This window comes from Scardinius erythrophthalmus (assembly GCF_964197995.2).
Source record: "Scardinius erythrophthalmus genome assembly, chromosome: 13".
Lineage (NCBI taxonomy): Eukaryota > Metazoa > Chordata > Actinopteri > Cypriniformes > Leuciscidae > Scardinius > Scardinius erythrophthalmus.
Window position 1 is genome coordinate 32,784,119 of NC_138233.1, and position 72,089 is coordinate 32,856,207.

A 72,089-nucleotide genomic window follows, 5' to 3' on the forward strand; every position below is an offset into this window, starting at 1 on the left:
AAAACCTCTGAATAGCTGATTTATCATCAAAAGGATTCTATAACTTTATATAGTTTGAAAATTTTTTAGGACCCTTTGACCACAAATAAGTTCAATAGGTCAGATATGGACATCTATATGGATTTTGAAGCATCAAAGGGAGTCTATTAGTATATATAGAAAGCCCAAGATCGAGGACTCTTTGGCCAGAAATATGTTCAGGAGGTCAAAAGGGGACATCTGAATAGCTGATTTATCATAAAAAGAATTCTATAACTTTATATAGTTTGAAAAATTTTGAGGACCCTTTGACCACAAATAAGTTCAAAAGGTCAGATATGGACATCTATATGGCTTATGTATGATGCATTAGAAGGAGTCTATGAGTATGTATAGAAAGCCCAAGATCGAGGACTCTTTGGCCAGAAATATGTTCAGGAGGTCAAAACCTCTGAATAGCTGATTTATCATCAAAAGGATTCTATAACTTTATATAGTTTGAAAATTTTTTAGGACCCTTTGACCACAAATAAGTTCAATAGGTCAGATATGGACATCTATATGGATTTTGAAGCATCAAAGGGAGTCTATTAGTATATATAGAAAGCCCAAGATCGAGGACTCTTTGGCCAGAAATATGTTCAGGAGGTCAAAAGGGGACCTCTGAATAGCTGATTTATCATCAAAAGAATTCTATAACTTTATATATTTTGAAAAATTTTGAGGACACTTTGATCACAAATAAGTTCAAAAGGTCAGATATGGACATCTATATGGCTTATGAAGCATCAGAGGGAGTCTATGAGTATATATAGAAAGCCCAAGATCGAGGACTCTTTGGCCAGAAATATGTTCAGGAGGTCAAAAGGAGACCTCTGTATAGCTGATTTATCATCAGAAGAAGACTATAACTTTACATAGTTTGAAAATTTTTGAGGACACTTTGAGCAGAAATAATTTCAAATGGTAAGCCATAAGCCATATCTGTATGGATATCTATATTGGCTTTAAAAGCAGTGAAGGAAAATCATTGCACTAGCTGTTGCTTTACAATGGACACAATTATGGGAGTTAGTTCTGGTGTGCAATGCAATGCGAAAAGTGCTTTATCTATATGTTTATTCTTAAGTGCATTCTGTCGTTGGGCAACTTTGGAATGCACTGAAGAATAAACATATAGATAAAGCACTTTTCGCATTGCATTGCACACCAGAACGAACTCCTTCCCATGTTCATTAAAGATATAACATTTATGCATTGCACAAAGGATCTAACGTTGTCCACTGAACAATAACATATAGGCTATGCACTTCTTGGATTGCATTGCATTGCACAGTAGATCTAATTCATTCCCATGTTCATTAAAGGGATAACATGCTGCATTGCATTGTACTGCACAAACGATCTAACGCTGTGCATTGAAGAATAACATATAGGCCATGCACTTTTTGCATTGCATTGCAATGCACACCAGAACTAACTCCTTCAAATATTTATTAAAGCGATAACATTTTGCATTGCATTGCACAAACGATCTAACTTTGTGCATTGAAGAATAACATATAGACTAAATGCAAGCATTGCATTGCATTGCACACCCGAACTAACTCCTTCCCATGTTCATAAAAGAGATAACATATGTTATGCAACATTTCATTGTTTTGGAGAAACGATCTAACGTTGTGCACTGAAGAATATTTATGCACTTTTTGCATTGTATTGCATTGCACACCAGAACTAACTCCTTCAAATGTTTATTAAAGAGATAACATTTTGCATTGCACAAACGAACGTTGTGCATTGAAGAATAATATAGGTTATAGAAATTCTTGCATTTCATTGCACACCAGAACTAAATCAATCCCATTTTCTTTAAAGAAATAAGGTGCAATGATGTTGTATTGCATTGCACAAACGATAACCTATGTTATGCATCATTATATTGCTTTGCACAAACGACCTAACACTGTGCACTAAAGAATAACATTTATGCATTTTTGCATTGCTTTGCACAACAGAACTAACTCCTTCAAATGTTTATTAAAGAGATAACATTTTGCACGATCTAACATTGTGCATTGAAGAATAACATATAGGCTAAATGCATGCATTTTATTGCATTGCACACCCGAACTAACTCCGTCCCATGTTCATTAAAGAGATAACATATGTTATGCAACATTTCATTGTTTGTGCATTGAAGAGTAACATAGGCTATTCACTTTTTGCTTTGCATTGTATTGCAAACCAGAACTAGCTCCTTCCCATGTTCATTAAAGGGATAACATGTTGCATTGCATTGCACAAACGATCTAACGTTGTGCATTGAAGAGTAACATAGGCCATGCTTTTTTTGCATTGCTTTGCATTGCATTGCACACAAGAACTAACTCCTTCAAATGTTTATTAAAGAGATAACATGTTGCATTGCATTGCACAAACGATCTAACGTTGTGCATTGAAGAATGACATAGTTGACATAGCTAAATGCATGGATTGTGTTGCATGTACAGCCGAACTAACTCCTTCCCATGTTCATTAAAAAGATAACATGTTATGCAACATTGCATTGCTTTGCACAAACGATTTAACGCTGTGCACTGAATAACATTTATGCACTTTTTGCATTGCATTGCATTGCACACCAGAACTAACACCTTCAAATGCTTATTAAAGAGATAACATTTTGAATTGCATTGTGCATTGCATAACGTTGTGCATTGAAGAATAACATATAGGCTATATGCATGCATTGTATTGCATTGCACACCCGAACTCCTGCCCATGTTCATTAAAGAGATAACATATGTTATGCACAAACGATCTAACGTTTTGCATTGAAGAGTAACACTGGCTATTCACTTTTTGCATTGCATTGCATTGCACACCATAACTAACTTTTCTAACATTTGAAGGAGTTAGTTCTGGTGTGCAATGCAATGCAATGCAATGCAAAAAAGTGCATAAATGTTATTCTTCAGTGCACAACATTAGATCGTTTCTGCAATGCAATGCAATTCAATGCAATGCAACATGTTATCTCTTTACTGAACATGGGAAGGAGTTAATTTCAGTGTGCAATGCAATGCAAAAAGTACATAAATGTTATTCTTCAATGCACAACGTTAGATCGTTTCTGCAATGCAATGCAATGCAATGCAATGCCACATGTGTTATCTCTTTAATGAACATGGGAAGGAGTTAGTTCTGGTGTGCAATGCAATACAATGCATGCATTTAGCCTATATGTTATTCTTCAATGCACAACATTGATCGTTGAGACAAACGATCGTTTTGTGCAATGCAATGCAAAATGTTATCTCTTTATGAACATGGGAAGAGGTTAGTTCTGCTGTGCAATGCAATGCAAAAAGAACATAAATGTTATTCTTCAGTGCACATCGTTTGTGCAAAGCAATGCAATGTTGCATAATATATGTTATCTCTTTAATGAACATGAAGGAGTTAGTTCGGGTGTGCAATGCAATACAATGCATGCATTTTTAGCCTGTATGTTATTCTTCAATGCACAACGTTAGATCGTTTGTGCAATGCAATGCAACATATTATGTCTTTATTGAACATGGGAAGGAGTTTGATCTGGTGTGCAATGCAATGCAATGCAAAAAGTGCATGGCCTATATTACTCTTCATTGAACAACGTTAGATCGTTTGTGCAATGCAATGCAACAACAGATGTTATCTCTTTAATGAACATGGGAAGGAGTTAGTTCTGGTGTGCAATGCAATACAATGCATGCATTTAGCCTATATGTTATTCTTCAATGCACAACATTGATCGTTGAGACAAACGATCGTTTTGTGCAATGCAATGCAAAATGTTATCTCTTTATGAACATGGGAAGAGGTTAGTTCTGCTGTGCAATGCAATGCAAAAAGTGCATAAATGTTATTCTTCAGTGCACATCGTTAGATCATTTGTGCAAAGCAATGCAATGTTGCATAACATATGTTATCTCTTTAATGAACATGTGAAGGAGTTAGTTCGGGTGTGCAATGCAATACAATGCATGCATTTAGCCTGTATGTTATTCTTCAATGCACAACGTTAGATCGTTTGTGCAATGCAATGCAACATATTATCTCTTTATTGAACATGGGAAGGAGTTTGATCTGGTGTGCAATGCAATGCAATGCAAAAAGTGCATGGCCTATGTTACTCTTCATTGCACAACGTTAGATCGTTTGTGCAATGCAATGCAACAACAGATGTTATCTCTTTAATGAACATGGGAAGGAGTTAGTTTTGGTGTGCAATGCAGGGATAGAAGTGCACATGTTTTTCTTCAATGATGCACAACGATAGATCGTTTGTGCAATGCAACAACATATGTTATCCCTTTAATGAACATGGGAATGAATTAGTTGTAGTGTGCAATGCAATGCAATCCAAGAAGTGCATAGCCTATAGGCCATGCTTTTTTTGCATTGCATTGCATTGCACACCAGAACTAACTCCTTCAAATGTTTATTAAAGAGATAAAATTTTGCATTGCATTGCAACAAACGATCTTACGTTGTGCATTGAAGAATAATATGGCTATGCAATTCTTGCATTGCATTGCACAAACGATCTAACGTTGTGCATTGAATAGTAAAAATAGCCATGCACTTTTTGCATTGCATTGCATTGCATTGCATTGCATCTGGTATCTAACTCCTTCCCATGTTCAGTAAAGAGATAACAATGCAACATTGTTTAGTTTTGAACAAACGACCTAACGCTGTGCACTAAAGAATAACATTTATGCACTTTTTGCATTGCATTGCACACCAGAACTAACTCCTTCAAATGTTTATTAAAGAGATAACATTTTGCATTTCATTGCACAAACGATCTAACTTTGTGCATTGAAGAATAACATATAGACTAAATGCATGCATTGTATTGCATTGCACACCCGTGCAACTCCTTCTCATGTTCATAAAAGAGATAACATATGTTATGCAACATTTCATTGTTTTGCAGAAACGATCTAACGTTGTGCACTGAAGAATATTTATGCACATTTTGCATTGCATTGCATTGCACACTGAAACTAACTCCTTCCCATGTTCAGTAAAGAGATAACATGTTGCATTGCATTGAATTGCATTGCATTGCACAAACGATCTAACGTTGTGCATTGAATAACATTTAGGGTATGCACTTTTTGCATTGCATTGCACACCAGAACTAACTCCAAATGTTTATTAAAGAGATAACATTTTGCATTGCATTGCACAAACGATCATAGACTCATCGACTCCCTCTGATGCTTCATAAGCCATCGACTCCCTCTGATGCTTCATAAGATGTCCATATCTGACGTTTCGTACTTATTTGTGGTCAAAGTGTCCTCAAAATTTTTCAAACTATATAAAGTTATAGACTCCTTTTGATGATAAATCAGCTATTCAGAGGTCCCCTTTTGACCTCCTGAACATATTTCTGGCCAAAGAGTCCTAAAAGATTAATACAGTATACATTCAGACTGATATATTCGGATATGGTATCATCCTGACAAAAGTCCATATTTGACATACGGATTTTTTTCTGGCCAAGGAGTACTCGAAACTTGACCTTTCCATATATACTCGTTGACTCGTTCTGATGTTACGTCAACCATACAGAAGTCCATTTTGACCCAAGGAATATATTTCTGGCCAAAGAGTCCTCGATCTTGAGCTTTCTATACATACTCATAGACTCCTTGTGATGCTTCATAAGCCATATAGATGTCCATATCTGACCTTTTGAACTTATTTGTGGTCAAAGTGTCCTCAAAATTTTTCAAACTATACAAAGTTATAGACTCCTTTGAAATATGTTCAGGAGGTCAAAAGGGGACCTCTGAATAGCTGATTTATCATCAAAAGGATTCTATAAGTTTATATAGTTTGAAAAATTTTGAGGACCCTTTGACCAGAAATAAGTTCAAAATGTCAGATATCCTTCACATGTTCATTAAGAGATAACATATGTTATGCAACATTGCATTGCTTTGCACAAACGATCTAACGATGTGCACTGAAGAATAACATTTATGCACTTTTTGCATTGCATTGCACAGCAGAATTAACCTCTTCCCATGTCCATAAAGAGATAACATTTTGCATTGCATTGCACAAAACGATCGTTTGTCTCAACGATCAATGTTGTGCATTGAAGAATAACATATAGGCTAAATGCATGCATTGTATTGCATTGCACACCAGAACTAACTCCTTCCCATGTTCAGTAAAGAGATAACATGTTGCATTGCATTGAATTGCATTGCAGAAACGATCTAACGTTGTGCACTGAAGAATAACATTTAGGGTATGCACTTTTGGCATTGCATTGCATTGCACACCAGATCTTACTCCTTCAAATGTTTATTAAAGAGACAACATAGGCCATGCACTATTTGAATTGCATTGCACATTAGAACTAACTCCTTCAAATGTTAATTGAAGAGATAACTTTTGCATTGCACTGCGCAAACTATCTAACATTGTGCATTGAAGAGAAACACTTTCTGCATTGCATTGAATTGCACACCAGAGCTAACTCTTCCCCATGTTCACTAAAGAGATAACATGTTGCATTGCATTGCATTGCTTTGCAGAAACGATCTAATGTTGTGCACTGAATAATAACATTTATGTACTTTTTGCATTGCATTGCATTGCACACCAGAACTAACTCCTTCAAATGTTAGAAAAGTTAGTTATGGTGTGCAGTGCAATGCAATGCAAAAAGTGAATAGCCAATGCTACTCTTCAATGCAAAACGTTAGATCGTTTGTGCATAACATAAGTTATCTCTTTAATGAACATGGGAAGGAGTTAGTTCGGGTGTGCAATGCAATACAATGCATGCATATAGCCTTATATGTTATTCTTCAATGCACAACGTTATGCAATGCACAATGCAATGCAAAATGTTATCTCTTTAATAAGCATTTGAAGGTGTTAGTTCTGGTGTGCAATGCAATGCAATGCAAAAAGTGCATAAATGTTATTCAGTGCACAGCGTTAAATCGTTTGTGCAAAGCAATGCAATGTTGCATAACATATGTTATCTTTTTAATGAACATGGGAAGGAGTTAGTTCGGCTGTACATGCAACACAATCCATGCATTTAGATATGTCAACTATGTCATTCTTCAATGCACAACGTTAGATCGTTTGTGCAATGCAATGCAAAATGTTATCTCTTTAATAAACATTTGAAGGAGTTAGTTCTGGTATGCAATGCAATGCAGAAAGTGTATGGCCTATGTTACTCTTCAATGCACAACGTTAGATCGTTTCTGCAAGGCAATGCAAAAAGGTCATAGCCTATATGTTTTTCTTCAATGCACAACGTTAGATCGTTTGTGCAATGCAATGCAAAATGTTCTCTCTTTATAAACATTTGAAGGAGCTAGATCTGGTGTGCAATGCAATGCATAAAGTGCATAAATGTTATTCTTCAGTGCACAACGTTAGATCGTTTGTGCAATGCAATGCAATGCAACTTCTTATCCCTTTAATGAACATGGGAAGGAGTTAGTGCTGGTGTTGCAATTGCATAGCCTATATTATTCTTCAATGCACAGCGTTAGATTGTTTGTGCAAAGCAATGCAATATTGCATAACATATGTTATCTCTTTAATGACATGGGAAGGAGTTAGTTCTGGTGTGCAATGCAATGCAATGCAAAAAGTGCATAGCCTATATGTTATTCTTCAATGCACAACGTTAGATCGTTTGTGCAATGCAATGCAAAATGTTATCTCTTTAATGAACATTTGAAGGAGTTAGTTCTGGTGTGCAATGCAATGCATAAAGTGCATAAATGTTATTCTTCAGTGCATAACGTTAAATCGTTTCTGCAATGCAATGCAATGCAACAGGTTATCTCTTTAATGAACATGGGAAGGAGTTAGTTCGGGTGTGCAATGAAATGCAAAATGTGCATTGCCTATGTTACTCTTCAATGCACAACGTTAGATCGTTGGTGCAATGCAATGCAACATGTTTCTCTTTACTGAACATGGGAAGGAGTTAAATATGGTGTGCAATGCAATGCAAAAAGTGCATACCCTAACTGTTATTCTTGCACGATGTTATATATGTTATAAATGCACAACGTTAGATCGTTTCTGCAATGCAGTGCAATGCAATGCAACATGTTATCTCTTTAATGAACATGGGAAGGAGTTAGATCAAGTGTGCAATGCAATGCAATGCAAAAGGTGCATAGCCTATGTTACTCTTCAATGCACAACGTTAGATCGTTTGTGCAATGCAATGCAAAATGTTCTCTCTTTAATAAACATTTGAAGGAGCTAGATCTGGTGTGCAATGCAATGCAATGCAAAAAGTGCATAAATGTTATTCTTCAGTGCACAACGTTAGATCGTTTGTGCAATGCAATGCAACTTCTTATCCCTTTAATGAACATGGGAAGGAGTTAGTTCTGGTGTTGCAATTGCATAGTTTATATTATTCTTCAATGCACAGCGTTAGATCGTTTGTGCAAAGCAATGCAATGTTGCATAACATATGTTATCTCTTTAATGAACATTGGAAGTAGTTAGATCTGGTGTGCAATGCAATGCAATGCAAAAAGGGCATTGCCTATGTTACTCTTCAATGCACAACGTTAGATCGTTTGTGCAGTGCAATGCAAAATGCTATCACACCAGAACTAATCCTGCACAAAGCATTGCATTGCACAAACGATCTAACGTTGTGCAGTGGAGAATAACAAATAGGCTATGCACTTGCATTGCATTGCATTGCACACCCAAACTAACTCATTCCCATGTCCATTAAAGAGATAATGTGTGTGTTGTTGCATTGCAGTGCACAAACGATCTAACGTTGTGCATCATTGAAGAATAACAAAGGGTATGCACTTCTTGCATTGCATTGCATTGCACACCAAAACTAACTAAATCCAAAGTTCATTAAAGAGATGACAGATGTGTTGTTGCATTGCATTGCATTGCACTAACGTTGTGCAGTGAAGAAAAATCAACACTCACATTTCACATTGCATTGCATTGCAAACCAGAACTAAGTCATTCCCATGACTTAAAGAGATGACATATGAGTTGTTGCATTGCATTGCATTGCACAAACGATCTAACGTTTTGCACTGAAGAATAACATAGGCTAAGCACTTCTTGTATTGCACTGCAATAAGGAATAACTCTGCAATGATCAATCCGCATTTTTAAGCCAGCTAACAGTAGGCTCATATTCAGAATGTCATTCTCGTATAACGCCAACGACCTCACAAATGGGCTTCCTTTGTGAAATATAGCAGATTTTTAAATAACAAGTTTAAAAAAGGTGGTGTGTTATAGTCAGACAGACAGACAGACAGACAGACAGACAGACAGACAGACAGACAGACAGACAGACAGACAGATAGACAGACAGACAGACAGATAGATCTAAATTAAGGAACATAACAAGCATTACAAACTACAATAGCCTAAACAAAACTGGAAGCTTTGTAAGATTCGACTCGTCTTCACAAAAACTACATATGCAGGGTTTTTAAACATCTCGTGTCGAGAAAATTTATTCTGGGCAGTGTGGCAAGCCTGCAGAAAGCAAGATAACTTGTAGTCTATAGCCTACTTGAAAGGAAAACAAATTTGCCGAGTAAAAACGGAGTTTGTGTTGTTGAATCATATATTTTTCTAGTACATCTTAAATATAGAGCTCATGCCAAATAAAAGTTCCAGATGGACAAACATTAAATGCAAAAACCAGTGGAATAACAATATCTTAAAAGAAACGACAGAGTGGCAAACTTTGAAGTAGGGTTAAAGTCATTAGTTGTAAAGCTTGAAGTGTAAATCTTGTTCTCATGGTCTATTTATGAATGAAATTCATGCATTTATTCATTCATGCATTTAAACTGATGCAAACAGGGAAAGAGAGTAGAAAACACTAATTATCCTGTCGCCCCCTCTAGTGGACAGCATTTTAAGTATTACGGCCTTCATTGCTCAGAGAACGCAAATCAATGGCTTTTTTGGGAAAGTAAGTCTGACCAGTTAGAAAAGATTTAAGCGAGTCAGACCAGTCTGAAGGTCTGAGCTGAGTTTGGTGAAGCATTAAAGTTCTAGGCGGAGTCGATTTCTCATAATAATAATAAATAATAATAATGTTTAAATATATGCTGGCTTTCTCAAGCCAACATAATAAAGAAAACTCAGAGAAACATCGACCAATTCAGTATGTAGTACAATTGTATTAGTTTTATAATAAAACTAATAACATTTTAAAGGTATGCCGTGCTCTTCAACCGACATGATTTTAATTAATCCCAAACCTGGTAATTTTGTCAGTATTAATGTACGTTCACTGATTCTAGCTTCTCTCTTTTCTGTCTCTTTATTTTCATGTGAACTGAGTAGGCTACACATTCATTAATATAAACTTTCTTTTTAATAAAGTAAAGTTAAATTTCCATATAAATAAAGTATTTTATTTTAATAAATAAAGTTTATTTCCATCACACTGTAAAGTGTTTTAAGATATTACATACAGATTACATATACCAAAGATTTTACATATAAACTGGGTCAGCATACTGTTAATTAAAGTTAGTACCATGGGAAATAGGGATGCTGAGCTTGGACCCCTGGCGTGGAGCCCATGAAGAAATATGGTTGGGGATAAAAGTTCACACAAACAAAACCAAAAAACTGTGGTGTTTTGCACATATTACGTGTGTTTGTTTTTATTTATGCTGTATTATAAAATGCCCATATTATAACAAAAAAAAAAAAATATATATATATATATATATATATATATATTGGGAATTGCCCTTTAAAACGAAGGCTCAGTTTGTGGTTCACACTTATTTGATTAAAAACAACAAAAACAATAAAACAAAGACAAAGTCACTTATATTAAACACTTTTTTATTTATGTTTTTTTTTTTTTGTTAACAGAAGTTATCTTGCGCATTTAATTGCCTGCGCTATTGTCCTGTCAATCATCTGTCTCATTCTCACAGGTCGCGGATATGATTACAGTTTCAATGTATAAAAATGTATTTCACCATCATCGGTACCCACCCTCAGCCGATTGGCATTACAGTATGTGCAATCATCATTCCGTGTCAAAACGGAGCGTCTAAAAGAAAAGTTCTGACTGCTGACTGAACATTGGTCAGTGAGCCTCTCCCGCTCGGCGCTGTCAAGCGCAGCTTCACCACACAGATTTAACTCCGCACAGCTAAATAAAACAGGCTGGTGGCAGACTAATAATTAATATTTCTGATGTAAAGATTTCTGTGAAACGTGTAAAGTTGCACAGAAGAAAGCCCAATAGGACCTGCCCTGTACATTTTAAGAATCTGTAGCCATAGTAGAGGACTATTATTTTGTTGAACAGACCTGAGCGACAACTTATGACGTCACATGCTCAGATTTGCTTGACCACTCGGCGGAAGGGGGCGTGTCAGGCCGCCCACATGTGGAAAACGAATTTTGAAGTCATTTATTTGTTTTTTGCCTGTGAACTAAAAAGCGAAAAATCAAGCCGAAATCTCGTTTTGTCGTTTTTTTGAAAAAACGAATAAAGGGGCCGTTTTCTTGTTTCTTGGTCCGTGTACGTTTTGATAGTTTGTTTTTTCGTTTGAAACACAAAACAAAATAACGAGAAACCAGCTGTTTTTCGTTTGTCGTTTCAAACCAAAAACAAAGAAACGGTAAAAAAAAAGGGTCCGTGTACTTTTTGATCATTTCATTTCCTGTTTGGAATGGAATAACGATAAATTAAAACAAACTCGTTTATTCGTTTTTTAATTTAATTTAAAAAAAATGAAAAATTCGATTTTGACTCGATGTTTCATTTTTCGTTTGTGGTTTACAAATAGGTTTATGGGTTCGATATTTCATTTGCACACGTGGGCGGCGCCGACACGCCCATTTCATCTGATTGGTCAAAACGCTACACCTTCAGTAAGCTACGAGCTTTTCTTTCTGTCAGGCAGAGTCAGTACGACAAATCATCACGCACTATAATAAAATAATGTCTGAAACCACCACTCACTTGTAACTACGCACAATATTTGAAGCAGAATATGTTGCTGCTCACGTAATTCGTGCTGCTGCTACTTGCAAGCGACCCCATTAATGTGAGCCACAGTATAGCCTATGACAGATTATTTTAGCATGATATTTCCCATTGATAAATACAGTGCAAATAGTTCCGTCTCTTTGGATAAAAGGGAAGTGGAAATAAAATTAATAATAGGCTGAACGGTACCATGATATGTCCGTAACATGTTCGTAGATGACCTACCCATAACTGTTACATTAGAGGGGATAACACAGTTTGTACAGTATAAAAATTATGTCTAAGGTTCCCATAAAACATGAAAACCCAACAACCTAATGGGAATATATCCTTGTTGTGTAAAACATCTGTTCATAATCTGTGATTACACAATTCCAATACGAATAGCACCGGGAGGCGTCTGGAATAACTGCAATGATCAATCCGCATTTTTAAGACAGCTAATTTTACAGTAGGCTCATATTCAAAATGTTCTTGTCGTATACCGCACGACCGCACAAATGCGCTTCCTTATAGCAGACCACCGTTTTAAATAACAGTTTAAAAAAGATGGTCTGTTATAGTCTGTTATAGTCAGACAGACAGACAGACAGACAGACAGATAGACAGATAGAAAGATAGATAGATCTTGAAGTGTAAAGCGTGTTCTCACAGATATGGCTTATTTATGAATGAAATTCATGCATTTATTTGTCATTTAAACTGATGCAAACAGGGAAAGAGAGTAGAAAACACTTATTATCCTGTCGCACCCTCTAGTGGACAGCATTAAGCATTACGGCCTAATTGCTCAGAAAAGATATAGAAAAGATATAAGCGAGTCAGACCAGTCTGAAGGTCTGAGCTGAGTTTGGTGATGAATTTAAGTTCTAGGCGGAGTCAATTTCTCATAATATTAATAGGCTACATAATAATAATGTTTAAATATATGCTGGCTTTTTCAAGCCAACATAAAGAAAACTCAGAGAGACTCGACCAATTCAGTAGCCTATGTAATAAAAAAATTATTAGTTTTATAATAAAACTAGTAACATTTTAAAGGTATCCTGTGCTCTTCAACCAACATGACTTTAATTAACTTTAATTAATCCCAAACCTGTAATTTTGTCAGTACTAATGTACGTTCACTTCTAGCTTCTCTCTTTTCTGTCTCTTTCTTTTCATGTGAACTGAGGCTACACATGCATACATTCATAAATATAATCTTTATTTCTATTCAATTTTAAAAATTATTTATACGTCACACACGCCTACTGGCCTTTTGATGTAAATAAAAGACTAGGTAAATGTTACGAACATATTATCATTGTACCGTTCAGCCAATCATTAATTTTTATTTCCACTTCCCTTTTATCCAAAGAGACGGAACTATTTGCTCTGTATTTATCAATGGGAAATATATCATGCTAAAATAATCTGTCATATACTGTGGCTCACATTAATTGGGTCGCTTGCAGCACGAATTACGTGAGCAACAACATATTCTGCTTCAAATATTGTGCATAGTTAACAGTGAGTGTTTTTTTCAGACATTATTTTATTATAGTGTATGATTTGTCCGTGCCGCACTCGTACTGACTCTTATTCTGCCTGACAGAAAGAAAAGCTCGTAGCTTACTGATGGCGGAACTTCTTGACCAATCAGATGAAAGGGCGTTACAGCGCCGCCCACGTGTGTGCAAATGAAATATTGAACCCATAAACCGATTTGTAAACCACAAACGAAAAATGAAAAATCGAGCCAAAATCTCATTTTTCGTTTTTTAAACTAAACTAAAAAACGAATAAACGAGCTGGTTTTCATTTCTCGTTATTCCATTCCAAACAGAAAATGAAATGATCAAAAAGTACACGGACCAAAGAGCCGTTCTCCCGTTTTTGGTTCTGAATCCAAAAACGAAAAATGACAAAACCAAAATCAAATAACGGTCCGATTTTGTTTTTTTTTAATTCCTTTTTCCGTTTTTCCGTTTGAAGATCTACATTGAAATATGACAGGTTGGCCACGTGACCCGGAAGTAATGGTAAATATGGCCTATCAAAATAAAAGCCAAGCTTTTAGAACGGTCATTATATGCAACGCTAACGTTATACCAGAGTAACGTTAGAAGAAGAAAAATCAATTAATAAATAGCCTTATATAAACCTGGACCGGAATAAATATTCCAACAGTAGTTTATTACAGCTATTTAATATCGTGCCTATCCAGACATCACCAGTCACGTTTAATGAGCGCATTGTTTGGCTCAATACAGTTGGTAATATAGGTTAACCTAAGAACTTATTGTGTGTGCAGAGTTGTTACTGTTAGCGCTATATTATATTATTAAATTTATATTTAATGTGGTTTCCACCGTAGTGGATAACTGTTCCCCCTTTCTACCAGCAGGTGGCAGTAGATGTATGGTGTCTTCGCTTTGGTAACTGTTTTAAATCAAGATTACTGATACAGATGTATTTATTGTTGTTCATTTTATTTTGTTTTTGATTTTATTTGCCTAGTTATCATCATCATCATTCACCCAGCCCAGAGTTAAACCTGCTTCTGTTTTAACCTGATTCTAACACTGCTATCAGCTTCTTAGCAGCTCAGACAACAAACTCACATCAGACATGTCCTAATCCTAATCGAGGCCATCTGGCCAAAATAATGATTTACCAGTGTGGTATATACTGTGTGAATCTTTCTTCTCTATACACATTCCAGTTTGTATAACATACAAAACTCCAATTGTGTCATGCAAGTGAAGAGAATCCATACAAGTCTTAAAACTTTATAGCACATACATGCTTTCAAATGCATTGTATGTACAATCAATGGCTGCAGAACATTTGTTAAGCCCTAAGGTAAGAACATTTTACAAGGTCCTCAAAAGAAAACCCCAAAACATAATTACATTACTAAAAACAGGCTGACAACGCTGATTACATCAGCAATAACGGCAACAAAACGTTTCCAGTAACTTTTGAACAGTCCTGCTTATTGACTTGGACGAATCTTTGCCCATTCCTCTGTACAAAACAGCTTCAACTCTTGGATGTTGGTGGGTTTCCTCACATGAGCTGCTTGCTTCCTCATCCTTCCACAACATTTCAATCATTTTAAGGTCATAACTTTTGACTCTGCCTTTCCAAAACATTCACTTTATTCTTCTTTAAGGTAGGTGGGTATATTTTGTCACAATATAATATATATAATAGTATAAAGTATAAATTGAGTTTGTAACTCCCTTCTGGTACATAGCAGACATTATTAGGCTAAAATAGAAGCAATTATAAAAATGGTAAACAGAAATAAACTATAATCAGTGGAGTCGTGCTGAGGATGAACTATAGTTTAAGAGTCTGATAGCTTGGGGGGGAAAGTTGCTCTGCAGTCTGGTGGTGCGGCAGCAGAAACTTCTATATCTCTTCCCAGAAGGCAGCAGGATGAACAGGCTGTGGCTGGGTGGGTACTGTCCTTTAGTATCCTTTTGGCTCTGCGTAGGCACCTCACCTCACCGACATCACTGATGCTCCGGGCCGGGGATAGGTACCAGTGATCTTCTGAGCAGTTTTAATCTCCCGCTGCAGAGCCCTCCGGTCCTGGGCCGTGCACATCCCATGGCAGTTTGTGATGTTTCCAGTCAGGTGATCACCACCATTTGCTGATGTAACGTGTCACACTGATGATGTATAATCCTCAAGTCTCTCCTTGGTGGTGACCTCATCTGTCCATACTTTGAATGTCCTTACTTATGATCAGACTTGCAAGCACTGTCTTTATATTTCAATGTTAACATTAAAATGTTTTAGAATGGCATAAAATTAAGAAATGAGAATGTGTCTTACACCTGTGTGTCTTAATCAGCGTAAGCATTCAACTTTTGTTTGCTTTCAGTCCCTCTGACTGCAGCTCAATATATCATTTGGACAGTGCAATGACAGATATCACAACAGATGATGGAGAAGTGAACTGTGCATCACTACGCTGACATGAACTTTATCTGAAAAATTTATGTAAAAGTAGAATTCCATAAATTATATTCCATAAATATTATCAAAACTTTAGGTGTTCTCATAGTGTGGTCTTGTATCAAATAATGATGGCAGTTGTTAAGTATAGGCTATTCTGCTTATCATTGCCAATAGGCTATGCCTAGTAATTGCTGACAACTATAGCCTTTATAATCAATCTGGAATGTAAACAAAACATTTCAAGGTACACATTTCAAAGAAGACTATTATATGAATGAATATGAGGTGCTAGAAAAACAAAATTCATCAGGCGGTATCCAATGATAGACGCACCATGGGCCCAAACTTTTCTGTAGCTTTTCCATAGACAGCTTTTCAAAGCTGCCTCAGTATAATAGCCTACCGCTGTCACGCAATCTTTATGCGCAATCTGTGCTTCGGAGAAGTGCGGTCGCGCCCATGGTCGCACCATCTACGCTTAAAAATACATTGCTCGTCTATGTCAGCTTAAGCGCGAATACATGTTTAAATTACATAAATGTAAAGATTGATTCTCATGACAACTAAATATTTTTTGCTATGGTATAAATATTAAAGAATGCTCTTGTACAAAACAACACTATTTAATTATTATTTGCCGCATATATTTTGTTTTGACAATATAGTCGACGTCCTACATTATCAGATACGGTCAGGAATTAACGTCAATTTAAAAATAAAATTTATGTTATTATTGCTCATTAAAACCATCCTTGATTTAACCTAAGCCGATTCATTTCCAGAAGTGGTCCAGATCATACAGCCGGAGCCGGTTTTTATGGTGAGGCCCAGTGCTTTACAGCCGTAACAAATGCATGTGCCAGAGCGAGCTGCGGGCCACAATCGGCCCGATTGTACATGCATGCTGGAACACGAAGTTGCGTAGGCTCAAGTTATGCGCTTGGTGTCGGCAGACTTAAAAAAAACCCATAATAAAATCAAATTGTTTTTAGCAAAATCCACCAGATTCTTGTTCTAAATCTCACAGACTACCACTGTGGTGATTTTCATGTTGATCTACTGTTTTATTATGTAATAATTGCCTGCCAAAATCATGACCAATACTGTTTGTATACATTATCAAATATGCCTATAATAAAACAGTAGATCAACATGAAGTAAGACTCTTGCAGACTTGGAGGAGTTCCGTTTGCACGCACGCACGACTTGTTTAAATACATTTATGTTGTTAATAAATGACAATAAATTGTTGTTGTACCTGCAATATCTCCAAGTTTTGTTTTTCACTGTAGAAATTTTAAATGTCATGAAACATGACATTTGCCCCCCCTCCCCCCACCCAGAAATTTAAAAACGCCCACCTTTGTTCCGCAGAGACCCCATACTCTAGATGGCGCGACAGAGCTTCTCCGTAGCATAAATGGCGCGACCTTGACCGAATTATAATAGGCCTACTGATTTTGCGCCAACGAGTGGCTGTATAAAAAGCGCCAAAGCAGCAGCCTGCACTTTGCTTGTAACCTATTCCTGGAAATATGGACTCCAGTCTGTTGCCCTACTTTGAACTAATTGGCAAAATGTTGCTTAGTGACTGTACTGATGAGGACATTAGTAACCATCTGACATTTGAGTGCGGCTTGCAAAGAGGAGCATCGGTAGTGAATATTCGTCGTTTTTGCAAAGACAATGTTTTAAGAAGACCCCGAGTGACGGACAACGAACTGCATGCTGCTGTCTTCAAATCCATAAAACAGGTAGGCTTAACTGCCTCTCCTACTATGAAGTTTCAAGTGTGCATGTATTATTCAAGTTTTGTTTGCTTATGATGAAAGCAGTAGGCTATACACACTTCAGTTTTAAAAAGGGGGGGGGGGGTATGGGTGAAAAGGATGGATAAGTACACACGGGCAGCAGGGATTGTCTGCTAATAGATCACTGACAGAGCTGCACAATGTTAATATATATATATATATATATATATATATATAGCCTATACTATTAATAAATTAGAAAAACTTAGCCATTCAATATTTCATATTCAACTATTTTAATTAGCACAATTAAAGTTTCATTTGTATTAAATTTAACAAGCACAACATTCAGCATTAATCAAATATTCTTAAAGATTTGTTATAATAATTAATAATGTTATTTCAACATAATATCTCTTTATTTCGACATAATAGGCTATGTATTGTCTAAATGCGTGCCCATGTCATGATTATATTGTCTGCTACAGCCTATTATTTGCAAAGAGTTACAGCTTTCTCCCTTTCCCCCTGCTTTATGACAAATAAAGAAACGTATTTCTGCCTAGTGAATGATTTACTTTGACCTCCAGAGTTAAAGGAATAGTTCACTTTAAAATGAAAATCCTGTCACCCTCATGTTGTTTCAAACCTGTATGAATTTCTTTCTTCTGCTGAACAGAAAGGAAGATATTTAGAAGAATGTCAGTAACCAGACAGTTTCTGGTCTCATTGACTTCCATAGTAGGGAAAAAATATACTATGGAAGTCACTGGTACCAGAAATTGTCTGGTTACTGACATTCTTCTAAATATCTTCCTTTCTGTTCAGCAGAAGAAAGAAATTCATACCGGTTTGAAACAACATGAGGGTGACAGGATTATCATTTTAAAGTGAACTATTCCTTTAACCCTCCCCTCCTTAAGTCTTGTGTGTGAAGGTTACAGTATAAACTATGATTTGTGTATACTACATTATAAATATATCATACTTTTTTACATGTAGCCTTACTTGAAATTACAAAAAAAATACTATGAAGGTAAGCTACTTGACTTGTATGTTTAAAAATGTTGTTTGTATGACGTCTTTGAGTAGGCAAACATGCATGTTGTGAACGGGGAATATGCTTCAACAAAATAAAATAAAAGTAGACTCATTGACTAGTGGTTTCACACTTGATGACCCCAGTGTATGTGTGTGTATTACATGTCTCTCCTAGATTTTTTTTTATTGAATCAACCATCTTTTCTCTTTTCTTTACCTTAAGACTGGTCCTACACCTATGGCAGAAAAATGATGACAGGCTATCTTGCAGCCGCAGGAGTCCATGCATCCGAAGGTCGTGTGGGAGATGTCTTGCGCAACATTCACATGCCTTATCACAGGGCACGATGTCAGGTAGGTTTGATCTAATGTCAATAAAGGCCGGATTTACTAAAGGCTTATTAAGTGTATTGATTATCGAATTTTTAAGGTTGGGATTTCTTGGCATTGAGGTAAATGTGACAGTTTAATTGGTTAGGGTATTTGAATAGTTCTATCAGTAATGATAATTGTACTAACATTACAAGTACTCACTTCAGCTGTAGCAGTAGTAGTCCTTGGTACTATGAATAGTAGCAGTAAGTGTAGTGTATTGTGGTTGTTTGAAGGATTAATTAAGGACTGTATTTTACTGGAGTAGGTGGATTTGTATCTGCACTGGTGTGTCGGTAAGAACACATACGACTCAGAGTTTGAAGCAGAGTCTGTAGTTTACTCTTGATTCAGGTTGAATAGTAACAGAGAGTGGTAACAGTAAGTGGTCTGAAAATAATAAAGAATAACAATCGTATTAGATATACAGCTAAATCAATAACATTCACCAAGGCAATAGAACTGGCTACATTATTAAAGTTATTGCAGTTCCTAGATAATCCACAAGGTGGCGTTCAAGGGACGCACATGGAGTTGGTTGTTATGTGAGACGCCATTATAGTTTCATTACAGGCAGTAACATATACACCCGATATAGTAAACAGCACATAACACAATATTTACACAAATATAGGCAAATAACCTTATAAATCACCATCCAGAGATATATCTCACACTATGAAAGTACTCATGCATTACTTATATTAAACATAAAGGATGAACTTTGGTGCTTAGGCGAGCTGCGCGCGAGCTGCCGCGATAGTGAGCAAAACGAGCTTGTGATAACTCAATAAAGTACACAAATTTGCTTTAAACGCATATATAACATCACAAGATAAAAGGAGATAAACAACTTACATTCTTGTCATTAACTCGCTCACATAAGACCACTACTGAAGGAGAGATGAGATATTAATCTTCTGCATCGGAGCATTCATATTTCGTTCGTCTCTTACTGACTAGGCACTGACTGACGTCATTCATTAAATTACTCTCTGATTGGATGAAACCTTCTTAACATTGCCGCCCCCAAATATGCCAAGCATATTTGAACTCTATAAATTAATCAGTCTGAGGGGCTAAGACAAGTTCCCTTTGATCTGTGAATGCAGGAAGGGGGATGAAGCGAGAAACATGCCGGATGTAGGTCTTATCCTTAATTTGAATCTCAGCGGATCTGATGTGGCCATCAGAACCTGGGAACGTCTTCGCAACTTTGCCTACCAACCACAATGCTCGTGGTAGTTGTGGATCGATGAGCATTACCACTGTTCCAGTAGAATGTCACCGGCATCTGTGTGCCACTTGTTACGGGTCTGTAGCGTAGGCAGGTAGTGCTGGATGAAACTTGACCAGAACTGATCGGCCAGAACCTGACTCTGCTTCCACCTTCTTCGACCCATGAGCTCTGTAGCAGGATAAATTACGAGTGGTAGTGAGCTATCTGGCTGCCCCATCAGCAAATAATTTGGTGTAACAGGGTCAAGGTCAGCTACATTGCTGGAAGTGTAACCCAGGGGCTTGCTATTAAGCATTCCCTCCACCTCAATGAGGACTGTTTGGAGAACTTCCTCAGTTACGATTTGGGAGCTGACTGTGATGCGAAGAGCATTCTTGACCGACCTAATTTCTCTTTCCCACACACCTCCAAAGTGTGGGGCTCCAGGTGGGTTAAAGTGGAAAGAAATCTTTTGTTTAGCCAAATGTAGCTGGATCTGTGGAGTAAGCGATGCAAAGGCTTCTTGCAACTCTCTCTGTCCTCCGTGAAAGTTAGTGCCATTGTCTGAATAACTCGCAAGGTGTGCCACGGCGAGCTATAAACCTCCTCAAGGCCATCAGAAAGGAATCAGTATCAATGGCTGTAAGGAGGTCCAGATGAACGCTTCGTGTCGTGAGACACTTAAAGATGATTCCCCACCTTTTCTCACATCGTCTGCCAATCTTAATTTGGAATGTCGGAAACCGACATTAATTCGGAAACCGAAACAGTCCATGCCTGTACTGTAGAATGGGGGTTTGAGCAGTCTGAGTCGAGCTGGAGGTAGATCTGCCATTCGGGGAATAACTGGTTTGTTCTTCCATTTTTGACAATCTTTGCACAAATGTTGTTGTTTGCGTATAGCTTCTCGTCCTCTCAGTATCCAAAAGCTTCTCCTTATCTCTCCGAAGACTCTTTCAGGTCCTGGATGGCAGAGTTTGCTATCAAAGTCTTGGATCAATAACTTGGTAACCCAGTGATGTGGGTCAAGGACTACAGGGTGTATAACTGACATCTCTAGTCCTTCAACTCGACGTAAACGGCCACCAACTCTTATAAGCTGACAAGAGTCGTCAAATTCTGGGGCAAGAGCAAGTAGTCGACTAGTGGAAGGTACAGATTTACCAGCTTTTAACAATTTGTATTCATCTGGAAAACTATCAATTTGAGATTTCTGCAGGATATACCATTCTGCAGTTTGGTAGTCCACTGCTGATGGTGGTCCTGTATCTTTTAGCCCCTGAACTGTGGCCTCTACTAACTCATTCCAGGTGTTGTGTGTGGTAGGGTCAGGAATGTCAGGAACAACCACTTCTGTCATAAGGCCACAGAAGATTCCTTTACGCTGCTCTGTTTTGATTTCCGGTGGTTGTATGGGAGGAGTGACAGGCCATACTGACTCAGACTCAAACAGGAATGATGGTCCCTGACTCCATCTGTTGGGCACTGATAACTGAGAAAGAGTTTTACCTCTGGTGAGGTCATCCGCTGGATTACTGCTGGAATCCACATATCGCCAGGAACATTCTGCAGTCAGCTCTTGAATTTCGGCTATCCTGGTTCCAACGAACACCTTGAATCTGTATGATTCGGAGTTGAGCCAGGCTAGAACAGTGGTGGAATCTGTCCAAAGTGTCACTGTATTGATCTTTAGGGTGAGCTCAGTTTGCAAGAGTTTGGATAATTGGGCACCATTCAGGGCAGCACACAGCTCTAGTCGGGGGATGGTCAGACGTCGTTTCGGGGCAACCTTGGATCTTGCTAGTATAAAGGCTAACTGGACATGACCACTGTCGTCCTCAGTACGTAGGTAAGCGACAGATCCATAAGCTTGCTCAGAAGCGTCACAAAAGATGTGAATCTGTCTGGTGTTGTGGGAGTGATTAATGTCTGAGGATGTGACACAGCGAGGAAGTGAAATACTTGCTAACGTAGGGAGTTCTCCCTCCCATTCCTTCCAGGATCTCAAAAGGTCATCAGGTAGATTTGGGTCATCCCATTCTCGTTGCTTGTCCCATAATCTCTGAACTAAAACTTTGGCCCGAGTGGTAAATGGGAGTATGAAGCCTAGGGGGTCGTACTGGGTTGCAAGTACCTTGTAAACGTGTCGAAGGGTACATGGACCAGACTTGACAGGACGAGTTTTATATTCAAGAAGATCTGATTTGCAGTGCCACCTTAAACCTAATGCGGATTCTTGCACATCGGTACGATCTTGAGATAGCCACAATTCGGTACTGCTGGATCTCAATTCTGTCGGTAGGTGGTCAACCACACTGGCATCATTACATGCCCACTGGCGCAGCTCGAAGCCACCGCTGGCAAAGAGGGTACAGAGTTTGTCTACAAGCTGCCTTGCCTCTTGAGGTGATGGTAGGCTCTTCAAACAATTGTCCACATAGAAATTCCTTTCTACTATGGTTCTGATATTGTCATCAGGAGTGCTATGCTATGATCTGTAACATGTCGCTGGACAGCATAAATGGCACAACACGGACTGCACGTAGTGCCAAAGGGTAGCACTTGCCATTCATAGATGTCCGGTGATTTAGATCTGTCCAAGTCTCGCCATGCAAAGCGGAGAATATGCCTATCTGCTGGAAGGAGACGAACCTGATGGAACATCCCTTTAATATCCCCGCTTATTGCCACTGGATGTTCACGAAAGCGCAGGAATACACCTAACAATGATGGGCCCAAGGCTGGTCCTGGCAGCAGATAGTTATTCAGATTATGGCCTTCAAAGTCAAATGAACAGTTAAAGACCACACAGTTCTTACCGTTGTGCTGCACAAGGTGGTGAGGGATGAACCATGACTCTCTTTGCGAACTAGCTGTTTCAGGTGGGAGTTTGACAACATAGCCCGAGGTCTCTAATTTTTTTATCTCTTGTTGGTAGGCAGCTGCTTTACTAGGGTCTTTCTCCAGGCGTTTCTCTGTGTTCCTAAGGTTATTGCCTCCATAGGAGCATGAAGTATGGGCATATCCTTCTTACGCAGGAGTGGAGTTGCATAGCGACTTACGCCATCGATCAGTACTCTGACAGTCTGTGACTGGAGCAAGTCAAGAGCTTCTTGGTCCTGCTTAGACCGTGTGACAGATTTCTCATTTCGATTGGGAATCACGTCTGCTTGCCAGAGTCTCTCAACATTCTGGAACAACTCTGTCATTGAGGGATTAATGGCAATGTGCAGACACTGTTGAGATTTCACATTATCTCCGAAGACTCTTGCTGGTCCTTGTAAAGTCCAACCCAGCCTTGTCTTGACAGCTGCCGGACCTCCAGGTGGACCGAGACGAACTGGTTCAATCGGAGTGATAAGGTGAGGATGGTCTGCTCCAATCAGTAACAGGGGACACGCTTTGTGAATAGGCTGTAAAGGTAAGCCTTTCAAATGCTGGTATCGTCGCTGAAGGTCTGCAACAGGGTAGGAATGTTCAGCTAAGCTAAGTAGTTCTGCGGTGAAGGCTCCCGTTATTTTGTAACTCCTGCCAGGCTGGGATGGAGTTGAAATCTGAAAAGATACTGAGGTACCGCAAAGCTTCGTGATGTCTTGCCTTATAGTTCTCAAGGCTAAGTCCTCTGCCTGGCCTGTAAGTCCCAGCCTCCAGGCTGCCGCTGGTAACAGCATAGTCCGTTCAGAACCATCATCAAGCACAGCATAAGTATCTAGGCTTTGTCCCTTATGTTTCAGAATGACTCTGACCACTTTCAGAAGAACACTGCTGAGTCCTTGAGGACGGTCTAGGTATAGCATTTTGCTAGTTGAACTAACTAAACAGGTCCCTTCTTTCACAGGCTTAAAGTTGACCTCATGGAGGATTTGGAGGTGCTTTCCATTACACAGATGGCAGAGTTTCTTGAGGGTACACTGTGCAGCTCTATGGTTACGTCCACACTTCCAGCATCTGTTATTAGTCTTAATCCAGTCAATCACTTGGTCTTTGGTTAAGGATTGGAATGTGGCACATTGACTCAGATAATGTTCTTTACTGTCACAGTATGGACAGAAGGCAAAGCTTTTGCCTTGACTCTTGGTTGGCACTGATGGTATTGAGGAACATAATTCGTTCGAGCCATGAAGGATTGTAGTCTGTCTGACCTTGGCTTTAGTTTCCATCTGTTGATACACTCGGGAACGGGCTCTATCTTTCTGGGGCTTATATCCACCAAAGCTCTCTGGATCCTGGCACCAGGATTCGAAATTAAGCCATTTAGCTAGATCAAGAAGCGTGTACACTGAGCCAGGTTCATAACTCATGTGCCTGCGGAAGGATGCTCTTTGTTCTGGAGGGAGCTTGGACAAAAGTCGAGCCACATGGGATCCACAATGTAATTCAATGTCTCCTTCTGTTCCTAATGTTTTAAGGAATCCTACTAAGGCTTGTATCTGAAGAGCGAAGCGTTCAAAGCCTACAGTGTCGCCAGGCTGAATATTTGATGCATCCATAATGGCAGCAATTTTACACAGGGCAAGCTGGTGAGGTCGACCGAACCGTTCAGTGAGGGCTGCCATGGTATCTGAGTAGGGAGTGGATGAATTTAAAAAGGAATCTGCAATGAGGCGAGCATCTGTTAACTTTAGGTGATCTACCAAAACTTGGTACTTGAATAGCTCTGTAGCTTCATCAGGTAGTAGGTTATTCAAGGCAAGTTTGAGACGGGCAAATTCACCAGGCTTTTGACGGGTAAAATCTGGAATGGTTGGCTGTGGACCTCTATAAATTATCTCCTGTCTTGCAATGTTAGTCTGGATCCGTGGAAAGTTAGCTGGTGCTACATGCGGCTGACTGGAGCTAGGAGGCGGTGGTGTGTAGATGATAGAAGCTCTCCTTACTGTTGTTGGCTGCCTTGTGTCCCGCGTAACTCTGTGAGTGTCAACAGGGCCTGAGGGAATCTGAGTAGCCACATTATCTGAAACAAAGGCATTTGAGTAAGGCTGCATTGGAGGAGTATGCTGTGCGTAGCTGACTGTATCTACATAAGGATTTGTATTCTTAGATGTAGAAAGGCGGCGTGGTGCAGGAACTGGAAAGGCTCTAGGAGTCGTGTAGGCCCTGGAGACTCTGACTGTCTGCTTGCAACTCTAGGCAAAGGAACTGGAGGGGTTAATACTTGGAACTTTGAATTAGGCTTAGGAGTTGACCTCTGGCTTTGCGACTGGTTTATCAACATCTGCTGCATACTTTTCTGGATTTCTATAAGTTGGCTGATCTCTTCCCTCATGGATATCTGAGTAGCACGGAGATGTCTATTCTCTTGTTCCAGATCATGCACTGTGTTTTGGACATCAGGAGGTAAAGAACGTCCATACCGGTGAGGGCTGCGTTCATCTCTCTCACTCCAACGATCTGTGGTAAGGTACCAGGGCTCTAAAGCCAATCGTGGTGATTCTAATGAATCAGGTGATCCAACAGCCTCTTCTCTTTGATCATGATAAGAAATAGATGCCTGCGAATGGGCCATAGGAATATCCCTGTCCTCATCTTCATGTTGATAGTCATCTGACCCATGTGGTCGCGGTGTAGACTGAGGCAGAAGGACATTAGCTCTAGGCAGCCCAGCATACTGCAATTCGAAATCTTGTAAATAGGCTGGTTGACGAACTATACGTCTAGGGCGAGCTCCTTCAACTTGATACTCTGCATTCTTGTCCTCTGACATCATGAGTCCAGTGTAGATACAGCATCCGGCTCGAAGGACCAAATGTTTGAAGGATTAATTAAGGACACTTAGGTAAAGTTGGTTTTATATTCGCATATTCGCACATTCGCGGACTTCCGCATTCAATAACTCGTGAACTAAACGTTGTTGCTACACAAAACACCTATCACATATATCTACAGATTAAACACCAGAAGGTACAACATAATTTTCCTCAAAACGATCTTTCCTTCGCACTGGACAAAATACATTGATCTCTATGCGCAGGCTGCTAAGAAGGGACCATCTGCAAAGTGCAAACCCGAAGGAAAGCTCGTTTTGAGGAAGATTTAAATATTAAAACAATGTTATTTGTGTAGTAACAATATTCAGCTCACGAGATATTGAACGCGGAACTCCGCGAATATGCGAATATAAAATCAACTTTACCCAAGTTGCAGACTTGATCATGTAGGACCTTCAGGACCACATACGTGGACAGCACCTTGAACATAGTCAAGTTAAAAAATAAATAAATAAAGTTGCCAACCAGGGTAGAAATAGTTTCAGGTTTGATATTTGCTGCATATTGTTTTAGTGTACTTGTTGACTTGTTGACTGCTTTAGTGTACTTTTGTGTAGGCTACTGTATATGTTTTATGTAAAAGTTACAGTAATTCACCAAAGGGATTTTTTTCATGTTCCAAAGGTTGTAGTATGGTCCTACTGATCAGACTGACTTACTACATGTGAAATTTTGACAATACCTCCTTACTGTACGTTCAGTATACAAATATTAATAAAAAAAAATTACAGCAATTCACCTAAAGTATTTTTTCCTGTTCCAAAGGCTGTAGTGCTTTCCTAGTGACCACACTGACTTACTACAGGTGGAATTTTGACAATACCTCCCTTACTGTACGTACAATAATCAAATATGTTTAAGAAAAAATTACAGTAATTCCCCTAAAGTATTTTTTCATGTTCCAAAGGCTGTAGTGCTTTCCTAGTGACCACACTGACTTACTACAGGTGAAATGTTGACAATACCTCCCTTACTGTACGTACAATAAACAATTATGTTTATGAAAAAAATACTGTAATTCACCTAAAGTATTTTTCCCTGTTCCAAAGGAAGTAGTGCTTTCCTAGTGACCACACTGACTTACTACAGGTGAAATTGTGACAATAGCTCCCTTACTGTACGTTCAGTAAACAAATATTAATTTAAAAAAAATTACAGTAATTCACCTATAGTATTTTTTATATATTCCAAAGGTTGTAGTACTTTCATAGTGATCAGACTGACTTACTACATGTGGAATTTTGACAATACCTCCTTTACTGTACGTACAATAAACAAATAAGTTTAAGAAAAAAATACAGTAATTCACCTAAAGTATTTTTTCCTGTTCCAAATGTTGTAGTGCTTTCCTAGTGACCACACTGACTTACTCCAGGTGGTATTTTGACAATACCTCCCTTACTGTACGTACAATAAACAAATAAGATTAAGAAAAAATTACAGCAATTCACCTAAAGTATTTTTTCCTGTTCCAAAGGCGGTAGTGCTTTCCTAGTGACCACACTGACTTACTACAGGTAAAATTTTGACAATACCTCCCTTACTGTACGTACAATAAACAAATAAGTTTAAGAAAAAATTACAGTAATTCCCCTAAAGTATTTTTTCCTGTTCCAAAGGCTGTAGTGCTTTTCTAGTGACCACACTAACTTACTACAGGTGAAATTGTGACAATAGCTCCCTTACTGTATGTTCAGTAAACAAATATTAATTTTAAAAAAATTACAGTAATTCACCTATAGTATTTTTTATATATTCCAAAGGTTGTAGTACTTTCATAGTGATCAGACTGACTTACTACATGTTAAATACTGCCAATACCTACCTTACTGTAAGTCTAGTACAAATATATTATTATTAAAAAGTTATTGTAATTTATCCTTTTTTCATGTTCCAATGGTTATAGTATGTTCCCAGTGATCACTCTACTCAATTAACTTTGATAAATGTATTAGGTAAAAGCATGTATTAGAACTGCTGTTCCTTGTACAACACAATTCTTTCAGTGATTAAAAAAAGCAGATATTTTAGGTTAATCATATTTTCAACGTTATAAATAAGCAACACCCTTATTGTAATGATTCAAGTTAAGTTTTTGTTATGAAGTCCTGAAGAAGTGGATTCTGGAACACACTGCTGCTTCAAAGTATATCTAATGAGTGATTATAATCAAGGTATTAATCAATAGTTTTCCTTCTAAATATCAAAAGAGTTGAATGACTTCTCTAGGCTTATGAGATTTTACTTTGTTATAGAAATTATCAGTGTGATTATCGAAAATGTTATTTCATGCATTCTTTAAATGTCTGTATTTGATATCTGAGGTGTAACTGAAGGGTCTGGCCCATGCCAGGAATGCAGTAACAGTGCTTGCTCATTTAGCCTGGCTTCCAGAGATGAAATATGGACTTCTTTAACAGGTGTCACTACATCCATCTGCTTTTCTAGGCTACCCTGATAGCAATGGTCTCAGGAGTCATTGAAACCTATAGTTGAGAGACCATTTCTTAGTTAAAATCTTTACTTTACAGTTAGATTTAAAGTATCCTCTCCTTGAGAGAAATAACATGTTTTATTAATGTTTTGAGAAGACTCTCCTCCTCACCAAATCCAATCTTGAAGAAACTGTGTCTGTGTGTGTGTTAGTATTCTTGTTTACATGTTAAGGAACAAGTGGAAATATAGCTTCAAGCAGCGATACGGGGCCAAGCCCCTGAAGCAGCAGCAAGAGCAGGAATAGTAAATCAGCAGAAATTGAAGAAAAAAGAGCTGGTTTAGAAGTACAGGTGAAAATTAACTCAAAATGAACAGAAGTTCAGATGAGAATGAACATATAATGAACAAAACATACATTAATCCAAGAGGAAGAAAGAGTAGTACAACATTGAATAATAAAGGAATCGACATGACACAACATTACACACAATTTTTTTAAATCATCCCATGCGGGGCTCGAACCCATTATCTCTGGGTCAGATACCTGTCACTCATATCATTGCGCCACTGGGAAGTTGTGTTTTTGGCAAGATGAAGAAGGTCCAATAGTTGAAGACAGAAGCAATTCAAAATTATTTTTTTTTGTATAAATTCGCTGCATATTGTATTTATCGAGTTCGTTCACATATAGACACCATGTCTGAAACAGAAGCAACTTTTCCACCACTTAAGGCCACAATACCTCTTGCGGTCAGGGAATGTGCCACACAGGATTCAAACCCACAACCGGAATGGTTCAGGGCTTGTGGCACGTGGTTTAGCAGCTTGCGCCACTCAGATGACGCAGTCTTACCAAGCTGCCGAGGAGAGGCTTAAGTGTAAGAATGAGCACACAAAGGCATGTTAACCAGATTAGTTAAGTTAGCAAGCTAAGTTAGCTTAATGCTAATGTAGTTTATGGTTAGCCTGATAGCTGAAGAGCCACATTAGAAAGAATGGCATCAGGTTAGCATGTTAACCAATTAGCATGCAAAGCTAACTACCATAAGGCAACAAATACAGGTCAAATTTGGAGAAAAGTATATCAGGAACGGTAGCAAAAATAAAAAATCTGTTCAGTCACTTCTGTGTGGCTCGGTCCAAAGATCATCTGAGCCAATTTTTGTAAAAATTTAACAAAATTTGAATGAGGAGTAGCACAAAAAATTTAACACTGTACTTTTCAAAATGGCCACTACTGTAATGGGCAGAGTCTTAATGTAAGATATTGATTGTGATCACCATAATGAGTGGAATCAGGTGTACAAAGTTGCTCTTCTATCAGCTTGAATCAGTCGGCCCATTCTCCTCTGACCTCTAGCATCAACAAGGCATTTTCGCCCACAGGACTGCCGCATACTGGATGTTTTTCCCTTTTCACACCATTCTTTGTAAACCCTACACTGTAAAAAATAAAAACTTTAAAAAAACGGTCAATGACTGTCAGCTACGGCTGCCAAACAAAAACCGTAAAAATAAAGTAAAATATCCTAATTTAAATGAAGTGCAAAAAACTTTTACAGAAATTTTCCTTAAATGTTTTACAGAAAAACACTGTTATTTTACAGCTATTTCCTGAATTATTACGATCAAACACCTTCACTGTAAAAAAATCCCATAAAAAAACAGTCAAATGACTGTCAGCAACGGCTGCCATACAAACACCGTAAAATTAATGTAAAATATCCTAACTTAAATAGGATGTAAAATACTTTTACAAGAATCTTCATTTAACATAAACAGTTATTTCACATTTATTTTCTGAATTTTTTACTGAAAAACATGCAGTTAACTACATGCATGATTTGCTGTGATTATACGTCACTGTATCAGCAACTACACAGTTACTGTCTGTTAAATAAAGCAACATGCAGCATTTCATCAGCATTAGCTCAGGCTCTACTCTTCAATACAATGGTGACACACGAAACACACCATACAGAAACACTTTAAACCCCAACAGAACATTAAACACTACCAGATCTCTCAGGATCTCAGCATCTTCACTTATTACAATCCAGACTTTATTTCTTTCATACTAAAGTTCTTATTGTGAATTAACAGAGGTTTAGAAGTTGAAGCTTTATTGAAAATAATAAAGTTTGATGTCACCATGATGGAGATCAGTGTTTGCTTTAGTTGGGCTCTTGACCTTTTAGTTTTTAACTTGAGTTTTCTCTGACTGCTTTATAGTGGTGGAAATTTTGATTCTTTCCAGAGACTCGTTCATTTTCAGTTCGTTCACCAAAATGATTCGTTCAGTGACAATTTCTTCATAAATACTGCAGCAGGTGGCGAAAAAGAGTGTATTTTATGATATGTTTTAACGAACGTATTTACTTGTTAAAAAAACTGATTTGGCTTTGTTAAAATTTGTGCCTTATTTACTAAATTAATAAAATAAGTCTAAATAAGAGGTTCAGATGACCAAACAAGGTTTTCTTGCATAATTAACATTTTAATTGTTTGGTCAGACATACACATTCATAAATCTGGGATTATATTAAACGTTGAGTTATGTTATGTATGTTAAATATGATAAACAATTATACGCACACCTATAACTGCGCTTTGAATGAGATTGTATCACATGCTAAATGACCGATCTACCCAGTAGCCTACTCTCATTCACGAACGAAAGTACCAGTTTGATCAATTCGTTCACGAACGAGATCTCTCTCTCGTTCAGACTCAAAACAGAGCGATCTCGGTCAGTGACGGGCGTATTCGTTCAGTAGATCCAACCCCTTCACAGCCCTAACTGAAATGTTATTTGCTAACGTTACGCAAATGAGACCTAACCAATACTGTCATATTTTTTGGTTTGTTTTAGTTTTTAGAGAAGTGCATATGACATGAATAAAACGTAATTAATTCATTTTTGATCATACAAAATGAACACAAGTAGTAAAGTAAATTTTTCAAAGTGCAAAATACCACAAAACTAAGTCTAAAACACACAAACAAAAGAAAAGAAAAGCAGGTAAAGAGAAGTGTAAATTTAAATCAAGTAAACCGTCAAGTACAAAATGACAATGTTAATTTATCTTTGTTATATTTAACCACGCTTGCGTTATTAAACTGTTTTCATTACAATGGTAAAGTGTTAATTTCCTTCTTTGATGCAAATATGCTGACTACACAAACCCATCTCTATCGGTTCGCCACCATTATCGTTCAAACAACTGGTTCTTTTCGTTCACGAACGACATGTACCAGTTCGTTCACGAGAAGATCTCTCTCTCGTTCAGACTCAAAACAAAAGCAACTCGGTCACAGTCAGTGAAGGGCGTATACGTTCACTACATCCAACAAATCACATGCCCCGTCACATCTCATACTCGAACGCTATTGGCTTGAGGTTTAGTCATTCTTGACAGGTTGAAAACACAGAGCTATCCAGTTCACTGAGCTGCGCATGCGCTGCAATAGCGCCGCGCGGCGGTGGAGGGAGGAATTTCAGTGAACGAGAAATATGAGTCAATGGATTACGTGAACGAGAACGATTCGTTCACCTAAAAGATTCGTTCAAAAAGAACGATTCGTTCACGAACGTAACATCACTACTGCTTTAACTGTGTGTCACTGATGCATATTTGTTATTGCAGGAATACAAGAGAATCTTAGATCAGATGATATTAGTCACTTTTTAGTGATAAAAAGCTTGCTTCATGCTTCATTGATACAATCTGAAAGTGTTATGAAAGTGTTAATTTTTGCATGTCAAAACTGCTATAGAAGATCCTGCAGTGCTGTGATACTCAGATTTTATGGAGTCATTATACGGAAAATGTTTTGACAGGATCATATAGACTCACTCAGACATCAAGAATCAGCGTATGAATCGCAACAATGGTGACAATGAAAAAAAAATCTGAACTACTATAAAGTCACAAAAAGGCTTTGTTGGTTGTCACCATTGTTGAGATTCATATGTTGATTCTTGATGTCTCTATAAAAAAAAAAAAAAATGAACCAGCTCTGTATAATATATATATATATTTTTTAAATTTCAGATTGTTATATTTAGTCATGTGATAAATTATGACATTAATCATAGAATTTGTATAAAGCTTAACTCCATCTATATATTATGTAAGCTCAGCTAATATATTCAGAGGTTTGACTGTCAAATCAGTGTATCAGATCACAATATGATGACCAAGATCATCTGATATTTTCTCTTGCATTTATTGCTATAACAAATGTGTATCAAATACACAGTTAAGGAAGCCAGAGAAATATAAAAGTTAAAAATCAAGGGTCATGGGCCCAACTAAAGCAGACACTGATCTCAATCATGGTGACATCAAATTTATTTTAAAGTTTTTTACACTTTATTTAAATTAGAATATTTGACTTTAATTTTATGGTTTTTGTTTGGCAGCCGCAGCTGCCAGTCATTTGACCCTTTTTTTTTACAATTTTTTTTACAATGAAGGTGTTTGATCATAATAATGCAGGAAATACCTGTGAAATAACAGTGTTTTTTCAGTTTATTTAAATTAGAATATTTTACTTTAATTTTATGGTTTTTGTTTGGCAGCCGCAGCTGCCAGTCTTTTGACCCTTTTTTTACGATTTTTTTTACAATGAAGGTATATGATCGTGATTATTCAGGAAATACCTGTAAAATAACAGTGTTTTTCAGTTTATTTAATTTAGGATGTTTTACAGTTTTTTGGGGAGCTGACAGTCATTTGACCATTTTATCATTTAACTGTTTTGTTACTGTTTAATTACAGATTATATTTGTAATTTTACATACATTTTTATGTAATTTAAGAAAACAGAAAAAATACTGTATGAAAAATACAATAAATTTTCTGTAAAAATAATGTGAATTACTGGAATTTGTCATTAATGTCACAATACCTAAAATAACAGCTGCATTTTTATTTTACAGATATTATTTGTAATTTTACAGTGTTTTGAGTACAATTTCAAATTAAAGAAAATGATCGTCAAAAAATCACAGTTATTTTCTGTAAAATTAGGATTTTTTTTTACAGTGTAGAAATGGTTGTGCGTGAAAATCCCAGGAACTGAGCAGATTGTGAAATACTCAGACCGGCCCGTCTGGCACCAACAACCATGCCACGCTCAAAATTGCTTAAATCACCTTTCTTTCCCATTCTGACATTCAGTTTAGAGTTCAGGAGATTGTCTTGACCAGGACCACACCCCTAAATGCATTGAAGCAACTGCCATGTGATTGGTTGATTAGATAATTGCATTAATACGAAATTGAACAGGTGTTCCAAATAATCCTTTAGGTGAGTGTAGATCAAAGGGTTCAAAAGCTATAATCCTTTTAATGTTGAATTTTTGAACTGGTGGTGGCGCTATAGAGTTGGTCCTAGACTGGAGACTCAAAAATTGGTCCAATTACTATTCATTACAATCACTACAAGTGTGGAAGGTCACGATGTGCCTAAATTCAGGGTCCGAATGTCAGCTGCATAATTGATGGAGATATGCTTCAGTCTATCTATGTGTAGAAAATGTGTGATTATTTATTAGCCAATCAGAATCATTCAACCTGAAGCAATGACAAAGCTTAGACCTTGGTGATGGGTATAATTGCTGTGATTTTTGTAAATGTAAGGGGAAGCGGCCTACTTTTGATCACTGGAATAATCACTCCTTGTGATTCTTGAAGCTGACTTCTGCCTGATGAAACTGCAAACTATCTTCAGTAAAATTTCCTTTAATTTATTATAATTCTGACTCTTGTCTTAAATTGACTGCACTTCTAATGCCTGGTCTTAATAAATCCTATCTCGTCCTTGGGTCTTTAACTGTAAGTCCCAAAATACAGATATATAATGGTAATCCATATTGCAACAAGGACAATAAAGCAGAAGTTTCAAGATATTCTTTAATGATGTTCCACTGTTTAAACCAATTACATAATGCAATGAATAAATATTAAATAACATGTTCAATTGCTTAAATATTTTTGTTTACCCAAAGTAGTCCTGACTGAAAACATTTGAAAAAATTGTATTCAAACACACACATTTGTTTTACTTAAACTTTTACGTCACTTCACTAAAAGAAAATATAGTAAAGTAAAAAGTACTTGACAAAACAATGTTAAAGGGTTTATGATAATATAAGAACAACTTAAACCAAGAGAGGATCAACAACAGCAAAATTTTGAAGAGGTGATATTGAAATATTACTCTAACCATGAGGAATTAATTACAACTTTTATTTATAATCCCAGTGGAACAATTAGAAAGATAATAGAAACAATAAAGATAATAAAACAGTGCACTGTACAGTATCGTGAATGCCTCCATGATCTTGCTGTTCATTATCTGTCAGATTTGCTGCACCAATGCGTACAGGTTCAGTCACTACTGTTAATAATAATGTAGCCCCTATTAATGTACTACAACCTTAAACAAACAAAACCCCTTTTAGTGAATTACAGTTATTATATATATTATTATGTAGAACAGTATTATAAGATATTGTTAAAATTTCACCTGTAGTAAGTCAGTGTGGTCACTAGGAAAGCACTACAATCTTTGGAATATATATAAAAAACACTATAGGTGAATTACAGTTTATTACATAAACATATGTAATAAACACATGTAATAATGTTTATTACATAAAAATATTTTATAATTGTACAGTAAAGGAGGTATTGTCAAAATTTCACCTGTAGTAAGTCAGTGTGGTCACTAGGAAAACACTACAGCCTTTGGAACATGAAAAAATACTTTAGGGGAATTACTGTAATTTTTTCTTAAACTTATTTGTTTATTGTACGTACAGTAAGGGAGGTATTGTCAAAATTTCACCTGTAGTAAGTCAGTGTGGTCACTAGGAAAGCACTACAGCCTTTGAAACATGAAAAAATACTTTAGGTGAATTACAGTAATTTTTTCATAAACATAATTGACAATAGTACGTACAGTATGCGAGTTATTGTGGAAATTTCACCTGTAGTACTTCAGTCAGGTCACTAGGAAAGTACTACACCCTTTGAAACATGAAAAGAATACTTTAGGGGAATTACAGTAATTTTTAAATAAACATTTGATAATTGTACGTACAGTATGGGAGTTATTGTCAAAATTTCACCTGTAGTAAGTCAGTCAGGTCACTAGGAAAGTACTACACCCTTTGAAACATGAAAAGAATACTTTAGGGGAATTACAGTAATTTTTTCATAAACATAATTGACAATAGTACGTACAGTAAGGGAGAAATTGTCAAAATTTCACCTGTAGTAAGTCAGTGTGGTCACTAGGAAAGCACTACAGCCTTTGGAACATGAAAAAAATACTTTAGGTGAATTACAGTAATTTTTTCATAAACATAATTGACAATAGTACGTACATTATGCGAGTTATTGTGGAAATTTCACCTGTAGTAAGTCAGTCAGGTCACTAGGAAAGTACTACACACTTTGGAACGTGGAAAAATAGTTACGGTCATTTACAGTTAATTTTTCATAAACAAATTTGACAATGGCACGTACAGTATGCGAGTTATTGTTGAAATTTCACCTGTAGTACTTCAGTCAGGTCACTAGGAAAGTACTACACCCTTTGAAACATGAACAGAATACTTTAGGGGAATTACAGTATTTTTTTCATAAACATAATTGACAATAGTACGTACAGTAAGGGAGATATTGTCAAAATTTCACCTGTAGTAAGTCAGTGTGGTCACTAGGAAAGCACTACAGCCTTTGGAACATGAAAAAATACTTTAGGTGAATTACAGTAATTTTTTCATAAACATAATTGACAATAGTACGTACAGTATGCGAGTTATTGTGGAAATTTCACCTGTAGTAAGTCAGTAAGGTCACTAGGATAGTACTACACCCTTTGGAACGCGGAAAAATAGTTACATTTACAGTTAATTTTTCATAAACATATTTGACAATGGCATGTACAGTATGCGAGTTATTGTGGAAATATCACCTGTAGTACTTCAGTCAGGTCACTAGGAAAGCACTACACCCTTTGAAACATGAAAAGAATACTTTAGGGGAATTACATTAATTTTTTCATAAACATAATTGACAATAGTACGTACAGTAAGGGAGATATTGTCAGAATTTCACCTGTAGTACTTCAGTAAGGTCACTAGGAAAGTACTACACCCTTTGAAACATGAAAAGAATACTTTAGGGGAATTACAGTAATTTTTTCATAAACATAATTGACAATAGTACGTACAGTAAGGGAGATATTGTCAAAATTTCACCCGGAGTAAGTCACACTGGTCATTAGGAAAGCACTACACCCTTTGGAACACGAAAAAATACTTTAGGTGAATTACAGTAGTTTTTTCATAAACATAATTGACAATAGTACGTACAGTATGCGAGTTATTGTGGAAATTTCACCTGTAGTAAGTCAGTCAGGTCACTAGGAAATTACTACACCCTTTGGAACGCGGAAAAATAGTTACGGTTATTTACAGTTAATTTTTCATAAACATATTTGACAATGGCACGTACAGTATGCGAGTTATTGTGGAAATTTCACCTGTAGTACTTCAGTCAGGTCACGAGGAAAGTACTACACCCTTTGAAACATGAAAAGAATACTTTAGGGGAAATACAGTAATTTTTAAATAAACATTTGATAATTGTACGTACAGTATGGGAGTTATTGTCAAAATTTCACCTGTAGTAAGTCAGTCAGGTCACTAGGAAAGTACTACACCCTTTGGAACACAGAAAAATAGTTACGGTCAATTACAATAAATTTTTCATAAACCTATTTGATAATAGTATATACAGTAAGGGAGTTATTGTCAAAATTTCACCTGGAGTACTTCAGTCAGGTCACTAGGAAAGCACTACACCCTTTAGAACATGAAAAGAATACTTTAGGGGAATTACAGTAATTTTTTCATAAACATAATTGACAATAGTACGTACAGTAAGGGAGATATTGTCAAAATTTCACCCGGAGTAAGTCACACTGGTCATTAGGACAGCACTACGCCCTTTGGAACACGAAAAAATACTTTAGGTGAATCACAGTAATTTTTTCATAAACATAATTGACAATAGTACGTACAGTATGCGAGTTATTGTGGAAATTTCACCTGTAGTAAGTCAGTCAGGTCACTAGGAAAGTACTACACCCTTTGGAACGCGGAAAAATAGTAACGGTCATTTACAGTTCATTTTTCATAAACATATTTGACAATGGCACGTACAGTATGCGAGTTATTGTGGAAATTTCACCTGTAGTACTTCAGTCAGGTCACTAGGAAAGTACCACATCCTTTGAAACATGAAAAGAATACTTTAGGGGAATTACAGTAATTTTTTCATAAACATAATTGACAATAGTATGCACAGTAAGGGAGATATTGTCAAAATTTCACCTGGAGTACTTCAGTCAGGTCACTAGGAAAGCAGTACACCCTTTGGAACACGAAAAGAATACTTTAGGGGAATTACAGTAATTTTTTCATAAACATAATTGACAATAGTACGTACAGTAAGGGAGATATTTTCAAAATTTCACCTGGAGTAAGTCACACTGGTCATTAGGAAAGCACTACGCCCTTTGGAGCATGAAAAAATACTTTAGGTGAATTACAGTAATTTTTTCATAAACATAATTGACAATAGTACGTACAGTAAGGGAGATATTGTCGAAATTTCACCTGTAGTACTTCAGTCAGGTCACTAGGAAAGTACTACACCCTTTGAAACATGAAAAGAATACTTCAGGGGAATTACAGTAATTTTTTTAATAAACATTTGATAATTGTACGTACAGTATTCGAGTTATGGTGGAAATTTAACCTGGAGCAAGTCAGCCCGGTCATTAGGAAAGCACTACACTCTTTGGATAATAAAAAAAATCCCTTTGGTGAATTAATGTAGTTTCATTCTAAAATATTTGTGTACTGTATGTACAGTCAGGCAGGTATTGGCAAAATCTCACATGTAGTAAGTCAATGTCTTTGCTTTAATGAGGTTGTAATTTGAGGTAGTGTATTTCTTTGTAGGGTTGTGCTATGTAACTTAAAAATGATTCAATAACCATTACAGACACATTGAAGGTATACGGTGAAACTGTGCTTTGTTTATAATGGTTTCAATGTTTTTTTAAAGCAAATCATTCCTCTATAAATACATCCATGAAGTAAAGAAGTTACTGTTTTCAGCCATTACAGTAATAAATAAATGTAGATAATGTAATATTTTTTGATGGAAGGTGTGCCATAGAACCCCATAGGAGTTTTGCAAGTTTTTTAAATGTTCACCTGTTAGGGGTGCACAGTCAAAGACCCAGAACCAGATATGATGAATGAAGACCAGGAGTCAGAATTATAATAAATTAAAGAAAAGATTTACTGACGAGTTTTCAGTTTCATCAGCAGATGTCAGCTTCAAGACTGACTCACACAGGAGTTCGTAGGCCGCCCTGCTTGGTTACAAAGATCACAGCAGATTTACCATTTCCAAAGGCATTGATTACATCATTGCTTACAGGTTAGCTACTTCTGATTGGCTAAGTACACATAAAATCTAAACAATTTTCCACACATATAATGATAAACTGAAGCATATCTCCATCGATTATGCAGCTGAAACTCGGACCCTGAAGTTAGGCACGTCGTGATCTTCCAGGTCTCAGATTTGGGTTGCTGGGCGCCAGCATGTCCCGAACAACACTCTGCCAGTGGTTTCTTAACCTGTAACCAAGAAGACTTTTACAGAAGACTTTTTTTAACGGTCATTTACAGTTCATTTTTCATAAACATATTTGACAATGGCACGTACAGTATGCGAGTTATTGTGGAAATTTCACCTGTAGTACTTCAGTCAGGTCACTAGGAAAGTACCACATCCTTTGAAACATGAAAAGAATACTTTAGGGGAATTACAGTAATTTTTTCATAAACATAATTGACAATAGTATGCACATTAAGGGAGATATTGTCAAAATTTCACCTGGAGTACTTCAGTCAGGTCACTAGGAAAGCAGTACACCCTTTGGAACACGAAAAGAATACTTTAGGGGAATTACAGTAATTTTTTCATAAACATAATTGACAATAGTACGTACAGTAAGGGAGATATTTTCAAAATTTCACCTGGAGTAAGTCACACTGGTCATTAGGAAAGCACTACGCCCTTTGGAACATGAAAAAATACTTTAGGTGAATTACAGTAATTTTTTCATAAACATAATTGACAATAGTACGTACAGTAAGGGAGATATTGTCGAAATTTCACCTGTAGTACTTCAGTCAGGTCACTAGGAAAGTACTACACCCTTTGAAACATGAAAAGAATACTTCAGGGGAATTACAGTAATTTTTTTAATAAACATTTGATAATTGTACGTACAGTATTCGAGTTATGGTGGAAATTTAACCTGGAGCAAGTCAGCCCGGTCATTAGGAAAGCACTACACTCTTTGGATAATAAAAAAAATCCCTTTGGTGAATTAATGTAGTTTCATTCTAAAATATTTGTGTACTGTATGTACAGTCAGGCAGGTATTGGCAAAATCTCACATGTAGTAAGTCAATGTCTTTGCTTTAATGAGGTTGTAATTTGAGGTAGTGTATTTCTTTGTAGGGTTGTGCTATGTAACTTAAAAATGATTCAATAACCATTACAGACACATTGAAGGTATACGGTGAAACTGTGCTTTGTTTATAATGGTTTCAATGTTTTTTTAAAGCAAATCATTCCTCTATAAATACATCCATGAAGTAAAGAAGTTACTGTTTTCAGCCATTACAGTAATAAATAAATGTAGATAATGTAATATTTTTTGATGGAAGGTGTGCCATAGAACCCCATAGGAGTTTTACAAGTTTTTTAAATGTTCACCTGTTAGGGGTGCACAGTCAAAGACCCAGAACCAGATATGATGAATGAAGACCAGGAGTCAGAATTATAATAAATTAAAGAAAAGATTTACTGACGAGTTTTCAGTTTCATCAGCAGATGTCAGCTTCAAGACTGACTCACACAGGAGTTCGTAGGCCGCCCTGCTTGGTTACAAAGATCACAGCAGATTTACCATTTCCAAAGGCATTGATTACATCATTGCTTACAGGTTAGCTACTTCTGATTGGCTAAGTACACATAAAATCTAAACAATTTTCCACACATATAATGATAAACTGAAGCATATCTCCATCGATTATGCAGCTGAAACTCGGACCCTGAAGTTAGGCACGTCGTGATCTTCCAGGTCTCAGATTTGGGTTGCTGGGCGCCAGCATGTCCCGAACAACACTCTGCCAGTGGTTTCTTAACCTGTAACCAAGAAGACTAACACACACAATGACACAGCTTTTTCAAGGTTGGATTTGGCCAGGCTCTAACTATAAACAGGAGAGTATTCTCAAAACATCAGGATTATGCGTTCCCTTACGAGAACGTTCTCTCGTACTGCGTTGAAAACGCTGTGGAAAAACTCCTTTTCTCGAGAATATTGAAGCCTTTATTTTAAAACGCATTGCTGCAGCACATGCGAGAGCTAGAAGCTCGCGTGAGCGTGCTGATTGGCTTGTGCAAAGCAACTGCACGAACCAATGGCGGATCAGCAGAGGAGCGCGGACCAATCGGGGCGCTTGGCACTCTGCCAGAGTCAAGCGCGCGAAACCGCACGTGACAGAAGAGCATAAATACACAGAGAATCCGCCATTTGACAGATTTTATCTCCTTCAGCTTTCGACTCACCTCGTCGCTGATCCTCTCCGGATAGAAGCCGCTCGTCGTTGAACAGCCGTCCAGCGGAACAGCTTTGCATCCCGGCATCTGCCAGCTGAGCGTTTCCCTGTGGCATCCGACGAGTATCCTTTTTCTCTTTCTCTCTATCCTAAAAGAGCAATTTTCACAGCGCGCGGTGTTGATTCAAATGCCGCTCTCTATCTGTGAATACTGCGGGTTTCCCCTGCTTGTGTTTACAGACACACACTCTGTGTGCTGCCTGTCTCGGCCCTGAGCACGCCGAGTCAGCGCTCACTATAGGCGGCTGCCTTCTCTGCGACGGGATGCCTGTTTCTTCTCTCCGCTCGAGACTCGCTCTCGCTTTGTCGGTGAGTTATCCCGCCCTTCTTCCGTCTTCGGCGCCCCGTGAGCCCCGTAGGAAGAAGCGGCGCGATCATGAGGCGTCCTGAACGCGGTGAGTTTAGCGGATGCACGCTGGGCTTTTCTCCACGTGCTTCCCCCACGCTCTTCTCAGTTCTGTTCTCTCAGAGCGACCAACGCCCCTTGTCTGAAGCGGCGGGATTCATCTCTTTTGACGGATCTGCTGATGTTAATGCATGACGCAGTTCCGTGGCGGCATCTGAGAACGAGGATTGGTCGGGCTCCGCGGACCCCTCCCCCCCGTCTCAGTTAGACCCTTCTGACACTCGAGCGAACATCGACGCCGAACTCTTCCGCGTCATGTCTCGCGCTGTCAACGAGCTGGGACTCTACTGGTTTTTCTCCAGCTGAGCCTGCCAGAAGCCGCCTCGACGAGTGGTACCTGCCGGGGCGCCAACAGGCTCCTCGTCAGCGCGCCGCTCCATTTCTGCCTGAGGTCCACAAAGAGCTCACTAAAAGCTGGCGCGCGCCCTTTTCAGCACGAACACGCTCATCTGCTTCTTCAACGCCCTCCACTGTTGACGGCGCTGAAGAAAAAGGTTATGTGTGTCTCCTCCCACTGGAGGAAGCGGTCGCTGCACACTTATGCCCTCCCACTGCAGGAAGTTGGAGGTCTAAGACTGTGCACCCATCTAAGCCTTGCAGAACTACTTCGGCCTTTGCCAGCCGCGCTTATGCTGCCGCCGGTCAAGCCGCCTCTGCTCTCCACGCCATGGCGACCCTCCAAGTGTTTCAGGCGAAGCTCCTCCGCTACATGGATGAGTCAGGCCCTGACCCAGACACTTTTAAGGACCTCAGAAGTGCGACAGATCTAGCGCTACGGGCCACTAAGACCACCGCTCAAGCACTGGGCCGCAACATGGCAGCCTAGTAGTTTTAGAGCGCCACCTATGGCTGACATTGACCGAAATCAGGGACGCAGACACAACCGCCTTCCTCGATTCTCCGGTCACAGCATCTGGTCTCTTCGGCCCATCTGTCAGCGGCTTCGCAGACCGCTTCACTGAGGCTCAGAAAGTCTCCAGCGCCATGAAGCATTTCCTCCCTAAACGCTCCAGTTCGGTCCAACGGCGCCCCAAGAGCACGCCGCGACCTGAGAGGGTAGCTTCACAAGTCCTCCAGCCCCACCCAGTGGCTGAGACTAGCCAGCGCATGAAGCCTGCAAAACGGTTCCTGTTCCATAAGCGCCAGGGCCCGCAGCCGAAGCTCACGCTCGATCACGAGCCCAAGAAGCCGTCCTAACCGGCTTAAAGAGGGGTCATTGTCCCGCCGCGGCCGGACCAGCCCCGAAGATCGCTCGAGTGCTACTCTCAGCCCCCTCTTCAGTTCAGGCGGTTGGAGCAGTATTAAATGCAGAACATGGGCCCGTCACCTGTCACGCACCCCTGCACTCAAACGCTGTTTTAACAGCGACCCAGAAAAAGCACAAATCGAGCAAAATTTCTCCCTCACATACATGTCAGTTCGAACCCCCAACACTGGGCGTTCCAGATATGATAATGTCTCTGTCTCTGCGGGCTCTAGCTTGGCAAGCTATTCCCGGAGTTTCAGAATGGGTAATGAACATCATAAAGCGCGGTTACTCGCTTCAGTTCGCCCGCAGACCACCGCGTTTCCGTGCGGTTATACAAACCACGGTAAGGAGCACACTGAGTCATGTCCTCCGCACCGAAGTGTTAAGTCTGCTGGCCAAAGGGGCCATCGAAAAGATCCCCCTTTCTCAGAGCGAGTCAGGTTTTTCAGCCGTTACTTTCTTGTTCCAAAGAAAGACGGCGGCCTGAGACCCATTTTAGATCTGAGACATCTGAACAAGGCTCTCATGTCACGGCCGTTCAGAATGCTCACGACCAGACACATCCTGGCGCAAATTCGCCCAGGCGACTGGTTTTTCTCAATAGATCTAAAAGACGCTTACTTTCACATTCAAGTGAACCCCCACCACAGGCCATTCTTGAGATTCGCCTTCGAGGGGCAGACATACCAGTACACAGTCCTACCATTTGGACTGGCACTGGCACCTCGTACATTCACGAAGTGCATGGCCACCCCACGCCTGGCATTCAGGCCACTTGGTTATCAAGGTAAACCAGCGCTGTGTTCAAGCCCTGGCCCCTTGGAAAGACGCCAGCTGGTACCAGCAGGGCGTAAGCATGGGGGTGGTCTCAGAGAGGAGGGTGATTTCAACAGACGCTTCCAACTCAGGTTGGGGAGCGCTGTACGAGGGCAGGCCTGCCTCCGGCCTCTGGTCGAGCTCGGAGAAACGCCTACACATCAACTGCCTCAAAATGAGAGCAGTTTTTCTGGCCCTGAAAACCTTCCTCCCATACCTGGCTGGACACCACGTATTGGTCCGGACGGACAACATGTCAGTGGTATCTTACATAAATCGCCAGGGCGGCCTCAGGTCCCGCATCCTGCTTGCCATAGCCACCCAGCTACTGTTATGGGCTCACACCAATCTGCGCTCGCTCAGGGCAGCTCACGTGCCGGGCACGTTGAACACAGGAGCAGACATGCTCTCTCGGGGCAGGGTTCCCCCAGAGGAATGGTCTCTCCACCCTCAGACGGTTCTCCTACTTTGGGAGGTCTTCGGGAAGGCAGAAGTAGATCTCTTCGCCTCAGAAGACAATCGTCACTGCCCAATTTTCTTTTCAAAGAACAGGGATGCGTTGGCCCACGACTGGCCCAGCCTTCCCCTTTATGCGTTTCCTCCGGTCTCGATGCTCCCTCAGGTCATCGAACGGATCAGAGACACGAAATGCGCAATGCTCCTGATAGCTCCTCTCTGGCGAACCCAATCTTGGTTCCCGGAGCTGATACGGCTGTCTGTGACAGACCCTTGGCCAATCCCAGTGAGGCGCGACCTCCTGGCTCAGGCCAACCGGACTATATGGCATCCCCGTCCCGATTTGTGGGCCCTACACGCTTGGCCACTCAACGGGTACCCCAGGACCTCCCAGAGGGTGTCCTGAACACGATCAGGGAGGCTAGAGCTCCGTCTACTAGACGCCTCTACCACCATAAATGGTCAGTGTTTTCCAGCTGGTGTTTAGCTCGAAACCTCGACCCACACACTTGTGAAGTACCAAGAGTGCTATCCTTTCTCCAGAAGATGCTGGATGCGGGTCGTTCCCCCTCCACTCTCAAGGTATACGTAGCAGCCATTGCTGCACAGCATGTATCGGAAGCCGGAGCCTCCTTAGGAAAATGCGACCTTATAGTTCGCTTCCTTAAGGGCGCCAGAAGGCTTAACCCGCCTCGGCCGCCATCTGTCCCAGCATGGGACCTTTCTTTGGTTCTGCGGGCTCTTAAGGGACCTCCCTTTGAACCACTTCAGTCAGCCGACCTAAAACCTCTCTCCCTGAAAACCGCCCTGCTGTTGGCACTGGCGTCAGTCAAGAGAGTAAGTGACTTACAGGTGCTCTCTACTTGCGCTTCCTGTCTGGAATTCGGCCCCAATGACTCTAAGGTCATCCTTAGGCAAAGACATGGATATATTCCTAAGGTGCTCTCAACTCCGTTCAGAGCCCAGGTTATTTCTCTGTCAGCTCTTCCCACTTCAGAAGAGTTCAGTGATGTTCTCACACTCTGCCCTGTCAGAGCTTTGAGAATTTATTTAGAGCGTTCAGCCTCTTTCAGACAGTCTGAACAGCTTTTTGTTTGTTTCGGGGGCCGAACCAAAGGTCTTCCCGTCACGAAGCTCACGCTGTCCAGATGGATAGTGGATGCCATTGCTCTGGCCTACACGTCACTGGGCCTTACATGTCCCATAGGTGTTAGAGCTCACTCCACGAGAGGCGTCGCCTCCTCGTGGGCCTGGTCGAGTGGTGTTCCTATCGAGGACATTTGTGCGGCGGCCGGATGGTCCGTCCCGTCCACATTTGTGAGATTTTACAACCTGGAAGTTCCTGCTCTGCAGGCACGAGTTCTTTCTATCTAAGCTCTGGCTCTGCGGACCCAGGCTAGTTTTGACATTCCTTCTGGCACATTTGTGCGATGACCGGCTAGTCTGTTTCGTCCACATCTGTGAAACGTTACAACCCAAAAGTCCCTGCTCCGCAGGTACGAATTCTCTCTGGCTAGGCCCTGGCTCTATGGATCCAGACTAGTTACGAAAATGCCTATGTAGGATGTTATGCGGCGGCCGGCTGGTCCGTTCCGTCCGCATCTTAAACCTCTATGGTACCTGCCTTATAGGCATGAGTAGTCTCTATCTAACGCTGGCTCTGTGGACCCAGACTAGTTTTTGACTCAGACACTGGTTGTCATCTTGAGTTGTGGGATTCTTAAGACTGGCCCTTGGCCCAGCTTTATCTGTTTGGATATCTAAGGGCCCGAAGATTCGGTCTCTTTATCTTAGGCTATTCTGTACTTCCTGGAGCTCTCGGTGAGTCAGATTGGCCAAAGACGACAAGCACGGCGTTTTAAATAGTGTTCCCACAGCGTTTTCAACGCAGTACGAGAGAACGTTCTCGTAAGGGAACGTACTTGGTTACTTACGTAACTTCGGTTCCCTTAGAGATAAGGGAACGAGTACTGCGTTGCCTTGCCGTGCTATTGTCTCTTATGGCAGGTGTCTTTTCGCTTCAGTCGATTTAAACCTGTCAAATGGCGGATTCTCTGTGTATTTATACTCTTCTGTCACGTGCGGTTTTGCGCGCTTGACTCTGGCAGAGTGCCAAGCGCCCCGATTGGTCCGCGCTCCTCTGCTGATCCGCCATTGGTTCGTGCAGTTGCTTTGCACAAGCCAATCAGCACGCTCATGCGAGCTTCTAGCTCTTGCATGTGCTGCAGCAATGCGTTTTAAAATAAAGGCTTCAATATTCTCGAGAAAAGGAGTTTTCCCACAGCGTTTTCAACGCAGTACTCGTTCCCTTATCTCTAAGGGAACCGAGGTTACGTAAGTAACCAAGTACGTTCTTTCTCCAAAAAGAACTACACTTTAGTCTAACTAGAAAGTAAGGCTTTAACTGAGAAAAGTTCCCTTAAACGATAGACTTCAATGACCCCTGTGACTCCCAGATGTATGTATTGACACATGTTGAAGGCCTTTCTTAACAAAACAAAACATCTTTCCATATTTCATTTCTGGAAGCCGGGCTAAATGAGCAAGCACTGTTACGGCATTCAGATATCAAATACAGACATTAGAGAATACATGAAAAGAATATTTCAGTAATCACACTGGTAACTTCTAAAACAAAGTAAAATCTCACAAGTATTAACTCATGTAATATTTAGAAAGAAAACCTTGATTATAATCACTCATTACATATACATTGAAGCAGCAGTTTATTCCAAAATCCACACCCTTCACACCCAAAATAAACATCATGTTTGCTGTCATGCTTTCTGAGTACTTGTCAATAATCTGATGGATTCAGTACCACAGTGATATTTCTGCAGGACTGTAAACTTCAATCAATGCACATTGTGTTATTGTGACGTGAGAGTTTAATGTTAAACGAAGATGCTATACAACAGGAAAACATAAAAGATAGTTTAGCCATTCTTTTTATTCAACACCTGGAGAACACTGTTACACTGTAAAGTCTTTATTACACTTAAAAACAGAAAAACAGAGGTGCATAAAACAGCAAGACATGTTCTGTAGGGTCCAGATAAGACGATCCAACTTGCTTTGATCGGATCCAACAGTCGGCCCATGCTTGCAAAACCTATTGAAATAAATCATATGTCATTATTAAAACCAACACCAACACGGTTCTTGTTCATTTTGATTTCAAATAAATTAATATAAACAGTTGTAAAATGAAGCGATTAACTATGTTCAGGAGATTACACATGATTTTGTACGTTCTACAGTCTGGATTGTTACCAAATTACAGTTCATGTACATGTTCATTCTTACTTATTTCCTAAACACCTTTTTAAACACCATCATTATAATGCAGTTTTTATTGTTGCTAAAGGACATTCTATAGCATTAGAACTCATAATGTTAGAGATATTTGCTGGTACATCTGTAGTTGGCTAAAATGTAGTTGTCTGTTTGCACACAATGAAAAAAAAAATCCCTATCTTGTTCACCACACTACATTGGACATTCAGTGGACATTCGCAAGTAAGTGTGCCATTAAAACAATACTTGCCCATTTTTATCGATTGTGGAAAATGTAGTAGTTGACCATCTTTGTTGTCAAGATCATGTAGCTGCTTAGAATTTGCAAAAAGTAGCTTTATTGCGCATACTATTGAAAAAGTGTTTAAACGCGGAAGTCCGAATGTGCGAATATAAGACCAACTTTACCTAAGTATTAAGGACTGTATTTTACTGGAGTAGGTGGATTTGTATCCGCACTGGTGTGTCGGTAAGAACACATACGACTCAGAGTTTGAAGCAGAGTCTGTAGTTTACTCTTGATTCAGGTTGAATAGTAACAGAGAGTGGTAACAGTAAGTGGTCTGAAAATAATAAAGAATAACAATCGTATTAGATATACAGCTAAATCAATAACATTCACCAAGGCAATAGAACTGGCTACATTATTAAAGTTATTGCAGTTCCTATATAATCCACAAGGTGGCGTTCAAGGGACGCACATGGAGTTAGTTGTTATGTGAGACGCCATTATAGTTTCATTACAGGCAGTAACATATACACCCGATATAGGAAACAGCACATAACACAATATTTACACAAATATAGCCTCTCGCTGCAACCTGCGGTGGACATCCAACCCGGCCCACATCCAAGTGTGACGTCAGAAGCCATTAGGCCGGCACGCCCATGCCCAAATTGGACACATTCTCATTAACGAAGAAGCATCGAGAAGAGAAGACAAGAATACGAAGGTAACTGCGAAACAAAATGCACAAAACAAGCCACGCGGTTTTAGTATAAATACTGTTCAACATTATACGAATGAGTTGTATGAGAATGAAATGTTACCTGTTGAAAGCAGCTCTTATTACTTTAATAATAGTTTATGAGGTAAGTGCAGTGCGACTGATCACTTGACTAGCAGCATGCCTGCTCCGAGCGCGAAAGTCCGCGATATGTAATAAATTGTCAAAATATGGATGTAATTCGAATGAATAAGATTTGAAGATGTTGTTTTAGAACTATGAATTATCTTCAACTTACATATTTGGTCATTTAACTCTCCTGTGATGTCTCTTAACTGAGTTGTGTGTTACATTGGCTGAGTGTATTTCGTATCGGCAAGTCAACGTTAACTAACGTTAAGGGTAGATATGAAAATTATATTATTTCAGTGCTTATGTGTGACGTTACATTCTGTAAATCTTATTCTGCTTCTAGAGAATTTGAGAATTGATTGTCACTCTGTCAGTTGTAACTGCATATTGAAAAATTTGAAGTTGTTCAGTCATTGCTATGTAAATAATCTATGTTCACTGTTCAGTCATTGCTATGTAATTGTATTGCTTATGTAAATAAGCAATACACGTTTAGATAATGTAATGTGATGATAAACTGTTGTAATATGCATAAGTTGGTTGTAGCACAATATTTTGTGTTTCCACAAATATTTTTTTCATATAATATAAATAAATGCATGTATATATAAATAAATTCATTCTTGAATCATTCTCGAGTTTTTCCTTCTTATATCTGGCCATATCATTTAGTGACTGCATATGATGATTGCATCATTATTTTCCCTGATAATGAGCAAATTAGTTAAACTTAAGGAGGTTAATCATTACAATTCAATAAACTAAGACTCACTCCAATTCTTCAGTTGTTTAAAGATTGATATACATTTTTTAATTGTTTTGTGTAAATTAAAATTTACCCATGTGTGTAAACTTGATGTATTAACACAAAATATTAATTTGTGACCAAGATATTTTAAACTGATGGTATTTTGATATGTTAAACTAGCTTACTAAATAAGTGAGGGATTAACTGGTTTTTATGTGTTAGAAAATTGTGCAAAAGTTCCTTTATTTTAGTAATTCAACATAGCTGTAAGCCATAATAATCAAATTTAGAACACATAAAGGCTTGAAATATCTCACTTTGCATGTAATGAATCTATATTATATATTAGTATCAGCTTTTAGTTGAATTACTGAAATGAACTTGCACAATATTTTTTTTCAAGTTTCACCATATAGTTTTTTTTTTAACTTAAGGTTTACTTAAATTCCATTCTGCTGTTCTATTGTTTTATTTGCTATAACAGGAATTAATAAGTGAAGTCTTAATTTGGTTGTAAAAATGCAATATTTCTATAAACACATAGAAAGAAATGTAAAAAAGTTTACATTTATTTATTTTTATTTAGAAGGGGTAAATATATAAGTGCAATTTGGAGTCCACATATAATTAAGAAAGTGACAAACTCGTTTTAGTTTAAGTATATGCTCCCTTAAACGTTTATTATAGCAAAACCATGATTATTGATTACCATTTGTGTAACAGAAATACAAAAATATTGTTTTAACGTACATTGTTTACTTGTATTACCATGTCATTGACTTACAAAACCAGTGAGCAATGCAGATGTAACGTATGACCATGTGGGCCTACCATTTTTATTATAAACCAATAACTATGATAACCATATGATAACCGTAAACATTTCCTACAGGAAGTGCAGCGCCATTTTGCGCATGCAAGTCACGTGCCGTATTTGGATATGGGCGTGTCTTCTGACGTCACACTTGGATGTGGGCCGGGTTGGATATCCCCCGCAGGAAATGAGTCACGTGCCGTATTTGGACATGGGCGTATCTTCTGACGTCACACTTGGATGTGGGCCGGGTTGGATGTCCACCGCACGATGCAGCGAGCTGTACTTGCAAATATAGGCAAATAACCTTATAAATCACCATCCAGAGATATATCTCACACTATGAAAGTACTCATGCATTACTTATATTAAACATAAAGGATGAACTTTGGCGCTTAGGCGCTAGCGCGAGCTGCCGCGATAGTGAGCAAAACGAGCTTGTGATAACTCAATAAAGTACACAAATTTGCTTTAAACGCATATATAACATCACAAGATAAAAGGAGATAAACAACTTACATTCTTGTCATTAACTCGCTCACATAAGACCACTACTGAAGGAAAGATGATATATTAATCTTCTGCATCGGAGCATTCATATTTCGTTCGTCTCTTACTGACTAGGCACTGACTAACATCATTCATTAAATGACTCTCTGATTGGATGAAACCTTCTTAACAGTGGTAGTAGAATGTCTTGCAGTATTGTTTTCAATCAGTACGATAATCAAGTAACAGTGGTTGCTCAGGTGTTATGTTGTAAGAGTAGGTTACAGGAGGGTTTAAATGTATTTGCTACAGTATAGTAGGCGGTTATGTCTAAAGCTTTACACCAGTGTGCTTTTTTTCTTTGATTTCAGTATGGTTTTCTAATGATGTACTGATTTTCTGTCTGTTTTTTGTCTGTTTTTAAGGGAGCCAGGAACCTTAATCCTGTTCCATATAATGCAGGCTATGTGGGTCACAAAGTACACATAGACCAGAATGAAAAAATGGTTATGTTTGGTGTGACTCATGTGCTGGCGATCGATGGCTTCTCCAGCAAAATTGTTGGAAAATCAACAATGCCTGTGAAGAACAACCTCACCATATACAGTGACATTTACAGGTAATTTAAACCACCTTTTCAATGTACCCAGAACCAGCAAAATAACTTTGTCAAAATAATAACCAGCTTCTGGAAATCATCCCAATTCATGATTTGCTTAAACACTGTTTATGCAGATCCTTTAAAACCTTAAAATCAAATTGGCCAATTTTCAGGCCTTATCTGTGAATGTAAAGAATGCAATTTTATCTATAAAAATAATTAATTGAATTATGAGGTTAGCATTATTTTAGTAGTTTTAAAAGTTTACTCTAATTTATAATAAAAACAGCATACAATTACAATTAAGATGCAGAAATTAGTGAAGGACTGAAATGTTTAATCGATTATCAAAATAGTTTGGGGTTCATCTAATCATATAATTGTTGCAGCTATACAGCCTTTTAAGCAGCCAGTCAACACTCAGATTACCTCCCCACTACCTGACAACATAAGACATACTATATATTTTTCAGCTAAAGGTGACACTAACAGACTCCATACTACTGTCAAAGAATTGGGAATATTATCTTTTCTTGCAGAGGTGCCGTGATGGAGTATGGGATGTGGGACCAGGTAAGAGTGGACCATGGGAAGGAGTTCTACCTTACTCTTTACATGCAAGAGAAATTGGCTAGCCACCGCCACAACACGGAGAGGCCACCTTATATTAGGGCTGGGCGATTTAAATCACGATATTATTATGCGCATCTCGTCAGTAAAGCCGGTTCCTTGATTAGTAGTAAATCAACATCACCTGCTTTCAGATGGAGCGGCATTTACTACAAAGAGCCGTAGTTAACTGACAAGCTGAGCCATATCGCATTAATATCGGGGACGTATCGCCAGCGATATTTAATGCGATATGGCTCAGCTTGTCAGTTAACTACGGCTCTTTGTACACAGCAAAAACTCCAGTGTTAAATTAACACTCCTGGGAGTATATGAGTCCACACTCAAGAGTGTTGGTTAATGAGATAATTAAGTGATTAATTTAGTGATGATTGAACATTATTGAAGACACCTGATGTTAACAAGCAGAATCACTAAAGGAGAAAATCACAAATTGTAAGTTACCGTTATGACGATCAATGGTTGCTTTAGTTGGACTCTAGACCCATATATTATTAACTTTAGATTTTGTTTGTCTGTTGTTTCTGAATTATAATCACCAGTTGAACAAAGAAAAAAAGTGATTTGATGGTGTTGGTTATGTTATGACAATCATCATTTGAACTTGATCACTGAACTCATTAAAATCCTTCTTTCTGACTTTGATTTTATGTTGTTGGTTAGTGAATCTGCATAAATGCCCAGAATTTTTTATATAATATAAAGGATTTCTTAAAAGTTGTTTAAAAAAAAATCATTCTTTTAGGCACACACAGATGTCAAGATTCAGTCTATGCATCTCAACAATGGTGACGAGCAGAATATTCAATTAGGAAAAGTAAATTACATAGACAATTCAGATCATAATTTATTCATACCGCAATGCATGATGGTAGCCATTAATGAGTTGTGATTGGTGGTAGCCACTGCAACATGCTTTATTATTGTCACCATTGTTGAGATTCACAGGCTGATTATTGATGTCTGTGTTTTAAATGAATTTATCTGAATGTCTTTTGATCATTACAATGTTTATTAAATATAAGTAAAGTACTGATAATCATAGGCTGAAGAATCACTAAACTGCTGCTAACAAGTTAAACCAAACTATCTCAATAAGTTTCCTTTTTCAGATCACAGCATGATTATGTCAAAACATAACCAACACTATAAGATAACATTTTACGTTGTTCATTTAACTGTTATAAATCAATAACAGCAGACAAACAACAGTAAATATTTAAGTAAACATATAATGGTAGAGCCCAACTAAAGCAAACACCCATCACCTTAATGGTAACTTACAATTTGTGACTTTCTCCTTCAGTGATTCTGCTTGTTAACATCAGGTGTCTTCAATAATGCACAATCATCACTAAATTACTCACTTAATTATCTCATCAGCCCTAAATGCCGCTCCATCTGAAAGCAGGTGATGGTGATTTACTACTAATCAAGGGAACCGGCTTTACTGACGAGATGCGCATAGCAATATCGCGATTTAAATCGCCCAGCCCTACCTTATATGCAAATACCATCAACAAAGGTGAGTACAGTTGAGCAAACTATGCACACACCCTGATTGTAATTTGTAAGTTTCAATGATTTTAATGTCAGTCTCCCTTTTAATTTATTCCTTATGCCTGTATATATAATGTAACGCTAAAGGTTAGTGACAATTGTGTAGTGTTGAAATCAGCTCTTGTTGGACATTATTCTCTGTGTAAAGAATCTAAATAAGTATTTTATATTTTGGTTTGACAGAATCACACTATTGAAAGAATTTGGCCTGAAATCAACAATAGGGTGAACTACCCTTTAAAAGTGGCATTGGTCCAACTAGTGGATCAGGAGGTGTTGGATATGGAGGACAGAATGTCCAAATTTTGTGTGTCATCCTTGACATGCCAGTTGGCTCGGCTTGGAATTGACCGTGTTGTACAAGCATGGAATGCCCACAGTATTCCAGGTTTGTGTTGGGGTTTGTCTCAATAAAATTTGAGTCTGATTGCATGTCATCTCATTGTGAACTAAATTTTGAAAATGCGTTATAAAATGTGTGATGCCTATTATTAATGACAATGTCACGCATTTTGTATACTATTTTAAGTGGTTTTCTGATGAACATATTTTTAAACTTGTTTAATAAAACACTAGGGGAAGCATGATGCAGATCATAAGTGAGTTCTGAGACCATCATTGAGCTTTGTAATATAACATAAGTCCTAGGTAATTTTATGCAACATTTATTAAAACACATTTTCATAGTGGTTTTGGTAAAGCAAATTCACATTTTACTATGCAAATCCTAAATGTTATGTTGTAGTAAATAACAGAATAATTTGCCTAATAATAATAACAACAGTCATCCTTAAGCTATCGTAGATTGTTCCCCCTCAGAGGACCACAATGGAAATAAGCCCACGGCTTTTTTGTGTATTTTATCCTCGACAGTTTTTTAAAAATGCGTATGAATTGGTCTTTTGGGCTTGATTGTACTTGTTTTAACTTTATACGCATGAAGCAAGATTGTGGGTCAGCTTCTCAAAATGCACAGTGGTTAGACAAAGTGGGATTCATTTTATTAAAAAAAAAAAAAAAAACTATTTTGAGAAATTCATTTGTATAGCTTGAGCAATGTATCCTTTTTTATCTTTACTTCTTTTAGGAAAGGGAATCCCCAGTTACTTGGCCAGAGAGGGATGCCCAAAACGCGTATCCACAGACCTTTTGCCAGAGGCATCAGTGGCTGCAGACTGGTATGAGCAAGAGGTGGGATCATTGACAAGAGTATCACACTTTGGCACCAACCCCTTTCAGAGTGCACAGGACCAGGAAACTGCAGAGAGGGAATTTGCTCTGCAATGGCCAGATGTGACTGTAATGTTGGACAATGCTGTCAACAATCGACCAGAAGATTTTAAGTCTGGACTCCAAGGCCTGATTGATTTGACCAGAAGACATTGTCAGCGTTGACATTAGATACATCAGTGACTTGCTTTAGCCTGTGTTCCCAGGACATCATCCCTCAGTGGCTTCCAAAAACCTGTTGTTTATAATTGTTTTTGTTTTTGCCTTAGCAATATTTTCAGTGCTAACACATTTTAACACATGACAATTTAAAAAGTTTGTTATGTGGTAAGTTAGGTTAAAGTTGTTGTTTTGTGTGGCAGACTAAAGACAGACTGTTGAACTTTAAATAAAAATATGCTTGGTTCAGGTTTGAAATTTATCATCTTTTATAGGCTATGCAGTCTAATATCATATAAGCCCCCACCCAGGGGCGTTGCTAGTCGTGAAGCTCTACTGGGGCACGGGCACATTCTTCGTACGTTGCTTAAAACATCCTAGATCAAATGACACATCCTAGATCATATCATCGTGCTAATCATGATCTGGCTAATTAGGTTCTTCGAACACACCTGCCGGATATTATTATTTAGTAGGCCTATAGCTGGATTGAGTTAGTGAGATAATTGCGCGTTCATGCGCTTGTTTAAAAAGGGATAGGATATCGATAGTAGAAACATTGATCAGCAACGCTGCTATAGGAGGATCTTTGTTGACATCTTTGTACGCATGCGCGAGTGGTTGTGTGGCAACAAATCAAACAGTATTGCGGGCTGTAAAGACGCGACGAGCACTTTCAAGAGAGTTAGCGGGCAAAATCCACAATATATAAGCACTTTAACATCTGAAAACCGGAGGAGGTTTGGAGAGAAGCTCAAAATTTGTATTGGTGACAAAATCGAAGTTATTCAAAGCCCATATGAGATCTCCGCTGACTGTGCGTGCAACTCCCCAAACAGACCATTTATACTTGACGCAACTGTTTTGTTTTAGACTGAACACCAGACCATACAACTGATTTAGACGCGCAAACTGGGTGATGATGAGATGTACTAATATCCGTCTGCTCGGGCAGATTCGGCTCAAAGTCGTGCATCTGCGGATGCGGAGGCGCGCGCGCTGTTAAGCCGAATCTGCCCGAGCAGACGGATATTAGTTTTTTTATTACCTTTGCGCTCATGCGGACGCGTCGAGTATAAACAAGGTTTTACAGCTCAGCCACTTGTTTTTTTCATATTTTTTTGCAAGTGGAAGATCTTGGTTTACATTTGGACTTGGATGTGATCTTATAGGCTTGAAAAGGTTGGTGACCACTGCATAACGCAAACCCAGTCAAACGTTTGACTGCAGTATCTTCTATTCTATGCGCCTTATAATCCAGTGCGCCCTGAATATGAAAACAGTTATAAAATAGGCCATTCATGGAAGGTGCGCCTCTGCTTATAGTGCAGAAAATACGGTAGTCTGGGTGCTGTGGATCGTGGTTTGGGACACCTGAATCAGAACGCGAAAACATATGACTCGGTTGATTTGACTCAGTTTTATTATTTTTTATTTTATTCAATCTTCTATAAATACGTAGTCACTAAGACTAGACCTACCATGAACAAAATGAGCCTCACAAACTCGATCAGTAACGTTAGGAATCCAGGCTTCGGAGCGTCCAGGTTCAATCGCCTAATTGCACACAACCATTTCTTTCGTTTTTCACGATCCTTTTCGGAGGGAATTCGAAAAAACTTTTTATCAGGCCCCCAACGAGCCGTACAATCCACCACACAGCAAGAGTGAACCATCCTCTTCTCTAAATCCTCCTCCAAACGTGCAAAACAATCAATTTATATGTATCTAGCGGTGTTTTCTGCCACACGTTTCCCATGATGCAACGCGGCAAACATAAACAATGACGCCACAAAAGATCCGCCTATTGCAGGCCCGTGAACAGCAATTTGCGACCGAAAACAACAGAGTTAGGAACTGCAAAACAGATTCACTGCATAAAATCAAACTTTGTGTAAAAACTAAACTGTTGCAAATGTCTAAATGTGTGCATAGGGCAAAAGAGTTACCGAAATAACCCGATTTGTACAGTTACGTCTTTCTTTTACCTGCGCTTCCAGTTTTGGCACGATTCTCTCACTCATTGAGTTTTGCAAGCGCGAAGAGGAGGGCGGGACCACCTTCATCATTTAGCCAATCAGATGAGCTTCTCGCTGACTCTAGGTTTACTCGTATCTGATTGGTTCAATAAACACGCCAGTCACCAGAACACATCTTTATCTTCATTTGGCTCAGAAACCTTCTGGTTGCCGAAATGGTACTTTTAATGCACACATACATGTTAAATAAATAGATAAACAAATAAATAAACAAATAAGTCATGATTGCTTAATAAGCTGTGCACCATTAGGATGACTATATGAGTCCATACTGAATTTCGAGCTGGTGTGTTAAGAAAAAAAATGTATCTGAACTACTGCATGCATAATTTCACCTGTCTACTGATTGGGAGGATTCCACTATTATCATGTTACAATTATATTTTTTTCGTGTATTTAAGAGCATCTCTAAATTATGCACCATTTATCACCTGCAATGCCATCGTGTAACCACTAGATGGCTGTATAGCCCTATATATGAACATATCAAGATGCTGTATATTCCCTGTTGCTGGGTTTTTATTCAGACATAATTAGTTACTTTTTGTCAAAGTTGAGTTTATGTTGATTTAGTATCAGTTTTTCATTACAGTCAAATCTGGACACAGAGAAAGCATTTTGTTATTTATACTAGCTACATATACTAGCTTGATCAACAATACTTTTGGCCGTATTTGAGCGTAAAAACCGTGCCAAAAGTGTAAGCGCGGAAAAATGGAAGTCAGAGGAATACAGATCATATTTATTTTGGGTTAGCATGAAGCTGCAGCTTCACAATATATGAATTACACTTACGAATAACAGTGAAATGCTGCAAATATTTTTTTCTTACACTTGAAAGGCGATTTACACCTTTACAAATCTTCTCTTGCGCATGCAAATTTAATTTACGCTTGCAATCTTATGTACACTTTCACAAATCTTACCCTGCGCATGCAATACTTTATGGCATCATTTTACCTTCATACACTCGGCACACATATGATGTCGAAATAACGAGATATATGGTGTTGAAATAACATTATTAATAATAATTATTATTAATATTTAATAATACATCTTTAATAATATTTAATTGAATGCCGAATGTTGTGCTTGTTCAATTTAATAAAATTAATACTTTAATTGTGATCATTACAATAATTGAATATTAAATATTAAGTGTCCAATTTTTGCTCATTTATTAAAAGTATTTATATATTATACATTTCACACACACACACACACGCACGCACGCACGCACGCACGCACACGCACACGCACACACACAGTGTGAGCAATGTTCTTATTAGGTGTTTACGCGTTTGTCACAGAAACGATAAATATTTAATCATAATCAAGACAAATATTAGAGAAAAATACAATATGATGTATGCCAGCATATTGCGCATCAAAACAAACTTGTCATTCCATCACGGTTGAACTCGCACTAGATCCAGCAACAGTGAGCTGGAGCTCTAGCTCCTCCCATTTGGCTCTGCATCGAGCACCATCTCCCCAGCGATCCATTTCGCCCCTTTGCATACCTTGTTTATTCGTGTAGCCTGCCTTCCAGATAATCAATATGCACTTGCTTAGCATTTCTTCCATTGGGTTATTATGGAATCAAACTAATCAAGAGTTCTAGACTTTGACAGGTTCTTCTTATTTGCTTTCATGTTACTATAGACAACTATGCCTAGAGTCTTTAAGTTCTATCAGACCACATGTAGTCACTTACATGTATGCTTACTTGGCATATGTAACTCTTTAGGTATTTACAACACCACTGGCCACTATATGATAAAAGTGTGAAAATGAATCGTAAGAAGAAGTTTATATTAGTTCAAGTTTGCTCTGTGTGGATGTATTGTTCTGTTCCAGTGTTGTTCTGTGACTAAATCTGAAGGGAAAAGACATCACCTATGGGCTCAAAGCTTGTTCCCCAATGGTATCTGCTGCAGCTTTTGCAAGAGGCATATATACCCCTCGGGTCCCAGCAAGTTTTCACCAAGGTGGTAGGACCCAGCGATGAATTTTGCCCCTTTGCTTACCTTGTTTATTCGTGTAGCCAGCCCTCCAGATAATCAATATGCACTTGCTTAGCATTTTTTTTTCCATTGGGTTATTATGGAATCAAACTAATCAAGAGTTCTAGACTTTGACAGGTTCTTCTTATTTGCTTTCATGTTACTATAGACAACTATGCCTAGGGTTTTGAAGTTCTATCACACCACATGTAGTCACTTACATGTATGCTTTCTTGGCATATGTAATTCTTTAGGTATTTACAACACTATTGTTCACTATATGATAAAAGTGAGAAAATTTATCGTAAGAAGAAGTTTATATTAGTTCAAGTTTGCTCTGTGTGGATGTATTGTTCTGTTCCAGTGATGTTCTGTGACTAAATCTGAAGGGAAAAGATATCACCTATGGGCTCAAAGCCAGTTCCCCAATGGTATCTGCTGAAGCTTTTGCAAGAGGCATATATACCTCTCGGGTCCCAGCAAGTTTTCACCAAGGTGGTAGGACCCAGCGATCCATTTCGCCCCTTTGCATACCTTGTTTATTCGTGTAGCCTGCCTTCCAGATAATCAATATGCACTTGCTTAGCATTTTTTCCATTGGGTTATTATGAAATCATACTAATCAAGAGTTCTAGACTTTGACAGATTCTTCTTATTTGCTTTCATGTTTGCTTCTTCTTATTTGCTTTCATGTTACTATAGACAACTATGCCTAGGGTTTTGAAGTTCTATCACACCACATGTAGTCACTTACATGTATACTTACTTGGCATATGTAATTCTTTAGGTATTTACAACACCATTGTTCACTATATGATAAAAGTGAGAAAATTAATCGTAAGAAGAAGTTTATATTAGTTCAAGTTTGCTCTCTGTGTATGTATTGTTCTGTTCCAGTGATGTTCTTTGACTACGTCTGAAGGGAAAATATATCACCTATGGGCTCAGAGCCTGTTCCTCAATGGTATCTGCTGAACTTTTGCAAGAAGCTTATATACCCCTCGGGTCCCAGCAAGTTTTCACCAAGGTGGTAGGACCCAGCGATCCATTTCGCCCCTTTGCATACCTTGTTTATTCGTGTAGCCTGCCTTCCAGATAATCAATATGCACTTGCTTAGCATTTCTTCCATTGGGTTATTATGGAATCAAACTAATCAAGAGTTCTAGACTTTGACAGGTTCTTCTTATTTACTTTCATGTTACTATAGACAACTATGCCTAGGGTCTTGAAGTTCTATCACACTACATGTAGTCACTTACATGTGTGCTTACTTGGTGTATGTAATTCTTTAGGTATTTACAACACCATTGTTCACTATATGATAAAAGTGTGAAAATTAATCGTAAGAAGAAGTTTATATTAGTTCAAGTTTGCTCTCTGTTTGTATGTATTGTTCTGTTCCAGTGATGTTCTTTGACTACGTCTGAAGGGAAAAGATATCACCTATGGGCTCAAAGCCTGTTCCCCAATGGTATCTGCTGAACTTTTGCAAGAAGCTTATATACCCCTCGGGTCCCAGCAAGTTTTCACCAAGGTGGTAGGACCCAGCGATCCATTTCGCCCCTTTGCATACCTTGTTTATTCGTGTAGCCTGCCTTCCAGATAATCAATATGCACTTGCTTAGCATTTTTTCCATTGGGTTATTATGGAATCAAACTAATCAAGAGTTCTAGACTTTGACAGGTTCTTCTTATTTGCTTTCATGTTACTATAGACAACTATGCCTAGGGTCTTTAAGTTCTATCAGACCACATGTAGTCACTTACATGTATGCTTACTTGGCATATGTAACTCTTTAGGTATTTACAACACCACTGGCCACTATATGATAAAACTGTGAAAATGAATAGTAAGAAGAAGTTTATATTAGTTCAAGTTTGCTCTCTGTGTGGATGTGTTGTTCTGTTCCAGTGATGTTCTTTGACTACATCTGAAGGGAAAAGATATCACCTATGGTGTCAAAGCCTGTTCCCCAATGGTATCTGCTAAAGCTTTTGCAAGAGGCATATATATTCCTCGTGTCCCAGCAAGTTTTCACCAAGGTGGTAGGACCCAGCGATCCATTTCGCCCCTTTGCTTAACTTGCTTATTCGTGTAGCCAGCCCTCCAGATAATCAATATGCCCTTGCTTAGCATTTTTTCCATTGGGTTATTATGGAATCAAACTAATCAAGAGTTCTAGACTTTGACAGGTTCTTCTTATTTGCTTTCATAATACTATAGACATCTATGCCTAGGGTCTTGAAGTTCTATCACACAACATGTAGTCACTTGCATGTATGCTTACTTGGCATATGTAACTCTTTAGGTATTTACAACACCACTGGTCACTATATGATAAAAGTGTGCAAATTAATCGTAAGAAGTTTATATTAGTTAAAGTTTGCTCTCTGTTTGTATGTATTGTTCTGTTTCAGTGATGTTCTTTGACTAAATCTGAAGGGAAAAGAAATCACCTACAGGGTCAAAGCCTGTTCCCCTATGGTATCTGTTGCAGCTTTTGTAAGAGGCATATATACCCCTCTGGTCCCAGCAAGTTTTCACCAAGGTGGTAGGACCCAGCGATCCATTTCGCCCCTTTGCATACCTTGTTTATTCGTGTAGCCTGCCCTCCAGATAATCAATATGCACTTGCTTAGCATTTCTTCCATTGGGTTATTATGGAATCAAACTAATCAAGAGTTCTAGACTTTGACAGGTTCTTCTTATTTGCTTTTATGTTACTATAGACAACTATGCCTAGGGTCTTTAAGTTCTATCAGACCACATGTAGTCACTTACATGTATGCTTACTTGGCATATGTAACTCTTTAGGTATTTACAACACCACTGGCCACTATATGATAAAACTGTGAAAATGAATAGTAAGAAGAAGTTTATATTAGTTCAAGTTTGCTCTCTGTGTGGATGTGTTGTTCGGTTCCAGTGATGTTCTTTGACTACATCTAAAGGAAAAAGATATCACCTATGGTGTCAAAGCCTTTTTGCCAATGGTATCTGCTAAAGCTTTTGCAAGAGGCATATATATCCCTCGTGTCCCAGCAAGTTTTCACCAAGGTGGTAGGACCCAGCGATCCATTTCGCCCCTTTGCTTAACTTGCTTATTCGTGTAGCCAGCCCTCCAGATAATCAATATGCACTTGCTTAGCATTTTTTCCATTGGGTTATTATGGAATCAAACTAATCAAGAGTTCTAGACTTTGACAGGTTCTTCTTATTTGCTTTCATATTACTATAGACATCTATGCCTAGGGTCTTGAAGTTCTATCACACAACATGTAGTCACTTGCATGTATGCTTACTTGGCATATGTAACTCTTTAGGTATTTACAACACCACTGGTCACTATATGATAAAAGTGTGCAAATTAATCGTAAGAAGTTTATATTAGTTAAAGTTTGCTCTCTGTTTGTATGTATTGTTCTGTTTCGGTGATGTTCTTTGACTAAATCTGAAGGGAAAAGATATCAACTACAGGGTCAAAGCCTGTTCCCCAATGGTATCTGTTGCAGCTTTTGCAAGAGGCATATATACCCCTCGGGTCCCAGCAAGTTTTCACCAAGGTGGTAGGACCCAGCGATCCATTTTGCCCCTTTGCATACCTTGTTTATTCGTGTAGCCAGCGCTCCAGATAATCAATATGCACTTGCTTAGCATTTCTTCCATTGGGTTATTATGGAATCAAACGAATCAAGAGTTCTAGACTTTGAGAGGAACTTCTTATTTGCTTTCATGTTACTATAGACAACTATGCATAGGATCTTGAAGTTCTATCACACCACATGTAGCCACTTACATGTATACTTACTTGGCATATGTAACTCTTTAGGTATTTACAACACCACCGGTCACTACATGATAGAAGTGTGCAAATTAATCGTAAGAAGTTTATATTAGTTCAAGTTTGCTCTCTGTTTGTATGTATTGTTCTGTTTCAGTGATGTTCTTTGACTAAATCTGAAGGGAAAAGATATCACCTACAGGGTCAAAGCCTGTTCCCCTATGGTATCTGTTGCAGCTTTTGTAAGAGGCATATATACCCCTCTGGTCCCAGCAAGTTTTCACCAAGGTGGTAGGACCCAGCGATCCATTTCGCCCCTTTGCATACCTTGTTTATTCGTGTAGCCTGCCCTCCAGATAATCAATATGCACTTGCTTAGCATTTCTTCCATTGGGTTATTATGGAATCAAACGAATCAAGAGTTCTAGACTTTGACAGAATCTTCTTATTTGCTTTCATGTTACTATTGACAACTATGCATAGGGTCTTGAAGTTCTATCACACCACATGTAGCCACTTACATGTATACTTACTTGGCATATGTAACTCTTTAGGTATTTACAACACCACCGGTCACTACATGATAAAAGTGTGAAAATTAATCGTAAGAAGAAGTTTATAATTAGTTCAAGTTTGCTCTCTGTGGATGTATTGTTCTGCTCCAGTGATGTTCTGTGACTAAATCTGAAAGAAAAAGATACCACCTATGTGGTCAAAGCCTGTTCCCCAATGGTATCTGCTGAAGCATTTGCAAGAGGCATATATACCCCTCGGGTCCCAGCAAGTTTTCACCAAGGTGGTAGGACCCAGCGATCCATTTCGCCCCTTTGCATACCTTGTTTATTCGTGTAGCCTGCCTTCCAGATAATCAATATGCACTTGCTTAGCATTTCATCCATTGGGTTATTACGGAATCAAACGAGTCAAGAGTTCTAGACTTTGACAGGTTCTTCTTATTTGCTTTCATGTTACTATAGACAACTATGCCTAGGGTCTTGAAGTTCTATCACACCACATGTAGTCACTTACATGTATGCTTACTTGGCATATGTAACTCTTTTTAGGTATTTACAACACCACCGGTCACTACATGATAAAAGTGTGAAAATTAATCATAAGAAGAAGTTTATATTAGTTCAAGTTTGCTCTGTGTGGATGTATTGTTCTGTTCCAGTGATGTTCTGTGACTAAATCTGAAGGAAAATATACCACCTATGGGGTCAAAGCCTGCTCCCCAATGGTATCTGCTGAAGGTTTTGCAAGAGGCATATATACCCCTCGGGTCCCAGCAAGTTTTCACAAAGGTGGTAGGACCCAGCGATCCATTTAGCCATTTGCTTGAGTCATCTCAGCCTTAATAAGCCTGTTAACAAGCAGAATCACTGAAGGAGATGAGTATAAACACAAGAACTACAACTGACTTCAGCCACAGTCTTAGATGAAATCAACAGAAGATAAAAGACGACAATAAATCTCTCAAGATCTCATCAGAAGAGGATTAAAAAACTCCACAAAAAGCATTACCACCTTCACTTATTACTAACCAGAATGACTTTATTTCTGTCAGATGTCCACTTAGAATTAACAGGGGTTTAACTCTCTGTTTCATTTGAAATCACCATAATGGTGATTATTGTTTCCATTAGTTGGTCTTTATAACTCTTGCAAAGAAAGCAGTACCAGCCAGCAGTGGTCAACCTGAAGCTTCCACCTGCACTCCCATCGAAGCTAAGTAGGGTTGAGCCTGGTCTTTATCTGGATGGGAAACCTCCTGGGAGACTGGGTAGCTGCTGGAAGAGGTGTTAGAGAGGACGCAGGTCTGATCAACCTGTGGCCTTAGTGGGTCCTAACGCCCCAGTACAGTCACAATAAGCTGTACTGTATAAAGGGTACCTCTGGTGTAAAATAGTCCCTATATCCCATAACATCCAACGCCCCAGTACAGTCGTTATAAACTGTACTGAATAAAGGGTGTCACCCTGGGGCAAAAATAATCCCTAACATTATTATTATTTTTCTGGCTGGTGTGACTGTGTGTTTGTATGGTATGGCGTGTTTGTTATGGAAAAGAAAGCCTCTCATCATCCAATAGCAGTGCGCAGGCACAAGATGGAGTGCCAAAAGCCCATCAAGTTCCTCCAGAGGTGTATAGTCCAGGGGTCAGAAAGTAGAAGTCCTGCCATATGTTTATTCCACCCATGAACTCAGCCAGCTGATTTCACTAATTAGTTCTATCTCCTGGCTGAATTAGCAAATCCAGGTGATTGGAACAAAATACTGAGAAGGACTTTTACTTTCTGAACCTGGACTTTACACCTCTGGCCACATGTCAGCCAAGAGCAAAATAAATAAACCACAACTGGACATTATCCAGAGGTGTAAAGTCCAGGTTCAGAAAGTAAAAGTCCTTCTCAGTATTTTGTTCCAATCACCTGGATTTGCTAATTCAGCCAGGAGATAGAACTAATTAGTGAAATCAGCTGGCTGAGTTCATGGGTGGAATAAACATATGGCAGGACTTCTACTTTCTGACCCCTGGACTATACACCTCTGACATTATCTGAGCCGCAAAATCTGTGTATATTAAATATGGAGTCATCTCAGCCTTAATAAGCCTGTTAACAAACAGAATCACTGAAGGAAAGAAGAGAACAGAAAAAGAGATGAGCAGAAACAAGAACTACAACTGATTTCAGTCACAGCCTTAGATGAAATCAACTGAAGAGAAAAGAAGACATTAAATCTGTGAAGATCTCAGCAGAGGAGGATTAAACAACTCCACAAACAGCATTACCAGCTTCACGTATTACTAACCAGACTGACTTTATTTCTGTCAGACGTCTACAGAAGTTTTTATTGAGAATTAACAGAGGTTTAACTCTAATGTGGTTCATTTGAAGTCACCATAACAGCGATTAGTGTTTCCATTAGTTGGGCTCTTAACTCTTATGATAGACAGTGTGTTTGTTAAGCAGCAAAAGAAGGTAAAGTCAAATGAGATCAGGTGATGATGGTTACCTGTTGATGGTTTTATAATCGTCATGAAGTAGCCTGAATCACTGATGTTTTCAAAGTCTAATAATTGTGTACCATTATATTTTCACATCACAAACCCTGTGTTACTGCAGCATGAGATGGAGCAATATTATAAAAATCAGAATATTTTAACAAACATGAGCACGAAAAAGTCAGTTTAATATGACACACACAGACATCAACAATCAGCGTATGAATCTCAACAATGGTGACAATCAAAAGTCCCTTGCTGCAATGCATGCTGGGTACCAGCATAGAGTACAAAACGCCCAGCATGCATTGCAACATGAATAAATTATGTAGCTGAATTGTCCTATTATTTTGTTTAATTCTAAATATTTTCATTTATTTTTTGCTGTTGTTTTTGTAGTGAAATTTAGTAGTTTTTTGTGATGTTCAGAGTTGATCTGTTTATCTGAATATTGTTTATTGTCACCATTGTTGAGATTCATACGCTGATTGTTAATAACTGTGTGTGTCACTCTAGGTACAAATTTTGTGTTCATGTTTATTAAAATATTTTAACTGATAGGTATACTACTGTTGGATCTCATGCTAGAGTAACACAGGGTTTGTGATGTAAATGTATTGATGGAACAAAAAAAGTGTTATATACAAATAACATCAGGGATTCAGTCTATTTCATTATGATTACAAAACCATCAACAGGTAACCATCACACCTGATCTCATTTCACTTTAGCTTTCTTTGCTTTTGCAAATGTGTTTGACAAACACACTGTCACAGCGGCCAAAAACAGACAAAAGATGTAATAAGAGTTAAGAGCCCAACTAATGGAAACACTAATCACTGTATGGTGACTTCAAATGAAACACATTAGAGTTAAACCTCTGTTAATTCTCAATAAAAACTTCAGTGATTCTGCTTGTTAACAGGCTTATTAAGGCTGAGATGACTCAATATTTAATATACACAGGTTTTGTGGCTCAGATAAGGTCCAGTTATGGTTTATTTCGTTTGCTCTTGGCTGACATCTGGCCAGATGTGTAAAGTCCAGGTTCAGAAAGTAAAAGTCCTCCTCAGTATATTGTGTTCCAATCACCTGGATTTGCTAATTCATTCAGGAGATAGAACTAATTAGTGAAATCAGCTGGCTGAGTTCATGGGTGGAATAAACATATGGCAGGACTTCTAATTTCGGACCCCTGGACTATACACCTCTGTAGACAACTAATAATTGTGATGAAATTAAGCAAGGTATTTGCTTTCATGTTACTATAGACAACTATGCCTAGGGTCTTGAAGTTCTATCACACCACATGTAGTCACTTACATGTATGCTTACTTGGCATATATAACTATTTAGGTATTTACAACACCACTGGCCACTATATGATAAAAGTGTGAAAATTAATCGTAAGAATAAGTTTATATTAGTTCAAGTTTGCTCTGTGTGGATGTATTGTTCTGTTCCAGTGATGTTCTGTGACTAAATCTGAAGGGAAAAGATGTCACCTATGGGCTCAAAGCCTGTTCCCCAATGGTATCTGCTTAAGCTTTTGCAAGAGGCATTTATACCCCTCGGGTCCCAGCAAGTTTTCACCAAGGTGGTAGGACCCAGCGATCCATTTCGCCCCTTTGCATACCTTGTTTATTCGTGTAGATCAGTGTTGTATAAAGTACTAGAAAGCAATACTTGAGTAAAAGTACAAGTATTGTACTAGAAAAAGACTTTGGTAGAAGTGAAAGTTACCTTTTAGAATATTACTTAAGTAAAAGTCTTAAAGTATCTGATATATACTGTACTTAAGTATCAAAAGTAATTTTCTGATATTTAATGTACTTAAGTAATTGAAGTAAAAGTAAAAGTTTTTTTTTTTTTTTTTGATTATGCGTTGAATTCAGCGATCACGGAACGCGAAAAACTGGAGGGACTGTGTAGCCTGCACTGTAGGCTACTTGTGTTATCGTTTATCTCCCACTGCATGTACCTTTAGCTGTAAAAAAAAATTTGCATCACAATAAGTGTATTGTGATTGTCACTAACATTTTTGTAATTAAACTGAATTTTATTAGGTTTAGTGACATGTTACAATGTTTATAATTTCTGGTAAGCTACGCTTTTTTATTATTTCAATTCAATTCAATTGTGATTTGATTTAATATTGACTCATTTGTATAAATATTAGGTAGGCTACTCAAGATCTGCGTTAATTTTTCTAAAAATAAAAAATTAAAAAAAATCCCCTAATGCTGTAAACATACAGAGAGCCCTAGCTTGTAGTAGGCTATTATTTAAGGTTAAAAATAATTAAATAGAATGCGTTTTTTTTATTATAATAAAAACTTTAATGATATAAGTAAAATATAATAAATATGTAATATAGAACACATATTTAGCAAAATACTCTCTATAGCTATTTATTTGTCTTGCCAACTGTGCTATAGCCTATTATTAAATGGCTTTCCTGAGGTAAATGTGACATAATTGTCCTCCAGCTATGTTATTGACCTCTTCACGCTGATGAAAAACACTTATTGATCGATATTATGTATAAGGAACATTTCGGTAAGTTATAGGCCTACTGTATCTTTCAACAGTATTCATGTTTTTTTTACTATTAGCTAGTACAGATGATCGGTTCACTTGAGCTAGGGATCTGTCATCTGTCACGTAACATTTACAAGCGCCAAAACAGTATTTATTTTTTGAATTTCGTAATAAAATTGACATAATCTGAGTTAAAAAAAAAAAAGTTTTATATCATAATGTAACCTGCTCTGTCTAGTCTGTCGGTCGTCCTCTTTGCTTCGCGATTTTTCTGTGCGTGAGAAAATTGATGTGAGGCGTGAGAGCGCGTGGAAAAAGTCAATTGCGTGAGTCTCACGGTGAATGCGTGAGAGTTGGCAGCTCTGTAAGTTAAACGTGCTCCAGGTCCTCCGGCAGGTTCTCGTGCTTCCATGGCGGTTTCAGTTGTGCTTCCTCCTCCTTTGGCATGGCAACAAACAAGCATTACGCTGAAATAGAGCGCGCGCCGTGCGTACTGCAGTCTAGGAGCAGTGATTCGCCAAACCTCCCTTATTGTAGTCGCACACATTTCTTCTGATTTTATTTTGTAGTAACGAGTAACGAAGATGCTTAGTGGAAATATAGCGGAGTAAAAGTATACATTTTATCTAGGAAATGTAGTGGAGTAAAAGTGAAAGTTGACATAAATGTAAATAACGAAGTAAAGTACAGATACGTGAAATTTCTACTTAAGTACAGTAACGAAGTATTTGTACTCCGTTACATTACAACACTGGTGTAGATTGCCTTCCAGATAATCAATATGCACTTGCTTAGCATTTTTTCCATTGGGTTATTATGAAATCATACTAATCAAGAGTTCTAGACTTTGACAGATTCTTCTTATTTGCTTTCATGTTACTATAGACAACTATGCCTAGGGTCTTGCAGTTCTATCACACCACATGTAGTCACTAACATGTATGCTTACTTGGCATATGTATTTCTTTAGATATTTACAACACCATTGTTCACTATATGATAAAAGTGTGAAAATTAATCGTAAGAAGAAGTTTATGTTAGTTCAAGTTTGCTCTGTGTGGATGTATTGTTCTGTTCCAGTGATGTTCTGTGACTAAATCTGAAAGGAAAAGATATCACTTATGGGGTCACAGCTTGCTCCCCAATGGTATCTGCTGCTAGCCTGGCAAGCCAGACCTACATCAAGATGTTAGGTCTGGAAACTTACCATAGTCACGGCTCAATCCGAGGGGCGGGATAAACGGCTGTCTTTCAAATTCCCTCTGCACGCAATAGGACAGCGCTTCAACCAACCAGAGCGTTTTCCCAACAGCGGAGCTTAGTTGATAGATTCAACTTTTGCCATATCTGGCCGGCAAAACGACGAACACATCTTCCTTTTTTTAAGAATGACTTAAGTGCCGTTCTTTGCTCTTTTCTCAAAGAAAAAATTAACTCCAAGTCCTCCAGAGTCGCGGCCAAAGCCGATTCGAAAGACCGTTGTTCTCCATCAGCAGCCGTATTCTTTGTTTTCAAGTAGCAGCCGTCGCAACTCTGTCGTGTATGTTAAGCCCGCCCCCGCCTACTCTAAACACAACGTGATTGGCCTGACCCAATCTGGGTTTTTGCAGCGAGAAGGTTTATTGAGAGTTGCTAGACGTACCTGGCTGCGAAATACATTTTGCTGCCGCTAGGGTGCGTCTAGATTTCTAGGCTAATCTGCTGCAGCTTTTGCAAGAGGCATATATACCCCTCGGGTCCAAGCAAGTTTTCACCAAGGTGGTAGGACCCAGCGATCCATTTCGCCCCTTTGTATAACTTGTTTATTCGTGTAGCCTGCCTTCCAGATAATCAATATGCACTTGCTTAGCGGTTTTTCCATTGGGATATTATGGAATCAAACGAATCAAGAGTTCTAGACTTTGACAGGTTCTTCTTATTTGCTTTCATGTTACGATAGACAACTATACCTAGGGTCTTGAAGTTATATCACACCACATGTAGTCACTTACATGTATGCTTACTTGGCATATGTAATTCTTTAGGTATTTACAACAGCATTGTTCACTGTATGATAAAATTGTGAAAATTAATCGTAAGAAGAAGTTTATATTAGTTCAAGTTTGCTCTGTGTGGATGTATTGTTCTGTTCCAGTGATGTTCTTTGACTAAATCTGAAGGGAAAAGATATCAGTTACGGGGTCACAGCTTGTTCCCCAATGGTATCTGCCGCAGCTTTTGAAGGAGGCATATATACCCCTCGGGTCCCAGCAAGTTTTCACCAAGGTGGTAGGACCCAGCGATCCATTTCGCCCCTTTGCATACCTTGTTTATTCGTGTAGCCTGCCTTCCAGATAATCAATATGCACTTGCTTAGCATTTCTTCCATTGGGTTATTATGGAATCAAACTAATCAAGAGTTCTAGACTTTGACAGGTTCTTCTTATTTACTTTCATGTTACTATAGACAACTATACCTAGGTTCTTGAAGTTCTATCACACTACATGTAGTCACTTACATGTGTGCTTACTTGGTGTATGTAATTCTTTAGGTATTTACAACACCATTGTTCACTATATGATAAAAGTGTGAAAATTAATCGTAAGAAGAAGTTTATATTAGTTCAAGTTTGCTCTGTGTGGATGTATTGTTCTGTTCCAGTGATGTTCTGTGACTAAATCTGAAGGGAAAAGATATCACCTATGGGCTCAAAGCCTGTTCCCCAATGATATCTGGTGAAGCTTTTGCAAGAGGCATCTATAACCATCGGGTCCCAGCAAGTTTTCACCAAGGTGGCAGGACCCAGCGATCCATTTCGCCCCTTTGCATAACTTGTTTATTCGTGTAGCCTGCCTTCCAGATTATCAATATGCCCTTGCTTAGCAGTTTTTCCATTGGGTTATTATGGAATCAAACTAATCAAGAGTTCTAGACTTTGACAGGTTCTTCTTATTTGCTTTCATGTTACTATAGACTACTATGCCTAGGGTCTTGAAGTTCTATCACACCACATGTAGTCACTTACATGTATGCTTACTTGGCATATGTAACTCTTTAGGTATTTACAACAGCATTGTTTACTGTATGATAAAAGTGTGAAAATTAATCGTAAGAAGAAGTTTATATTAGTTCAAGTTTGCTCTGTGTGGATGTATTGTTCTGTTCCAGTGTTGTTCTGTGACTAAATCTGAAGGGAAAAGATATCACCTATGGGCTCAAAGCCTGTTCCCCAATGGTATCTGCTGAAGCTTTTGCAAGAGGCATATATACCTCTCGGGTCCTAGCAAGTTTTCACCAAGGTGGTAGGACCCAGCGATCCATTTCGCCCCTTTGCATACCTTGTTTATTCGTGTAGCCTGCCTTCCAGATAATCAATATGCACTTGCTTAGCATTTTTTCCATTGGGTTATTATGGAATCAAACTAATCAAGAGTTCTAGACTTTGACAGGTTCTTCTTATTTGCTTTCATGTTACTATAGTCAAGTCAAGTCAAGTCATCTTCATTTATATAGCGCTTTTAACAATGTAGATTGTCTCAAAGCAGCTTTACAGAGATAAGCGTATAATTTAAGGTAACAGAGATTGTTTCGGCTTTACAGCAGAGTTAAGTTATTTCCATCTAAAGTTAGTTTTAATTGATTTGGTTCCGTCGCAATGATCATTTGTTATTAAATTAGGGGCCGCTAAGACGACACCATTCTCTCTACACAGACTTTAAACGCAAACCTGTGAGAAACGCTGATGGCGGTCACATGCGCATTTAGAATGGGTTCTATAGTTATGTGCGTTAGA

At 38.5% G+C, this 72,089-nt stretch overlaps 1 protein-coding gene across 1 annotated transcript; it reads left to right on the plus strand.

Annotated features, from left to right (window-relative positions):
• Window positions 1-18,531: 18,531 nt before the first annotated feature.
• On the plus strand, window positions 18,532-54,943 carry LOC308700484 (uncharacterized protein; the record flags this gene model as incomplete). The annotated part of the gene is made up of 5 exons (XM_081382118.1): window positions 18,532-18,544; window positions 19,037-19,167; window positions 51,183-51,376; window positions 51,898-52,073; window positions 54,636-54,943. 5 exons carry the CDS (start codon window positions 18,532-18,534, stop codon window positions 54,941-54,943), a joined length of 822 nt encoding a protein of 273 aa, XP_081238244.1.
• Window positions 54,944-72,089: the final 17,146 nt, after the last annotated feature.